The sequence below is a fragment of the Dufourea novaeangliae genome, unplaced genomic scaffold (genome assembly GCF_001272555.1).
Source record: "Dufourea novaeangliae isolate 0120121106 unplaced genomic scaffold, ASM127255v1 scaffold133, whole genome shotgun sequence".
NCBI lineage: Eukaryota > Metazoa > Arthropoda > Insecta > Hymenoptera > Halictidae > Dufourea > Dufourea novaeangliae.
The window spans coordinates 1,367,412-1,428,359 of NW_015374011.1; the positions used below are offsets into that span (position 1 = coordinate 1,367,412).

At 40.1% G+C, this 60,948-nt stretch overlaps 8 protein-coding genes across 9 annotated transcripts; 4 read left to right on the top strand and 4 right to left on the bottom strand.

The window, feature by feature from the left end:
• The first annotated feature begins 10,370 nt into the window (after positions 1-10,370).
• On the top strand, positions 10,371-12,731 carry LOC107188524 (putative zinc metalloproteinase YIL108W). The gene is made up of 3 exons (XM_015576825.1): positions 10,371-10,424; positions 10,755-12,268; positions 12,518-12,731. The coding sequence occupies exons 1-3, from the start codon at positions 10,371-10,373 to the stop codon at positions 12,729-12,731; spliced, it is 1,782 nt and encodes a 593-aa protein (XP_015432311.1).
• Positions 12,732-14,132: 1,401 nt separating this feature from the next.
• On the top strand, positions 14,133-15,224 carry LOC107188525 (pleckstrin homology domain-containing family A member 8). Its single transcript, XM_015576826.1, has 5 exons — positions 14,133-14,274; positions 14,379-14,434; positions 14,499-14,620; positions 14,807-14,957; positions 15,045-15,224. Exons 1-5 carry the CDS (start codon positions 14,133-14,135, stop codon positions 15,222-15,224), a joined length of 651 nt encoding a protein of 216 aa, XP_015432312.1.
• A 253-nt stretch (positions 15,225-15,477) lies between these two features.
• Positions 15,478-16,181, bottom strand: LOC107188526 (transmembrane protein 17B-like). The gene is made up of 3 exons (XM_015576828.1): positions 16,062-16,181; positions 15,829-15,942; positions 15,478-15,771 (listed from the first exon to the last, which is right to left on the bottom strand). Exons 1-3 carry the CDS (start codon positions 16,179-16,181, stop codon positions 15,532-15,534), a joined length of 474 nt encoding a protein of 157 aa, XP_015432314.1. The 3' UTR covers positions 15,478-15,531.
• A 1,073-nt stretch (positions 16,182-17,254) lies between these two features.
• LOC107188566 (26S proteasome non-ATPase regulatory subunit 11) lies at positions 17,255-19,858 on the top strand. The gene is made up of 5 exons (XM_015576874.1): positions 17,255-17,268; positions 17,338-17,706; positions 18,227-18,621; positions 18,704-19,028; positions 19,123-19,858. Exons 2-5 carry the CDS (start codon positions 17,386-17,388, stop codon positions 19,351-19,353), a joined length of 1,272 nt encoding a protein of 423 aa, XP_015432360.1. The 5' UTR covers positions 17,255-17,268; positions 17,338-17,385; the 3' UTR covers positions 19,354-19,858.
• Positions 19,859-20,389: 531 nt separating this feature from the next.
• Positions 20,390-22,365, top strand: LOC107188573 (proteasome activator complex subunit 3). 2 transcript variants are annotated; one of them, XM_015576882.1, is made up of 6 exons: positions 20,390-20,472; positions 21,060-21,092; positions 21,201-21,276; positions 21,355-21,521; positions 21,614-21,750; positions 21,841-22,365. In XM_015576882.1, the coding sequence occupies exons 1-6, from the start codon at positions 20,449-20,451 to the stop codon at positions 22,061-22,063; spliced, it is 660 nt and encodes a 219-aa protein (XP_015432368.1). In that variant the 5' UTR covers positions 20,390-20,448; the 3' UTR covers positions 22,064-22,365. The 2 variants fall into 2 exon arrangements, with proteins under 2 accessions (XP_015432368.1, XP_015432367.1); XM_015576881.1 differs by having other exon boundaries at positions 21,201-21,521.
• Positions 22,366-23,134: 769 nt separating this feature from the next.
• On the bottom strand, positions 23,135-25,238 carry LOC107188575 (caspase-3). The gene is made up of 6 exons (XM_015576884.1): positions 24,840-25,238; positions 24,512-24,753; positions 24,147-24,429; positions 23,814-24,073; positions 23,398-23,665; positions 23,135-23,318 (listed from the first exon to the last, which is right to left on the bottom strand). The coding sequence occupies exons 1-6, from the start codon at positions 24,975-24,977 to the stop codon at positions 23,199-23,201; spliced, it is 1,311 nt and encodes a 436-aa protein (XP_015432370.1). The 5' UTR covers positions 24,978-25,238; the 3' UTR covers positions 23,135-23,198.
• A 5,866-nt stretch (positions 25,239-31,104) lies between these two features.
• Positions 31,105-41,487, bottom strand: LOC107188527. Its single transcript, XM_015576829.1, has 3 exons — positions 39,990-41,487; positions 32,845-33,008; positions 31,105-31,350 (listed from the first exon to the last, which is right to left on the bottom strand). Exons 1-3 carry the CDS (start codon positions 41,485-41,487, stop codon positions 31,105-31,107), a joined length of 1,908 nt encoding a protein of 635 aa, XP_015432315.1.
• A 6,065-nt stretch (positions 41,488-47,552) lies between these two features.
• On the bottom strand, positions 47,553-56,329 carry LOC107188528 (serine proteinase stubble). The gene is made up of 10 exons (XM_015576830.1): positions 56,296-56,329; positions 54,734-54,787; positions 54,483-54,560; positions 50,629-50,814; positions 49,052-49,128; positions 48,858-48,958; positions 48,664-48,763; positions 48,322-48,534; positions 48,122-48,235; positions 47,553-47,803 (listed from the first exon to the last, which is right to left on the bottom strand). Exons 1-10 carry the CDS (start codon positions 56,327-56,329, stop codon positions 47,648-47,650), a joined length of 1,113 nt encoding a protein of 370 aa, XP_015432316.1. The 3' UTR covers positions 47,553-47,647.
• Between the last annotated feature and the right edge of the window lie 4,619 nt (positions 56,330-60,948).

A 60,948-nucleotide genomic window follows, 5' to 3' on the forward strand; every position in this document is an offset into this window, starting at 1 on the left:
TTACCTATTCGCCTAACACTTTGATGGACCGTTTCGAAAATCTTGTGAAAACTTGATAGACAATGAACGAAGCACGATCTGGTCTTGGTTCCCAAGTAATAGGGGCTGTAATAGTTCAGATTTTTTATTCTATACATAGTACATCTACGCCCGTAAAGTCCTATATATTTGTACAATCGCTCGCTGCTCTCGCAGAGGAGGCATCGAAGGGATCGTTACAGGAGCTTACTGGACACGGCGTGAAATAAAGCGAAGCCGTCCACCGTAATCATATGTATCTGGGTATTTGGGTAGTGTCCGTTTGGTAACCTTGGTTATAACCTCATTTCGAGAGTACGTCGCACGAACGACAGATCGGCTGCGGGTCGCTTCAGGTTCGAGGTTTTCGTTCTCGAAGTGAACACTTCTTTGGAAATGTTCGAACTAACCAGTTGCATTTCGTAAAGTTCAACAACGGTGTCTCCCTCGAGGCGTTCGCAAGTTTCGCATACAGGCTCATTCCTATTCGTGCTTTCGAAATTTATCGATTTGCCGTCACGCAACACGCTTTTTCGAATCGCTTTTTCTTTCGTTGTTGTTGCTAACTCTGAGCCGCGCCGGTCGTCACGCTGCGCTGTTACAGACTACAGGCTACATGTATAGTATAGTATAGTATGGTATGGTATAGTACGGTACTAGTAAATATGTATTTAGTATGAATGTATGTACTTTAGTTGCCGACTACCACGTCCCTATAAACTGGAATCCTCTACCCCGACATTTTCTTATTCTATCAGAGCAAACACCGTATTTCAATCATCATTTATTAACGCATTCAATGATATGTTCATCGAAAAGCTCGAAGAAATAATATAATATGTACGTGATCAAAGATAAATTGATAGACCTAACCCGTTCAGGTACTCCCGTTACGGAAGCTGCGAACACTGTCGGACTCTGTGATGGGCATAACGTTAATACAGGTCTGCAAGAGTTCAGCGGGGTCGAAGTGGTTTTTGGTGAACGCTCGTTTGTTTCACGAGCGTTCGTGACAGGGAACATTTTGCCATTTGAAATTCTACAAATCAATAGTATCGTGCCGTTTACATCACTCGAATTGCCAGCTTTTCTTCAACATTCACTCTCGTCGTTTCGCTGGTACAAAAAATTCAAGACTTGTTTGGAAAGATCGTTTAATCAAAGATCGTCCCTAACCCCCATCCGTCTCGACCGTTGCGTCCTTCGGAAATAGAAAGGTAATAACCGTGATAATGGAAAACGGAAGGAAAAATAGGCGATGAACGAGCATTGCAATTATTACACTGTTCGTCGATGTTCCATTAGCGGTGAAAAGGTTTCATGTCGAATTGCGGAGGGCAGACTGCTAGCTGCGGCGGATCACAGATCCCCGAAATCGTCGCTTGCCCAGCAAGATCTCCTAGGAAAGTCTGCATCGTGCCGCCAATCCGGCAGAAACCCACATGGAAACATTGTTGTATTCGAAAATACAATTATCCCTGTTCGGTTCACCGAAAGCCTCGGCCATACGTACGTTTCACCGATTTCGATTTGCTCTCGCAATACTGAAGATACGAACAACGTGTCCGACATTTCATGAATAACAAACGTAAAATCCACCGCGACGACTAAAAAAAGAATAATAATCAGGACTCTAACAACTTTACGCTCGTCTGTCCAACTTTCGCAGGAAGAACTAAAAAAAGAATAATAATCAGGACTCTAACAACTTTACGCTCGTCTGTCCAACTTTCGCAGGTCTCCGTCTTTCTGAAAATGGAGACGCAAGACACGACTACGCATGTATTATGTCTTGAAAATCCTCGGACAGATCGTATTTAAACGACACACGAAACGTTCTTTCCTCTGTCGCGCGTAGACGCAGACGCACCTACTGATAACGCCGGATGCCACGAATTAGCGGTTACGCGTGTCTACGAGCCCTCCCTGAATGCTGTTTCACCTGATCCCATCCGTTGCACACTTATTATCGATACCATCGAAAGCTCAGCGCGTCGTAACGCGTTACCGATGTTCACCTTTGGTTAAATTTCGTGGTTCGTGAGATCCGTTTTCCATATCCGCAATTTTCTATGTTTTCGTCCGTTACGGGCTTCTTTCGTCATTGACATGAAAATTTAATCGATACTCCCTTCCTGTCGATCGCTTTTTCTGGCGACCAGATCTTTAAACGACTGCACTCTAGTTTGGGAATCGGTGTTTAAGGGAAAAAAAAAAAAAAGAAAAAGCGAACGTCACGATGGTCTCCGGTGAACCTCGACAAACCACTTTCCCTTTCCCCCAACTGTATTTCCAAAGTCTTGCTTAATAGATGCGAAAACTTCTTGCGCTACAGTGACATTCAATTACCATTTCGGTGCACCTTGCCCCCAGATTCGGAAATCGGTAATAGAACTGATTATCGATTCGGTTGGTGTGAATAGAAAAATCTAAAAAAAGAAAAAACCGACATATTGTTTGATCGAGTAGTTTACCGATTGATTTCTTTGCAGAATGGATAGAGTATCCGTGTAGTAAATACGTATACCATATTCGTGGTGTGGTCTCGTTTCAAAAGATTGCTTGCCCAAATAATTTTACGCTGTGCCTCGTATTCTCTGAATAAAAATTACACACTCTCTATACAACAATTGGAAACGCGACCGATTAGGTATCGATCAACATTGTACCCTTGTTAGTTTGCCATTCTTCTGCCAAGACTACTGCATCTCTATCGTTCACTGCATTTCTACATACATACATATCTGGACCCCAGAGACAGAGTGTATTAAGTCGCACTTTTCAAACTTTAGAGGACAGAAAATCAAAGGTGTAAAAACCTTGTAACTTTGGAACCGTTCGGTAAGAATTATGCGAGAAACAATCTATATATGTAGAAATGGTAAACTTTGCATTAATTCCCTTATGTGATGGATTTTACACTGTTTTAAAAATATGGACTTAATATCATTTTTAGACCATCGTGTACCTATATTAAAAACTAGATGATTTAGAACGAAATAATTTTTACCATCGGAAAGAGAGAAATATTTCATGTAAGAAACATGGAAAATGTCATTTTTTTAAAACTGGACTTAATTCACTCTGGCTCTGGGGTCCAAATATGTGTACCCTAATAAAAATGCAACGACGACGTAATTATATTTGATCGGCCGGTGAACTATGGTAGATATCTTGTCTCCTTGATCATGCACACACACACCACATATTACGTACTTTTCCAGCATTTCTCATCTCCCGACATCAATTCGGTTCCCGACATCAACTATCATGCTTCTATCGAAAATCTAACTGACCATTTGCGTCTAGAGAGTTCGCTTTCACGCCCGTAGGGCTTTTTCATCATTAATACAGCGAATTCAACGGTCGTAATTCGTCACTAAACGAGAAACTATTTTGGAAATGTACGTTAAACCTGTCCACGGAGTATTGCGAGAGCTATTTGTATCTTGAGATGCGATACTTTCATTTGTGCCTTTTTTAATGGACGCATCACAAGTACATTTTCTTCCATTTCCATCCTGACCGCTTGAAACACTGTTACTATGATCAATATATGTATGTAAAAAGAATGTTCCGCAATCTTGTCCGATTACATTATCTTCATACGTACGTAGAATAAATAGAGCAAACTGTACAAAATAACGTATACCTTTTGGTACGATCAATGGACAGAATTATTGGGTGAGTCGTTACGTTTGCAGATAGAAGATCTAAATGTAGGAAAATCTAAATGAGGTTGAAAAATACCTGCAGTACCTACGAAACGTCAGGACGTCTGGCGCCTACGTATCGAGCGTCTGGGCCGTCTGCATCCCTCGAGAGACACGGGCACATAGCCAGATACCATACACGAGGATAAATGTGTACGCACACATATATAGGTGCTACATGTGCATCTACGGTACCATAGTCCACAAACACTCGACGGCATCGAATGCTTCTTCGCGCAATGCAACTGATTCTGATACCAGATTTTCAATCAAATTCGTAACATGCTACTCTTCTATACCAAATCTAATTTCATTTACATTCAACTACAATAAGTCTTTTCTTACGTACATCATATGTAGGAACGTGCCATCTCCCTTCATACTGCACACGCCGCATTACAAACGATGTCGACGCGTATCTACATTAACCCTCTCTCTACCGATATCGCCGCCGAATACCGGTATCGATACTAATACGAGTTTTGGTGTTCGCGATGATACACCTACGATCGATTGCGTAAGACATTAAAGTTAGCACGCGCAGGCTGGGCCTCACTTTCAGCGTGTCAAGGACATCGGCGACAGACCCCGTCGGCCTAATTCCCCACGATCGCTACCAGGACGAATGAACATTAAAGTTTTCACCAATGGCCGATATTCCTCGCCCCCATCCCCCTTTCCCTCCCCATCACTCTCGATCCCCACTCCCTCTTATTCTCCTTTTGCTTACGCTATCCTTGCGAATCCACCCTTTCAACTATATCCTCTGCATATACATATATATATATATATATATGTATGTATAATTTGGTATCGTTACTGTTCGAGGACAATTAATCGGTAAGAAACCAAGATACAAGAGGTTCGTGGAAAGTTTGCAAATTCATCTTCACTTGTGTCGCATATATGTATCAGAGAGGAACGATTTTCTTGGTTCTCAGGAAAGTACCGCGATGATAGACGCGTTGTCCTTGACATGACGTAAACGCGGAGTCGTCGCCATCGTCCCGAGCAGAGTCGAAAGAATTTTACTCTTTGGGCGCCGAAAGTGAAACACAGGTTATTTAGAGACAACGCGAATGGAAGTTTTTGTTGGACAATTTATTGGTCAATCCTCGTAGGCAATCACAGAATTATTTTCCTTTCCAATCGCCGAACGTTACTCTTCTCCTTTCATTTCTCTCGAAGTCTCCTCCTCGTCTATCGATGTCCGGTCCTCTTTTTTTTTTTTTTTTTTTTTTTTTTTTTTTTCTTACCATCTCTACGAGTTTCTCTTACGCAATCACGGTTACATACTATAACAACTCACACTTCGTGAAACTTGCAGAATTAATTCCGAGTAGGTTACTGGTTTGCACGATATTCGATGGACTTATGCAAACCTTGTACCTCTTAAAAGAATCAAATTCGTTTCGTGCGAAATTATACATATACCTTGACTCTATTCCACTAATTAAATAGTGTTCGAGTTTTCGTTCGACAGAAGAATTTACTAATTTAACAAACTGTGTAGAAGAGCTTTGAAAATATTTACTGTTGAAGGGGAGAGAGTAAGGAAGAAAAAACGAAGGAAATATAATAGATAGAGGGGGCATATTTGATATGTCAACGTAGAATGTTTTCAATGATTTTTGAATATGTTATCGAGGGCATGATTCTGTGCAACTTTTTCCTTACATATAATTAACGGACGGCCTTGGTTTTCGAGATATTCGCAAAAAAATGTCGGTACCACTTTCCTGCTTTGGGTGCGTGGTGAACACTGTGGTGACATGGCTATCGCGTCTGTTCATTGCATTCCGTTTCTACTTATTGCCAGCACGAATATACGGGGAAATCTTTTCTTGTCAATATCTTTTTATCAAACAACAATCGACGGCTACAACCTTCTAAAGGTCACTTAGACAAATGACCTGATGTGAGTGCCCTAAACAGCAATTTTACCTTTACTGTAGTGGTACCGACAATTGTTTGCAAATATTATGGAAAAGAGGGCCGTCCGTCGATTATAGGTAAGGAAAAAATTGTTCAGAATCATGCCAACGACATATTAAAAAATCATTGAAATCATCCTATGTTCCTATATCAAATACTCGGAAGATAAACAATGACCAAATGTCTATGTAATCTTGTCCATCAACTCAATTCTATTAATCGGTTATTCTTGCAAAAGGCTAAAGATTAATCATAACTGCGAAGATGAAAACTGTCTCTTGCCTTGTCGTATTGTTAGGTGTTGATCTTCGTAGGTCATGAACTATCGGGTTCGATAACCTTTCTGCTCGAGTTCTCTTAGGTAGACACGTAAAAAGTGTCATTGTTTGCGTTCGTATCGCATCGCATCGCATCGCATCACATCAGATCGCGTCGCGTCGCATCGCACTCACTTATGAATAACGTGTTTCTTCATCGAGGATACGTGTCGTGCGAATCAATGCCAAAATCGTTTCAAAACCATTTGCTCGTGTGTCGCAAGCTACGTACCTAACTACCCGATCTTGAATTCCGCACACGGTGTTCTCGTATGCGAATTAATTTTCTTCCTTTTACTCGTTACCGATTAACGTGGTTCACGCGAGCCAACCTTCCATTCTAATTGAAGCGTTTCAAACACCGCAACGAGTATCGTCAACCGATTCAATTAATGAGAGAACTATTGTTAAAATTACCTTTGTTTACGGTTCACATGGTGTATCGAAAAAAAAGAGGATAGTCCAATCAAAGAAAGCAAACGAATTCAATCGTGTTGGTATCAATTGTAGGCTGATCCACCATCACTGCCAGCATGGTACAAATAAGCAGAATACAATAAATGAATAAAAGAAGAAGAAACAGCTAGGCAATAGTTGCTACGGTTTCCCCGTCATTTTTTCATTCTGCCTACGTACAAGTTGCTCAGTCTAGAGATGTAACCTTTATAGTAATCTATACTCTATTCTCAACGTCGGTATAACGTCGTCATCCCATGATCCTATCGTTGCATATTTATCGTCAATTGCGTGTGGCAATGATCCACATAATCCTCCCACCGTGTCATCGTGTGTTGTTGTTCGCTCGCGTGTTGCTCGCAAAGCAACGAAACGAAACGAAGAAAGAAAATACACAGAACAACGTCGAACCTTACACGACCATTCGATAGTATACGTATACATATACAAAGTACCTACGTTCTCCAAAGTTCGAGAAAACCAGAAATTTCAAGTACAAGTAGCCTTTCTTCTGACGAACGAGGAGACCGTCCAAGAAGAAACAGAAAGGAACAAACCGAAACGAAACGCGAGGAGACAAATGTAATCGGTGCAACCCGTTTCTCTGTTTTCACGATCAGGTTTGCCGACAGACACTTACTAGCCGTGTCGCTGACACTGGCATTGGCCTACTCTCTCCAATGTGGTTCGTTCTCCCGGCTTACCTTCGTAGTCTCGCTTTCTTTCGTATCTTTTCGCCTTATCGTCCGACTCTCCCTTCTGTTTCGGTACCCGTGAAGATATTCGATACACGTTGAAATCAGAATTCCTTGTTGTATAATGCATTTCGTTGGGCCCAACTGGTTCGTACAGGGAAATTAGGGCCTAGAGAAACAGAGGGAAGAGTCTGGTTAAATCGTAAATGAAGAACAGAGGGAATGCAAAGAACATTGAATTCTGAAACCAATGATATTTGTTTCAGCCCCATATGGCCATTAATTTCTGAAATATTTAATGTTCAGTGCCGAGGAGCCTTCAAACACTCATCGAGGATTTACTGTAGAAAGAAACCAATTGTACATCGAAAAACGACAAGAAGTGACGGCACGATTGTATATCGCGTAAAGAAGACAATTGAAACGAATAACCCATTCTGTCTTGTTCTTTGTCACGACCTAGTTTTTGCCGAGATAAGTCGTCAATTAATTGCTCCTTCGATCATTCGCAGTGTTATTTGGTCTTGAATGCAAAGGTACCTACGCGAACGTGTACAACTGTGCATAACTAAATGAACGACTCGTCAAAGGTAATTAGAATAATAAGAATAAACCACAAAAATCTAAGTAGCATTTGAGATTTCCTTCCTCTTAAACTTGGCCTTTTAGATTCTGCGTGTAAATACTACATCTGCTCCGACCCTTTGAGTTTCCCGTCGAACAACTACCGAAACGTTAGCGAACCGTGAAACGATTGCTCTTAAACAAAACTACGTGTTTTCGTTGAATCTGGTCGCCCATCATATATCCTATCTCGTAGATGCGTATACAACGACGTTTGGAAACTACTAATTTAATCATAGTTATTAGGATGAAATCGCACCACCTTTCACGTTTTACATACATACACGAGCATCGTTGTCCGAGGACGATCAAGGGTCCGAGACGATCGAGAAAACCCGAGGTACGGTGCAACGACCGGCCATCAAGTAGGTCGATTGTGGGCGCACGCAATCGTCGCAACGATTTTGAAAAACTGTCGTTCTACTTTTACATGGAAGCACTTTCACGGTCGCTAACCCCACGGTAACGAATCTAACCGAGGTACCTTTCAACATGCTCCACGTTACATACACGCAACTTGATGCGTGCATGCGTTTCCCATGGATTTCGCAGATTTTCAATCGAATCTGTCGCTGAACGACTAGATAATCATAGTTCCAGACCGCGATCGATAATACACCGCGTGTAATTCAGGTCGTTCGGTATGCGGGATCTTCCTTCTTACAATTAGACTGAGCGGTTTACGATTGCCCACTTATTCGTGCTCGATAAAGAAAAGTTTATCCTGAAAGTTGGCCTACTATCGCCTCGGTCGCAATAGTACCAGCACACCTATGGAGTATCCTCTTCACCCTTCTACCCACCCACGACCCATCTTTTCACGCTTGTCTCCATTTCCTTGATTTGTATCTTACTCGTCGCGATCGTATCTCTCGCTGTACGACTTTCTCAGCATCGTGGCACGAGGAAGGAGAAAGGGAGAAAAGCGGGGGACGTACACCGTATCGACCATGCATAACGCCATTTCTCTTCTTGTCGCCAATGTTTCATTGTGCTTGTGACTAATCTTGTATTAGAAACAGACCCACTTAAGTAGCAAAGTGAATTTTCTAGAAATATCAAGAAAGACACTTGCAAAACAATGTACACCGACGAGCAAACTCGGCTTCCACTGGGGGAAATAGTGAAGTTGACGAAGGGCCTCCTACCATTTAGTTTTAGGAGTTACTGAAATTTATGCCAAATTAATATTTGGTTTAACATTTATTTCCGAACTTGTCATATGTTTAGTAAGTGGTAGGAGATCTTCTCTTCCACTAGGGGAAACAGTAATCTAGGGAAAGGGCCTCCTGCCACTTGGTATTGAGAATTATTGATATTTATGTCGAATTAACATACAATTTAATATTTATTTCGGTACTTGAAATAAATTTACCAAGTGGTAGAAGGCCTTCCTCTTACGCCACTTTTTCCTCTAGTGGAAGCCAAGTTTGCTCGTGAGGGTACAACTTGATCGTCACCTTGGCAGGGGAAGAGAACAACGTACGCAGAATGCTGCAGCTCTCAACCCTCTCTGTCTTTACCCTCTTGTAGCACGTTCACCACCGAGTTTTCCAATTCAGTGACGAACTTCCATTTCTACAGAATAAACTCATGATCCCTACGACATACTGTATATCCGGTGCGTGTTACATGGATACGTTTCTAAAGTCCATTCTCTGTTTCGCCCCGTTTTAACATTACTGGCACGAGAAATTTTCGAATTTCCAAAATGAATCGTTCCGATGCGACGAGCTCAAGTCCATTAAAGTGACTACTTGTCGAATAATTAAAAATACTAGGTTTATTGTAAATTTGAAACTTGAATTGTTCAAGCTTCATTTGACTAAAGGGTGAAAGCATGATAACGCAGTCGGATTTATCAAGAACGAAAAAAAAAGAAGATTAAGACGGACGGAACAGCGTGTTACGCAAAGGGCAAGAAAACAGAGTAGGGTAGGTATGTTTGTAACGAGAAACGAGGAGGGAAAAAAAGCACGAGTGCGAATGCGCGACTGCATGCGCCGCTGCAGCGACGCCGTAGTACCGCAACCCGCCGTCCATCGTCGCCTGGGCGCCACAGTCTTTCTCCCTGCATACACGGAACCGGCTGAAAAGTATCGTTCAGCTCTTTCCTTATTCTCTTCCATCAAACGTGTACATCAATCGTTTCGGCACACGTCTTTTAAAATGGTAAGTTCACACCTCGGAATCAAAACTGCGAACCCTAAATCGTGTTGGCCATTCTTTCTTTTCTTTTTATTGCTATACATACGATCATTACAACACACGTACCCCCGCCTCGTGCTGTCTTCTGCCAGTTTCTTGTCGTCGAACCGTCAATGCTTATTTAAAAGAACAAACAGCAATTGTCATGTACTACCAAGTGGTTCTTGCACCGTGACTACAAAGATTCTTCCTAGAAATATTACATATTCGTCTAATCGTCTCAGTTTATTTTCACGGTCGTACAAGTTTGGACAAAAATTTCCATCGTCACGCGAGATAAGCCGAGGAAGTAGTGCCTGGAATCGATATTCATTTTACTTGTTAACATTGTACAGAATCAGTAGAGTAATACGGAAATTATGTGAATTTGGACTCTTAAGTAGTTATCAAGTTTACTAGTTATCATGAGTCACCACGAGATGACAGCACCTGATGGAATCATTTTCCGCATCGTGGTGGTAGCGTGTACCGCTTGTACAATTTTTTTTCATAATGTAAATCATCATCAAAGAGATTAAATTCAACTTGTAAAGGCTGAGATAACTTCGTATTTTGTTTACGCGTACGTGAACATTGCAAATAAAAGCATTATCATGAAAACTTTCAACAATTATTTTCATCGTGGTCACCGTCACCGTCATCTTCGTCATCATCGTTATCGTCGTCGTCATCCTTGTCGTGATCATCGTCGTGGTCGTCGTGATCGTCGCCGTTGACAACGTCATCACATTTGTCATCGATCTGCAACACTCTTCAACAAAATATGTGAAATAAGGGAAATTTCACAGGTACTCGCAGGTACAAGCTTACCGACTCTTCGTCGTGAACGTCAACAACAGCAAGAGCTTGAGCAACACAAGTATCGATACAAAGGGAACAGAGAGTTTTCACAGGAACCGAAAAATCAGCAGTGCATGTCTTCGAGAAATGGCAATCCAGAGGAGATATCGGTGTCGAATCTGATTGACGGAGAGAGTTTGTGCTACAGTTTAGCATTGATACGAGGCCGGACAACGATAGGATGCAACTCAATCATCGTGAGGAATCAGAGAAGTCAGAGTTCAACGGAATGGCCGATCGTAGCTGGCGAATTCCGGGCCGTGGTCGAACTTGCACGCGGCCCAAACAAATTGGAGCTAGAAGTGGCTGGACAAAAAAAAATGCTCCTTCTGATTCATGAACCGAGAACCACAAGATTACGCGTAACGCCCGTTTACGTGATCTGCGCCGGCCACGATGGGTACTTTCAAGGTCCTCGAGGGGAAGATCGGTCGCCAGAAAGCGCCGCGACCAGGATTGGTGTCGGTGCACGACTACTGCAAGCTCTCGTTGCCGAGAAACTAAGGGAAGCAGGTTACGGAAGGAAAACATTTCAACTGGAAAGAGACCTGGATGGTCCGGAATGTCTAGTGATGCACAGTACGCTGAACGTTGACAGAGCACGTGCGATGAATCAACGGGAACTTTGGGAGTTGATCGCCCGTGAATTGATGACCGGTCCGTTGGCATCGAAAGATCGAAAATATCTAGCATTTTTGTCTTGCACTAGGTATCAAGGTGCACCGAATCCGCGTACGCACGAAGACACTCTCGCGAGAACGCAAGGACACGCTGCGCTCGGCGGTGGAGGATTAGCGTTGTTCGGTTCGGCTTGCCTTCACACCTGGCCAACCTGCATGAACGAAGTATTAGGGAGATTTCTCGACGTGACGGCCATCGATACGGAACAACTGATGGACGACAGTAATTATCGCGGCACACATGGGGGTTGTTTCGCTACTACTCTCGGCTCGGTTCTCCATGAACTGGGTCACACTTTCGATCTTGGTCATACCCGCGAAGGTATAATGGGCCGTGGATTCGACTACGTCGACCGTGTATTCGTCGGAGCGGCTGGAATTGACTTTAATCGAAATCCCGTTCTACGAAAGGACCCGCAACACACAACGATCGCGTTAAGCAGACCATTGAGCGTGACCGTTACCGTCCAGGAACCGTTTACTCTTTTATCCAGCCCACGGAGGAGTCGTTTGCTGTCGGAAACCTCTCGACCCTCACCCTCCCAGAGTCCTCCGCGGTTACTCGGTCGATTATCCGCGCCCGCCAGTCCGGAACTCAATAGATCCTTCTCCAGGAGTCTACTACAATCCGCGATCGATCAAGCTTCCTCGAATTCGCAAACCGATCGAACATTTTGGACACCATCGTGCGCGGCCTTTCTTGCATATCATCGGTGGTTCAACGGCGAGATGGACAACATTCGCAATCGTCACTTTCACGACATTGAATACGATGGAAAAAGGTAAAATGAAACATCTTGGAACCAACCTTTTTCGATTTGTCTGCTTTCTTGCTTCCTCGTTACCGCCTGCACGTCCGCCCATTCTTTTCTTCCTCCATTTTCTATATATGTATCTAGTCTTCTTCTTCTTCTTAGTGTCCATCTTCCATTCCTTCTTTCCTCCACTTCTTCCTTTCTGTTTTCTTCTCTTGCACGAGTGCTACGAGTCAACTATAAAGAAGCATAACACTTGTCCTTATTCAATGACAGGAACGTCGTTAGATCGCGTTTCGGAGTACGAGTAATAGAACTGAGGGAGACCTCGGGTGGAATGGTATGTGGTTCTCGACAATTTCCCGGGACCCGACCACCTCTGGAAGCGTTGGTTCCACCAGCTCCACCACATTGTCTTGTCGCCCTGACCCTTGTTGCTGAAGATTCGGCCGGCAACGTGCTCAAGTATCCTCTTCCAACGGCATTTTGAAGTTTCATACACGTCGTCCCTTGGCACGACTTTGACTCTTCGGGCGTATACCGTTTACGCATCAGTGCCAACTCGTACAAATCGATGGAAGTGCATTAGTTTTCACGTATCGTATGTTCATACGAAGCAACGCTTTAGCCTAGACGAACTCAAACTGAAAATCAAATAAATATCTACCGCCTCTTAGTTGCCCTATGATTCTGTGGAATTATCTTTTACGAATACTCTACGTTACGATAGAAATTTTTGCACTTTGTACCAGACACCACGAGAATTGCTACACAAGAGCCTTAGGTATATCGTTGAAAAACAGTATTGTATCCGAACCAATCTTTTCCAGTAATACAGTTAAAAGCAACCAGCGAACAAATGTATGTATGTGCGAGAGAAAGGACCAGAGAAAGAAATGCGCATATGAAACGTTGAATACCAACAATAAGAACTTTTTACGATAATTACAATTGACACATTACATTGAATGTAAGTGTTATGATATCTTTTGTAAATATCATTCCAATCATTCCTTCCCCAAAAGAATCGCAAACGTTTCCGATAAAACTACGGTAATTACAAGAGAATACGCATTGGTGCATGAATGAACGTGTACACATATGTATGTATGTACAAATCTATTAGATATCTAGGTGCAAAAAGAAACGCTGAAACGCTAAAACCCGAAAAACTCGAATTTGTTGCTAACGATTTATAAAATAAAATGAAATTACGAAATGTATGTACATGTGTGTACAGTTGAAGAATCATGAAATTACTTTTTCATCGATAAATACATTCGCGAAGTAATTTATAAATTCAATGATAATGACTCGAAACAACTAGAATGCCTTATCCGTGATAATAATGCATAGTCATAGACAATGGTAGTACATGTTAACTAATAAATGCGACAACTTCATTCGTACTAGGATGTAACGTTGTACAAACGAAAAAACTGACACCGAAGTATTCTTTAAACTTTAAACTTATTCCTATTAAATATACAAACGCATTACATTATATGCGTACATACATAAAACACGTTATCGTAATTACTGTTATCATTCATTTATACGATTACCTATACGATATTCATTTCATAGATAGCCGAAAGGGAAAAGTTTAGAGGCTACACGTGACACCGTAAAGGTTTACTGATTGCTGCTGTGATCAATTTTATCAAAATTGTTTGATAAAAAACATTTATCCGAGATATCGTCATGCAATATCTACCCAAATCGATATATTATTTCACAGAACGACACATTCAGAAGAAACCTAAGCGGTTGTAATTGAGAAAACTATTGATATATTCCACTACCTCGAACGAACATCTTGGTTACACCTACATACTTTCTTAGATTTTAGGAAATCAAATTACTATTGTTTTCAACCGTAGGATTAACTATGTTGTCAGCTGCTACGAGTGAAAAGGGAAGGAGAAGCGCGCTTGATAGTGAAATTACGGTACTTTTTCCGGAAATCATAGACGAGAAAATAAATACTACAGAATTTTTAGCTGCTGCGCGTGGTATCGTGAAAATCGTGGGTACGTATATATGTACATATTTACACTTGGTCCGACATAACCTACGAAAGGCAGAAATCAATTATGTATGTTAAAACTCCTCAATTAATCGATCAAACTTTCAGATAAACTTGGTAAAGTTTTTGCTGCTGTTAAATATGACATTCAGGGGAATATCAATGTAAGTTATTTGAAAAGCTCATGTGGAACCATCACCCATTTTATTTATTCGAGTCTAATTGCAGAAGCTCGCCACTAGGTACGCGACAAACAGGGAAGCCAATGTAACCTTGCAGGACATGATTCTTATTGAAAAAGCTTCTGAAACTAACTTAGTCGCTATGGACGCTTTAATGTGGTTAACTAGGTACGAACTTATTAAGTTATTGTGTTTTCTCTCGCCATCCCCCGTATTTGCGTCGATTCACCAATCGAATTTCACCAATCAATCAATTCGATACAAGACACACACAGCAAATATTTGGGATTAAATTACTTGTTTTTTCCTCAACGATATGTCTAATGAAGACATGAATGAATGTAACAATTACAGAGGATTACATATGATTTTACTGTTCTTCGAAAAAATTGTCGAAGATAGCAAAATGGGTACGCCGACAGAAGATTTGGTAGCGTTTCTTAAAATGTCTTACAAAGAAGCTCTGGAACCGTATCATGGTTGGATGGCACAACAACTTTTCGATGTAAGTGCGCTCTCATCGAACAAAAAAAAGTTGTGAAAAAAACCTACCTTGATGTACTATAATTTTTATTTGACTTTCTAATACCAGCTTCTTTCGCGCATGGTTCCCACACGATCGCAATTTTTATACGCATTGACTGGAAATGAACAAACCGACAAGAACGGTATCGTCATCAGCGAGATGGAAACTTATTTGGTCAATTTGCGTAAAAATGTTTCGGTAATACAATTATTTTATAAAACTCATAATCTTGGAAATACAACTTAGAAACGTTTGTTACCACTATCAATACCAATAAATGTGCAAACGGTATTGTCTAGTACAAAAAATTCATAGAGATTGCATAACTATTAGTTAAACCTAATATATGTACATATGTATAGCGTTCTACCTGTTAAAGAGAAATCGTTGATAAACACGTACATACTAGTGTACACCGGTGTACACGCGCACGTATTATTCGAGCATCAAGGGAGCACAAACTACGGCGTTAATATAAATCAAATTTCTCCAAAAAATGTCGGAAATAAGAAAATTTAATGATAGCATCTACCATAGTAAAATGTATAATAAATTAATAACTCTTGTGCATGTTATATAACTGCATCAAATAAAATGTTCTCGCATGAAGATCTGCCAAATTCTTCAAGGCAATTGCACCTGTTATAACCTCAAGAAAAAGGAGGCAAATCAGGAAACAGTCGACAAATACTTTGTTACATTGAAACAACGTTCCATAATGAAAGATAAGAAACATCTCCAAAGGAAGTTGTATCAGTGTTGCAATCAACCAACACGCTGCCAATTCTGAAATCTGGCAAATGGTGTTTTAACAACAGGTAATTGTCATAATATAAATAAAAGTATTTACCTTCCCACCAAGATTTCCAACATATCCCAAATATAACTTCAAACTATCAGACACCAAAAGTATTAGGAATATTATTAGCATTATCGTATTATGAACATTTGACACATTATTATACTGCAACAGATAGAAATCAGAAAATTATTCGTATTCGGCCATAATAACATTGAAAACAATGTTTTATTTCTTAAATACGATTAAAAATCAATTATGTCAATAATATATATTATATTTACTTTGAGATCCAAATTAGTAATGCTTATCAACAACCAGACTGGAAACAGCCAGACATTAATGTATAAAACAACCTGAAAGGGCAAATTTGCTTTTATTTTGTTCTTTGTTAGTTGTTTCATTTTATCGCGAGTTAAAGATCAATGTGATCTATATATACACGGGTTCCTTGTGCTGGAACTCATAATTACGATAGACTGATTTGAAAAACCGTTCCATTAAATCTATTCATCATAAAAAACATTCACATGTCCCAGAATGAAGCGTATTATGCATGCTGTAAATATTCGAAATTGTTTTTGATTACAGTATAATACACTCTAAAGTCCAATCTAAAGAAACTGAATTCTCTATTCACGTTACCACAATTGCGATTAATATAAAATTTATGTCATTATACTTTATTCGACGACTCAATTTCTCAACTATGGACAAAGACTGATAAAGACAAATGATGACCGTTTAAGTAAATAAATGAGGCAGTGGAATAAGAACAGTTGCCAGTCAATAACTGGTTATTTCTACTGCAGTTGGTAAACCTCATAGGTACCTATGTAATATGTAAAGGGTTGAAGTCGACAAAAGAGAGAGAAAACAATAGCTAGAGCAACTGTCACCCTTTCTAAGGGCGCTGTTAGTGGTGAGAATCGTCCGCGACTGTAGTGGTGCAATATCCCTTCCTCTATGTGCCCTTCAGTCGCTTTCTTGCCACCTTCAGCGATGTTTGAGCAAGAGAAAATTACTCTCAAGCTATTTGTGTCCTTCGATCTCAACTTCAGCCCTACAGCCCTACCATAAGACCATGCAGTCTATTATGCATGTCTCTATGCTATATACTTCATGATGGAATTGTCAGTGAATGAAAAGGGAAAAGACCACGATAAAAGAAAATATTTTCGAATGTATTAAATCACTTAAAATTTAGTACTTAAATGAATATGAAAATACAATTACGTATTTAAAGTTGCAAATAAGAGGGTATAGTTACATTTGGAATATAATAATCTAGGTATTTCGATGAACTGGTAATTGAATTGACTCACGTAGCCAGCGTGACATGAGTTTTGGGATTTTTAGGATCAAACCGATCAAACGATCAGAAAAGAAAGTGACAACTCACGAAACCTTCGTCAAGTGTAATTATAACTGTGTGTGCAAGCGCATGCAACGTTCAATGCTTTAAATAAATTCTACCTGACACATTTGATCGTACGTTAAAGCATTTTTAAAAAACAATTATTCGGAAAACAATCCTCGCAGTCTAAGGAAAGAAGACAGGTTATCTGTTTCCAGATTTTCGTCTTTTGAAACGTAAAAACTGTCGAGATGGCTGGTGCAATGCTATTTGAACGAGCACAAGCAATTTCTATGACGAATCGCAGTGAAGGTATTTCCCTGTTAAATGAAATCGTCTCCGATCCTAGTATCGGAGTCGCCGACGATGACGAAGACAATATTCGGGTGAAGGAACAAGGTATTTTACACCTTGGTGAACTCTACAAGAAAGAAGGCAAAGCAAAAGAACTGGCTGAACTGATCAAAGCTACTAGACCATTTCTTAGCTTAATTAGCAAAGCCAAAGCTGCTAAGCTCGTGCGTTCATTAGTAGACTTTTTCTTGGACTTAGAAGCTGGTATTGGAATTGAGGTACATATTAGTACATGGACATTTAGTATTGAATCTTATTACAAAAGCCAAATAGACTGGTATCTTGAAATAGCTTCAAGGGATACATGTGTTTCTTTTATCCTTTGCAATAGTCCAATAATAGTGGGTCAGTGCAAAAGTTTTGATGGGTTTTGCAATGCACAAAAACACCAATAAACAGGTCATAAATGCTTTACACACAATTATGAAATATAAATGAAGCCTATAAAAGATTGTACCCAATTTTGTTTTAAAACAATGAAACATCCTCAGTCATGTAAGTTTTTGTTCTGAACAATAATGTACATATTGATATGAGTTCATAATACAATATATTAACAGGACTCTTTATTGTTTCTACAAAACCATGGCAATAATATCATTTGCAAAAAATCTATAATAATTTGCACTGATCCAATAAAAGGAAAAACTAGCTCTTGGTCCATCTGTGGCTGCAAGTATCCAGCATTTTTGGCTTATATTTTAACAGATGATTTCCCACAACTTTTTCTTTGTACAGGTTCAATTGTGTAAAGAATGTATAGAATGGGCAAAGGAAGAACGTCGAACATTTTTAAGGCAATCTCTGGAGGCACGTTTAATAGCATTATATTTTGATACTGGTATGTACAGCGAGGCGTTACAATTGGGATCTGCTTTACTCAAAGAACTGAAGAAACTTGACGACAAACAACTATTAGTCGAGGTTCAATTATTAGAAAGTAAAACGTATCATGCTCTAAGTAATTTAGCAAAAGCAAGGGCAGCCCTTACCAGTGCTAGAACAACAGCCAATGCAATTTACTGTCCACCCAAAATGCAAGCTGCTTTAGACTTACAGTCTGGAATTTTACATGCCGCCGATGAACGAGACTTCAAAACAGCTTATTCTTATTTCTACGAAGCATTCGAAGGGTAAATTATTCTTCCGCACGGGATTTGTGTTCGAGAAGTCTATTTTTTATCTACCTATTTTCATCGATCTACTCGTTCACAGGTATGACAGCGTTGACAGTCCAAAGGCTTTAACAGCATTAAAGTACATGTTACTGTCGAAAATTATGCTACGTACACCCGAAGATGTTCAGTCGATTATGTCTGGGAAGTTAGCCGTTAAATATGCCGGCCGGGATTTGGACGCGATGCGTGCTGTCGCCGAAGCCAGTTCTCGGCGATCACTGGCAGACTTTCAAATCGCTGTGAAAAAGTATCGCGAAGAACTAGAGGATGATGTGATTGTACGCGCTCATCTTGGTTCTCTATATGATGCCATGCTAGAGCAAAACCTGTGCCGCTTGGTTGAACCTTATTCTCGCGTACAGGTATACACATTAACTTACTCTCATTTAAGCGTATTCAATGTAAACTGCTGTACTACTGTTACTAATCTGTTGTTAATTTTGTTCTTAAATTTAGGTCAGTCACATCGCAACCTGCATATCATTGCCACTCGCTCAAGTGGAAAAGAAACTCTCACAAATGATACTGGATAAAAAATTGAGGGGTGTTCTCGATCAAGGCGAAGGTGTATTAATTGTTTTTGAGGACACGCCACGTGATAAAACTTACGAACTTGCATTGGATACGATACACAGTATGGGAAAAGTCGTCGACACACTTTATCAAAAAGCGAAAAAACTCACTTAGCCATATTTAATATATACGTACTTCTAACAACAAAGTTTATTATAATTATTATTACCATTAACTATCATTTCGTGTCTATAGACAATTTAAATCATACCCTGTAATGTTCATTATATCATTTAAAATGACGCGTTTCTGCTTCAAATACTTCCATTTTTTTATTTCACCATAAATTGCAATAACATTTATTTCAAAATGTTATACGATTCGATTGATTGAAAATACTTCTCGTCATGTATACGAGCATACATAGTTTGTATAGCAGATACGACGAGCGTCCGTCGCGTGCACCGATCCCTTTTGTTACTCAGATACATGCGAAACCCATTTAACTCTAAGGTGTTACATGCAACAGTACTTCTTTTAAACAGTTCTTTCCTTTGGTAACAAATTAAGAACACGATACCGTGATGTGCAAACTGTGAAATACAATACCATAATGTAAAATTGTTTGCTATTCATTTATATGACCTATTTAAATTGTTCAAAAATAAAGGTAACAAACACAAGCATATATCATTATTATTTTACAGGAGTTACGTTTTCGTGTGTAACAAATTTATGAAAGAATTGATCAAGTAGTAACTTTTTTGTTGTTTTTTACAATTTCCCTCTTGCAGTGTTAAATGTTACATATACATATAGTTCAAATTGATCAATGTGTTCTTAATTTATAATGTGACCAATTGAAACTAAAATATTCCCGTTTTAAACAAATCATTCTGAGTTCTGGATTTATCGTATTAGTACAGCTATTTCAATTACTTATACGATATAATAATATATTTTTCTTCAAAAATGGATCTAAATACATGATATTTATGTCATTTAATGCACGAAAAATTAAGACGTAAAATTGAGGAGGCATTCATGTAATATTATTTTTCTATACTACATAATATTTAAAAAGCCAATACTCTTTAAATTTAACGGAAAATTAAGCTACAATAAAATTATTGTAAGCACGTTAACGTTACAGATTCTGATTTGATGACGCAGTAGGAATATGCATCACGACTTCCTGTTTGAAGTTGTACGTTACAACAAAGCACAGTGTGGTTATATTTTATAAAGTTTTTTTGTATAAAATATATAATGGAAGATATCACAGCGCAAAAGGTAAACTATTTTACATTGCAGTTTTAATAGTTAACGCTAGAAAGTGTCAGTTCGAGTGGTTTGTGTAATATGCTTAAAAAACTACGAGAAGAAATGTTTAGGTTAATATAGCGTTTATCCCAGACCGGTACCCGTATATCTCGGATAGTATTTGCTTTTTTAAAAATATTCTCGGAAGACAATGTGTCGTTATTGTTCAAGTATATTACTTGTTAAATTATTTATGTTTTTACATTATTTAATTCAATTGGTGATCTTGTCCTAACGCTTATACAAAATCGTGCATATGAATGATCATCGAATTATCGTATCAGTTACAATTTGCTTTTTCAACTATTATGTTTATGATTTTCCTTCCTTTTCTGAACGATTGTTGTTCTGGGTGTAACCATATTTTCATAGCCGAAAAGTAAGTTTGTACTGTATCATGGTAAAACGCATTATTTAACAATAAATTGTGCTACGTTACAAGCGTGGGTTTAAAATGTACAGATATTGTATTGATAATCAGATTAGAATACTATACTTACTTTGATTCAGTATGGACATCCTATGTAATGTATTTATATTTCAAGTTTATCTTACAGGTTCAAGAATACAAAGATTCCCTTAAGACCAAGGTAATTATTCAAATGTTGTTTGATTGTTGCATCCTTGTCTCAATTGTTGTAAGATATATCACGGTCTGTATATGTATATATATATATATATATGTATATATTATTTAGGCTGAACACCTACTGTTGAAAGGATTTCCCGAGAAGATTGTCAAGTTAAACGAACTATTGGAGACACCTGGGTTTTGTAATAGAAAACTATCTGATGTTCATCAAGATTTAAATGTACCTATTCCTGATCCAATAATTCTCAATCATTCTGAAGATGGACCTCCCACAAAGAAACTAAAAGCAGACAATAGCATAGACAATACTAGTGGAACCAAAGTGCTGGTACTACCAAATGGACCTATACCTTGTAACAAACCTTTGTGTGATCTTATTTGCATAGTTAAACCTTATATTCGACAATTGCTGGAAGATTCCAATTTGGTAAGTACATTATAAGCAGATGTTGGTTGCTTAATATGTTTCCTTTATGTAATGTGCTAAGTAAAATATTCCTATTGCGCGTCAATTTTTAGTTGAAAATGTGGATTTCTTACCTAATCCCAAAAATCGAAGATGGAAATAATTTTGGTGTGTCAATTCAGGAAGATACACTTGCTGAAATACAATCTGTTGAAACTGAAGCTGCTGCATTTTTTGATCAGATATCTAGGTAATAGTTATGGCAATGTCTTACAGAGTTCATTATTTTATGAAAATATAATACATAGTCAAGTGAGAAATTTTATTACATCTTTAACAGGTATTTCATCTCCAGAGCAAAAGTTGTCAGTAAAGTTGCAAAGTATCCACACATTAGCGATTATAGAAGAGCTGTGCAAGAATTAGATGAAAAAGAGTATGTGAGTTTGTGGTTAGTTATGTGCGAAGTCCGTAATCGTTACTGTTCTCTACATGATTTGGTAATCAAGAATTTGGAGAAGATCAAAAAACCACGTTCTTCAAATACGCAATCCCTGTATTAAATTGCACACTATACATATTATTTATACCTGATAATGTACAGGACGATAATGAAAAAGAAAAAAACCAAGATAAACATGTGCGACATGAGAGACATTATTCTCAACATTCTCACTGGAACATTAGAATTACTTTGTTTTCCCTGGTTCTACTATTGCCCGTACGTTAATTCGTTCATTTGAGCGATATTCAAAGTGGCATTACATATACAGAAGATGAAGTACATTTAACTCATTCATTTGTGGACCTGTAAAATGAATCATTACTTTCTTTTGTCTTAAGGGTATGCATTGTTTCTAGATTACAATGATTTAATTCATATCACGTACCTATTTCAATCGTTTTACAAAATTTTCTATAAAACCAGTTTAACCGAAATTAAGCTGTTTCAATAACACGAATAATACGTGTAGCATACGTGCGAAGAACTTTCCTACATATGAAGGTGTTGGAATATCTTTCATCTACTTGATTTTATAGAGTATAGTTAAGCATGTAATTTGTACTTAACAGCTGTAAGACCATTAGAACATAAATCATAAGGATACAATGAAAAGTTTTTGTAGACGCTATTCATTAATTGTAATGTGCAAAACATAAACTGACACAATTTCATATTACGAAGGAAGTTAAATTTTTTGCTACATGGAGTCAGCTGTATAGAACAAGAAAATCTTAATCTAAACTTGAATTCACAAAATTTGTTCAGAAGTTCGAATGTTTAGCGGAAATAAAATTTCAAAGAGTTATCAGTAATCTGTACACATCATTCAGTGGTAAACATTTCCTGAATTGAAACGGGTTGTTATCCGTGTTCTTAATTATCGATTTTTAACTCTGGCATCTTTTTACAGTCACAATTAGCACTCTTTCTTTCATTCTTACCTTTCTACTCTCTTATTATACTTATCATCAAACATACACGACTATTAGGTTCTGACAAAATTAAGCAAGTTCTGGTATGTGGATAAATTATATATTATTATTATTTCTTGATCAATTCTATAAAATGTAATAAAAAGTATAAAACAAATCGAATTCGACCGAAGAATACAGTTGATTCGATTCCTTCGATGATTCATAGCAAATCAAAATAAACATAATATATTCGAAAATATTTATCACAAGCTGTTTCAACTATGTTTCTTTGAAAATGCCAGGATTCAGGTAACAATGTTTATTAAATCCTATCGATGTTACTGTCAAAGTTTGACACTCGTCCTTCATTGACCTTTGTGTTTTTAATCGTTCATCGACCTGAAAAATATTAATTAGAGCCTACTTTTCATACATAATTATATAATAACAATCACATACTTCAATAAAATTTGCATACCATGTTTAGCAAGTCTTGAATGTGAGTTTTATATGCATAATTCATAAATACTTCACATAAAATTTGTATAAACCAACTACCAGTTATTTTATCTCGAAAAGCAACGTGTCCTGGAAGAGTAGCCTGAGCCACTAATATATCCTCATAATTTCTCATTGTCTTGTTATAATTCACCTTAGGATCAATCATTTTGTTAGTTGTTTGAAAATTACTGGTTATGTCCGTCGTATGTCGCGGATTTATTACCGACTTCTGTGCCTTTTTCCCTCTGAAAGAGAATGTGTTAAAATCTATTAGTTTTGATCTGGTTAAAAAATACATAACACAAATTTTATATCTATATTAATAAACAAACTTTACACCACCTTCTTAGTTCGCTTTAGGGGCAATTATGTTTTTGATATACCTACACATACCTGCATAATTGAAAAATAAAGACCTTTGGTTTTCCTGCAAGATCAGGGCAAACTTCTGCAGTAAAATAGTCTAAAAGATCCCTGCATAAAACATTTCTGGATGTTTGTGTTTCACTCGTAGAATTGTATTCCACACCTTCTATTTCAGTGACCTCGTACTGTGTACTTATATTACCATGACTACCGATGATAACAAAGCAGGAATCAACTTTTCGTAAATCTTTGTGTTGAGAAAATTGTTTTACTTTTTCCACTAATTGCTTGTAGAATATAAAGCATTACAGTTAACATTTGTCAATCTTTGTAAATGTTACAAAGCATCAAATTGTTTACCTCTCCTGTTAAATCATTATAAGATATAACTTGAAAACCCATTTGATTGAAAAGATCCTTTATGTTTTCTTCGTCGCGAGCTGCTGAACTTCTAGGTTCTCCATCCGAATATTTATACTGAATATTTGTAACTATTAGGACCAATCCACGGGGATTACTTCGCATTGGGTATCTGTTAACATTTTCATAGACGGGTCCATCTAAAAATTTGATAGCCTTTCGTACCTGAATTTGTAGAGGCACCTCTGACTGCTGCATGTAATGGAAGAAGTTGTCTTGTCCCCTATTCAAAGGAAAGGGCACAAAATTGGTCAATACTCGAAATTTATAGAATAATTTATGGTAGCGGATATTTTGAACATTACTCTTCCATAGTTGGACTACAATTTCTTTCTTTGGTAGTATCATTATTTACGACGTTATTCTGACCAACAGTCGTTTCAGTTTCATTGTCCGAAAATGTAATTTCTTTTCCTTCTAAAATGTCGGCTAGACTTTCGTGTCCACTTTGTCTCAGACTTTTGACAAAACGATCGAACGCATGTGGTCCTCGTGTTTTAATTGTCAAATACACATCTCGTACAGTTGCTTTATCCGTGAGATTTGCCTGAAGAAAAGTAATCATTATAACAATTATTCTTTAGAAACTGCACTCTTATACACTTGTTAAGGACCATAGAAACACATTTTTACCTTCCATCGTGGCACATTTACATCGTCTCTATTAAAAATTTTGTTCTCCAATAACTTTGGCCACAATGCAACTAAATTTATTCTAGGTACTATATCTTTGCAACGTGAATCTATTGTATTTCGATGTTTTTGATTCATGATGTGAAAATAATAAACTAAATAAACAATAAACTTTCAAACGAAGTGAATCATTCTATATGTATACGTATGTATGGGTGAGTGCATTCACTTGGAACAATATGCACGATCCAGCAGTAAATATAGTCACTAGTCGAACTGAGATTCTCAATCTGCAACCTTTTGTATGCTGTGATGCTGTGAAGTTCAATAATATGAACTATATATGTATAAGTAGATATGTATATAATACAGTCTTCGCAGCACAAAGGCTAACAAAGACGATTATATGAACAATGTGAACTTTTGTCGGATGTTTCATAAGCTTTGGCGCCACTGTCAAATTGATGGGAAGTGTTTACCACAGATGGCGGTTTGAAAACTATTGCCAGTTTTAAAACTTCCTCGAGAAGGAAGCTCGGTTGTGTCGAAGTAGGTGCGCGATTATTACCTTTCGTCTGTACTTATTTATGCTAGCTGTTACTGTCTTCATTAGATATCTATTACTTTCCTATGATATTCATTCAATTTAGATTGAATAATCATAAATTAATTCGATATTACGGGACAAATTAAATCGGTTTTTGCAACAGCCGTCCTGCCCCTGACACGAGTTAGTATTCACATCTTCTGTACGATTTTCAATCTTTGACGATACTCCTCGAGCCAATAATTGTTTATTTGCGATGTAACCATTCTTAATTTAATGTAATTTCTTAGAATTAACATTTATTTTCTGTTTCAGGGTACTGGCTGAAACGTACGCGCCATCGATGTCGTAACAGTTGACTCTCTATTCAGACGCAATTTGGCGGGAAATTGGCGAACTCTGGTAATGTATTATGACAAATACGTAACATTGCACAGCATATTTTTACTTTATCGTATTTATATTGTTTTTAATCGTAAGCATGATGACGATTTCGTGTCTTATGTTGTTAAGAATAAAATAGAACGAGAATTATTCTAAGAATCGAACCGTGTGTTAGTATCGAAAGTTTGATACTAGAAACTTGATTATCCGAATAGTTACAAATGTCGGGACGTGGTTTGGATAGGAAAGGCTCATATTTAATTTATATAAAATTTATATAAATTTTATAATACATACGTAATGACAATGTAGTCAGAGTTCTATATTGCCATCTACGGTGAAAGTCCCAAAGTAATGTACAATTACTATCCCAATCTTGCTGTTAGATGGCGCCAATATGGCCTGCAGGCGTTGTTTCTGTACGTTGTTACGAAATATAAAAAAATTTGAACCTAGGTATTTTAAGAAATTTATGGAATTTGTTTTTATTGGTGTCATTAGGCATGGCATTATAATTGTAATGCGGCTTTGCGATTACGAAAGTACATTGCATGTTATCTAGGCCTGTCCTCACTAATGTACATATGTATCACAAATGACACCTCGTTTGTGCTTAACATTTATATTTTATACAAACCAAGTTCATGTTTGTTCCTATTTAGGGCCAATTTTTCAATTTTTTATCAAAGCTAATGTTCCATTTAATAATTAAATGGTAATTAATAATACGATAATTATACTCACTGTACACTTTTTGAAAAAATTTTCATATCGACATCATTCGTAAAGAATAGACGTTTGGTATGTTTAAATCGATATTTAATTTTTCAATGGGACAGAGTTTGAAATGTTAGAAGTTGAATATGCCGAAGTTCTTTCCGTAGATGGCGTCTCCAGTATTTTTCATCGCATTTATCGCTACTCGTTATACATAAAAGTTAAATATTAATTATGAAACGTAGCATAATACTGTTATATTGTCATATTGTTGTCAAGATATTACTTCTGCTGTTTGTATGTAGCATTTGTTTGCTTATAGTGGCTTATACAACTATTGTGTCACTAATTTCAGTAGAGTTTTAATCTGAGAACGATGTCGTTCACACTATTGTTATTTCTACTAATATCAGTACTACGTCAATATTAGAGCACAAAACTAGTCTTTAGGATTTAATCTAAACGGGACTGAAACGTTTTCATACCTGTGGTTTGTGTTCCTTTCTCTATATTGACATTACATTAAAAAAGGAACAAATTATGTGTATGTAATTAATTTGTTTGAAAATATCGAGAAGAATTGCAATGCTTTGTTAGAAAGAGATAAACGACTGCAGTACAATCTTACGAAGATCCTTTCTCCGGTGTCTCCTTTTGACGCCATTTTACGTTGATTACGATGCGGTTAGCTCCTTCCTAGTTTCCCACCATTCTACTTGCGCCTCGCCCAGACTTTACCCCTTCGAATACCATCCCCTCTTAGCACTTGCTTGAACTCGTTCTCTACCATAGTGGTTCGTCTTTATCTATTTTACCATTCTTCCACCCTACCTTTTCCTTCTCATTCTTTATATTTTTTCCTCTTCTACCACTCCCAGATAGCACATGACACCTTGCAGACGGCTTAAAGGCGTCTTAGATTGATGTCCCCTAAATGGGCATCATCAAGACGTCGTGTGTTATTTGGGCCTCATCTTACATTTCAAGTTTTTCGTTTCCTTTTCATTTTCTTTTAATTCTGTTTCGTGTATTGCACAAAAAAGAATATCTATATGACGAAGATGATGGATAAATGTGAAGATGAACGAATGAATAAATACGATCAGTTGTAGAGTGGCAAATCGACGAGTATGCACATTGCGGTAAGGAGAAGTGAGCGGTGAAGAGAAATGTGGACATAACGTGGCGGACGTCGCCTAAAAGCTCGTCCAATAGGTCGCATCGCGATGCTCTCACAACGTCGTCCTTGGAGTTGATTGTCGTAGATCTTATTATCCCCACTTGCTTCGAGGAGGAGTCAAGTCACAGCCAGGGAGTGTGTGTATATACACATACATACACTCTATTCCTGTTCGTTCGTGCACGTGTTTGCGCGCGCGTGTGTACTTATACCTAGCTCGAGGTTTGCTCGACGAAGGGTGAAGCCCCCCTTGTAGCCTCGGGCCAACCTTGTTAGTGCTAATGATGGAATTCACTGTGAGATGCACAGCGGGCCGAGACAAGTCAGTCGTCCTGTTTGATGCCTTTGCGATCGTTTTGACTAGAATTGTTTTGTATTATATTTTATCCTACGTGTAGCCGGCATTGACAACTAATTTTCAACTTCCCAAGATAGCTATTAGGAACCTGCGTTTGAACGGTAGTTAGATGTCTCTGAAAATCGTCTGTTATTTCAAATATGATTAACATTAAAATCATACCACACGAGGCCTTTAAACCTACTCCACTCAATGTAGCTGAGGAACTAGGTAAAGGATAAAGCATTGCAAAGTAGAGGGAAGAAAATATAAAGAAAAAAAAACAAGGAAGAAAGTTTAGAGGCAACCTCGGTCTCCGTTAGCCTCGCAAATCTATTAGACCGGAAAACGAGATAGAATCGTGGAACGCAATGGCGTCTAGAAACAAACGACGACCGATAGGAGCGAACAAGCAGTGAATCACCTAAGCACTTGTTTACCAAGAGAATCAAGAATTCAGGGATGCCGTTCCGAGTCTCGGAATCCAGCCCCATCGGTTTTCCGACCCCACCACCACCACCTCCACCTCCACCCTCACCACTACCACTACCACTACCACCACCACCGCCACCACCACCACCACCCCCATCGTGACTACCATCATCATCACCACCACCACGACTCTATACCACTAGCGTTGTTTTCTCGTTCATGAGTTCCCAGTAGGAGAGAAGTATCTGTCGAGCTAACAAGCACGCGTCCTATGATGAAGAAAGACGAAACGGTCGGAGAATCGAAGAGAAGGTTCAGAGTCGGTTGTAGTTGTTAGTCGAGGAAATACAGCGTGCAAGGGGCGGTTATGGCGATGGCGATGGCGATAGCGGTGGCGGTGGCGGCGACGGTGACGGCGGCCAGTGGTAGACGCTCAGGGAAGAAGGGCCGGGGAAACGGCACTAGAATCGCTAAATGTAATTCGGTTAAAAGGGTTTTAGCAATACAATGCATATAAACATGAGTGCCCCGCCTCTGCGTTCGTCTGCGCGCTCCACTGTCGCCCCACCCCTCTAGTCAACTGTGCTAAACATCCGCGACCATCCTACCCTTCGATTCGGGCAACCAAGATTTTCATTGTCTACATTCTCTGCCGCGATCAGATCCAGCGGCATGAGATCGTGTAATTCTGTCTTCTCGTTAAGCGAGCGAGAACGTTCGTTGAACGATCGAAAATGATTCGGAAGCGAAATACTTGAATGTACCCTGATAACCAGTTGTGTACAAAATTTCGAGCAAATTACCAGCAAATAATGACAAAAATTGTCTGAAAAACTATAACCGTTCTGTTTCCGTATTTGGCTTCGGTTCTGAAGGCAACGCCAGCTGACAAAATGGTACAGCAAATTGGTAGCAAGTGTTGCAATATAACCTGTGTCAAATTGGGGGCTAAAAGGGAACAGAATCTGCGCGAACTAATTTGATGCATATGTTGCTGCCAATGTGCGTGCAAGTTGTTTATAACAAACCTTGCATCAAACTTGTAGCCATAACTTTATAGTAGGTATTGGACAAAATTTAACTTTGCAGGTTTGACTGACTGGGAAACTATATATGAAGTAGAAATCATGTTACCATTGTGTTGTCACTGAAATCTTACCTAAAATCGTTGCACGCGTGTGTTTATGATTGTGTCTGCGCGTATGTGATTTCGGAATATAGAAATTCAAAGACATTTTCATCGACAAGAGGACAATTAAAAAATAAAAAATTGAAAGTTGCGGCTATCAGTAACATGGTAAAATTTAATCGATCTTAATGTTAAATGTCTATTAGTTTGTACCGCGTACGTGTTTATGTAGGTGTGGTATACATTACATTATAGTATACATATCGACAAGCTCTTCGATCGATTCGTATATTCGCGAAATGTAATTTTTCCTCTTCTGTTGCTCTTTTCCATTTCTTCGCCAACGACTGGTTTTCCAAACGGGTGGCTTTCACTGGCTGCAGCCAGTAGAAGCAGTCATCCGCGAAACATCGTGGAATTTGTAACGGGGAATTAGCATATCATAAATACTGATGATCCGGTTTGCGTGCGGGTACACGGCACCAGACGGGGAGCTTATGATCGTATCCGTTTCGAGTTGGTATCGTCAAGCTTTCTTTGGGACTAGATACATGAGAAAATCTGCGGACGATCAAACGATTGTTTTTTCTTATACATTATCTACATATACTTTTACGCGTCGCGATTGATTCACGTGTTTCACATATAATTTCAACCGAAATAAACACGGTGAAATGCAGTCAAGTCTTTTCTCCGTTATCCATCATTTATTTTAGGAACTTGTTGCAACATGGTATAACGTTTTCTTCGCATTGCACTCTCTACATTAGTCGTACAGGATTAATATTTACAATGGAATCGTATATCATAAATAGGTACGTGTTTTCGATTTAAATAGTTCTAGAATAACGTCAGGATAAAGTTACGATTGTAAAGATAGAGTCTTTCACGCGTATGTTTCTCGCGTTTCGGTAACTTTTATACACTCGTTTAGACGCTTCGGAAATATATATGCGTTATCGCAAAGGCGTGGACATGGTATTTTTGTGATACAGATCGTAGAAACCGCGTGTGACAGACGTGTACTACATGTCAGGAATAATCTACTCGTTGTCCGAAATATTCCAAAACAGTTGTTATTCTGTAGAATACGATCGCACAATTGTCGTCCTGTAATTAAATCCATATATTGTTTTGTTCCCTATATGTACATACAAGTGTCGCGACATTAATAAACTGACGTACATAAGTAGGATGTATGTATGTATGTATGTATGTATGTTCGTACGTACGTACGTATGTATATATCTATGTATGTATGTACATCTATGCGATTTGAATTTCGATTTGTTTTCAGTCTAACAATCGAGTCTTACGATCACGAATCCCTTTTACATGTAAACCTTTTGTTTAACACATTATCCTGTATGGGAACTAAGCATCAACGCACGCTGACAATATCGTAAATCTTCCTTCGAGAACAATCGAACGTACCGAGAAGTATCGAACACGGCAGAATAGCGGGTTGGATTATTTTCGATTTCTATTTGGCGCACAACAGTTTTTTTTTCTTTCTTATCGTTCGTGTTGCTCACCATTTTATACCACGTAAGGCCGATAAAGCGGTTCTTGCAGATCAGTCGTACCACGTTGTGTGTCCTGTAATGTTCCCTTGGCGTCCTCCTGCGAACTCGGTGAGTTTCCGCTAGGATCACCGCTTCCAGCTTCCCTCTCGGTATTCCTCGTATTGCCTCCGTCTTCCACTTTGTTATTCGTACGTGCCTCTTGTTGCGCCTTTTTACTCCTTTTCCACTTCATTCGCCGATTTTGGAACCAAATTTTCACCTGAATTTAAACAAACTAATCAATCATCGATGGGATTCATTGTGTTACGACCACTGGCTGCGAGACGTAAAACTGTGTCTACACTACATATGTGTACAGTATAACAACTTAAATAGGAAAGATATAAAATTGATTACATTTGGAGCATTCGACGCGAAATCGGACACTTATTGCAGTAACATTTCGGATTTTGTTGACACTTGGTTATGTTTTAGCGTTTAGTGATATATAAACGTATCTCGGAGGATTTTATGAAAATTTTTTAAATCGTTGATTCGACAGCTGTTTGAAATATAGTGTCAAACTTTTATCAGTAATTCATAACTGTTGAACTAACAAACCGATCAAAATGAGCTTTGTGGGAGCCTATACTGGAGACATAATTTTACCTAATAAAAATTATTTCAGTTAAAAAAACATATATTTTGTAACCATTTATATTACAAGTTATAAGAACATGTTGTACAGCAAAGTTATATAACAATTCGTTGTACAACATTGTGTCGCTATATAGTGCAGACGCAGCTTAACACGCGCAATTCTTCGAGTCGCCCCCAAGACGTACAAAAACTCGATGTTTTCACCCTAATACCGTACGAAAGTGATGTAAATCTTTTAGGCAATATATCATACGCTCGAACCAACTCACCTTACTCCCGACTCGATTACATCTCCACCCTTCGGAGAGATCGCGTGTGCCTCCTTTTCCCAGTGTAGTAGATATATGTATACACCTACTTGTGTATATGTGTAAGCGTACAAGAATACTAAGATATGAAATTCCGACGCGACGCGAGGCGACGTGCCGCGATACGCATAAAGGAAATCGGCAAATGTATTTTATGACGTCCTTCTTACCACCCGTTCCTCAAGATAGCTTATTCTGATTCGACGATTCGCATGGTTCGATGAGAAAAACAGGAGGACCATTTAATAAGATCTCGATTACTTTAATTCCGAGGCTACGGTTACGATTTTTTCATGTGCACACACGACACGAGAATAAGAAACGCATTTTTTTGTACTATTATTTATCGTTGACGTTCCGATGAAAGAAAATAAGGAACAAGAAGAGAAACAGGAGACGACGCATGACGCAACGTTTCGACGTTCGGAAAGTAGAAGCTCGAGGATGGAATCGGTTAAATATCGAAACAAATCAGGGATTCAGCCTGCCATAACTCAGACTTTCGTCGCTGTTTGCCAAGCGATCCGTCAGAACACGTAAGCTTCGAAGTTATGTTTAAGTTGTTGAACTACGCGAGAGAATCGCCGGTTCGTATTTAGTGTGGCAATAGGAAAGGATCCTGGATTGCTTCATGGATTTCCTTCGATACATTTTTCACTATTTCATTCCGTTTTTGTTTCACGGTCTTGAATAGAAACGGTCATTTGAAAGCACGAGTGACTCTATTATTCTATGCTTGATGGCGTGTGTATCGTCGACGTATTACACATTATGCCCAAGTTGATATTGCAATATGAAAATCTTACCTGTGTCTCTGTGAGCATCAACGAAGTGGCCACTTCGAACCTCTTCGGTCTGCTGAGATATTTGTTTTGTCTAAATTGTTTTTCCAATTCGAGAAGCTGTTGCGAAGTGAAAGCTGTTCTTGGTCTTCTAGTTTTCCCAAGAAGAGCGTGCTGCGCCGCGCAACCTTGAAGCAAGCAAATAGGAAAATTAAAAAAATGTATCGGTTATTCGTCACATCCGATACGGAAGCATAATACGATAAAATTACGTTTAACAATAATTGTATTGCTTCGTCAGTATAAATACCAATCGAGAAACCAATAAAAATCATCGAATGCTAATGCAATTATCGCGAGTGTAAATCCCTATGGGTGGCGATGGTATGATTTGGGGTTGGAAACGGTCGGGGGGGGGGGGGGGGGGGGGAAGGTGAAAGGCGAGGGTAGCCGCCCTAACGATTAGCCCTATGAGTCGACTCTTGGTCGCATTCGAATCTCCCCCTTATGATTTCACGAGCGCAAATCGAGGCGAAGTTTAACCCCTGCCGTAATGCGATACATCGCGACACGCTTTCATCAACCTTACCCAATTTGCTATTTTTTTCGCATATCCGTATTCTCGATTTTCTACTAACATGTATAGTGAATTAAACCTTCGAACTGTTATAATATTGTCGATCACGCGTTTGTCTCTGATTTTTCAAATGGCACACGACACGAAGGATATGTTCCTCGAGACATAAAGACATTGGATATACAGTTGTCTTTCCATAAAAAAAAAAATCATTTTATTTTTACAAGAGATTTGTACCGTTTCTCCTTACGGTGGCTTTCGATGCGAACGCCTCCACCCTCCTCCGGCTAAACCGTAGGTATAGCAAATGTGTGACCGGCTGTCAATGTTTGTACACATGGCAGTGTTTAGTCCCGCGTATACTCGGATTAATCTCGAAGGTGCGATACCCTTATGTCGTCTCTAATCAGTCGTTTAATCAAACGTTCGTCACCCGAAACACGTTCCATTTTTCTGCGCTGAAAAACCATTCCTATTGCACGTATCTATATCACTCGTGTTTGTATCATAGGTATGTATGTACCTGTACCTATATAAAATCTATACGTACGAGGTACCGTGATGACAATGTCGAATTGGTACTTTCAATGATATAATTAATTCCGAGAAATCTAGTGGCCACCTTGCGTTTTTCATAAAAATTACCTTGACGCGCGTGCATCTAGTACCTACTTAAGCGTTGAAAATTAAGATAACGTTACACAGGGGACACGTTGCATCGTATCGGTACTCGATACGAACAGTTGACAGCACCGGTTCCGCTATTTACGTTACATATAGATATTAATCGTTTCCCCAAACGATGGTTTACCACCCGCTGCGCACATATGGTCCGTTTGGTGATTTTCGTCCCGGTGTCTCGTAACAATTACTATTTGGACGATTGCCCCTGTTGCCCCATACAACCCTCCATGATTTACCACCGTTGTATCCTTTTCTCAAATTTTACGCCCGGCTGGATACGATCGAAGACGGTATTCGTCGGATATTCTTATTACGAAGCTCGACGAACGAGCAAATCGGCAATTGTAAGAGATCGAACAGTAGGTACGATTTCGTTATCGCGCTTCCGACATTTACTCTGTCAATTTTCGCCGATTTATTCGAGCCGAAACGCTGTAGCAGTTAAGGCGAAAAGGAGAGTGCGCGAGTTATGACAGATGTCGGTAAACAAGAGGGGCGGCGTCGGCGGCGACGGCGGGCACCAACCATCGAGTGGACAATTACCATTTTCGTACTTCTCCATGTGGGGTAAAGCTGTGGGGTGCTGTTAAGGTTAACGTCATCCCCATCCCACCACACTTTTATCATGATAATTTAATTTATTTGGGGGTCCTATTAGCCGCTTCACGCCAGCTCACCCTTAAATCGTAACGATCGCCACGCCGGTAAACACCAGCTATTATCTATACTTGACACGATTTTCTATTCACCACTCTTCAGTCCTTATCTATTTCTTCTCTTTCCTCTTCGTCTTCTGTATGTTCATCTTTTTCAAACGATGAAAATTTCATTGTTTCAGTCGACAATCCGTTAGGTTAAACTCTCCTTCGTGGAGAAGAAAATGAGCGAAAATCTTGAAAGTATGAGTGACCATTTAGGTTTAAGCAAATACCCTTTAAAGCAGAACAACTATTTTAAAATTGGTCCAAATGACTTGAGTTCTTTTGTGAAGTTAGGGACATTAGTTTGCTAAATGATGTGTAAAAAACATTGAAAAAGTTGGTCGGAATCGCGAAGAAAATAGTAAAGGCCTCTTTTTACAACTGTTTAATCCGAGGATATAATGAAAATTTAATAATAATTGTAAAAAGCAATCATTATTATTTTCTTCGCAATTCCGACCAATTGCACCTTTTTCAAATTTTGTTGACACATCATTTAGTAAACTAATGTCCCTAACTTCACAAAAGAACTCAAGTTACTTGGACCAATTTTAAAAAAGTTCTATTTTAAAGGGGTGTTCGAATACTTTTCTTACCAACTGTACGTATGTACATAGAAATTACCACTCGAAATCGATTTACACACACACACACACAATACATATTACGTATTGGCCAATTTTCAGCTGCAAAAATAAAGAGGACGAACACATTGATGAGAGGACTAAGGACTGTATAGGGGATGTGTATGGTACTCCAACGTCTTTTCTTTCATTCGTTTCCTTGTTCGGTTGGTTCCTCCTACGATTTTCTGCAGTCTCTAGGCCTTCTAGTTTACCAGTCTCACACGTATCCCCATTCTTGTTCTCTCGTTCTCAAGTTCCGTCGATGGGTGTGAGCCGACGCGGGCGGGCGTACGCGCGCGCGCGCACGCTCTCGCCAGATCATTTTCCCTCTCCTTGTTTCGCATAGCGACGGAAGCTCCGCCTGTAGCCCCGAGTCCTCGATACGACCCGCCTCCAAATTCTCAACCCCTCCGCGCGTATAGGAGGTGAAGGAAGACGCGAAGGGCGAGGGTAACGTTGCTAGTATCCCACCATCTCCCTGCACCCTCGATCGTGAGACGTCATCGACTCCTCTTACTCCGAAAGAGGAAAAAGTTGGCCAATTTCCGTCAGAGATTATTTTCCCAGTCCGAAATGGTTGGATTTAATTTCAAACTCGCCCCGTGCTCTCGCCACAAATCACGTCATAAACATCCAACGCGTTACCGTTTAATTTTCCCATAGAACTGCCTGCAAACTGTAACCGTCTGATATTTTGCTTCCCTCTCGCCGCATTATCCAGGGACTGGGATATCGTTACTGCTTTTCTATTCCCCGCGTAATAATCTGGCAGGGGTAGATGTATGTAAGTAAAGTGGGTTGTTCAGAAGAAGTCCTCCGAGACGGCACAGTGGCAAGAGGGGCACTTCGCTCAGACATGGTGCTGTGTGCTTTGATTGGTCGATGTCATCGCGCTGACCAATAGAAATAAAGTGTGTGCCGAATAACCAATCAGACTTGTATACTTTTCGGAGGCCTTCTTCTAGGCAACACACTTTATACACATACGTCAGCTTTGTTCAACGAAGGCTTGGTGTTTTTACACGGTTTCACGCAGAGCAAATTCACGCTGAACGCAATTATATTCGCAGAATATGTGTGCACACGTGGAGACACGTTACCGTATCATTGAACCGATAGGTCCATACCTACGCGCCGCGACGAAACCAGATCATGGTGATATAGGATGGTGCGTTTCGGCGAACGTGGAACACGTTACACATCGGGTAACCAAGATCTGTTTGCTTGCGGGCGGCCAAACTAGCTGGCAGCTAATTCAGAAACACCATTACCGTTTATATGCCTATAGATACGTATGTAGACTGATGCGGCCGCTACTACCACCAGCACCACCACCACCAGCACCACCTCCTCCACCACCACCATTACCGCCACTTCCACTGCCACTGATATTCCTTCAATCCTTTTAAATCTGCCTCTTCCGTTTGACCAATTTGTCCATGCACAGCTCTCAGTTCTCTCATCCACGTGTTCGTCCTTTTTATTTTGTCCAACTTTTAAATGTTAATGTCTCTTGTAACCGGATAATGTTGACAAAATGCGTGGCCCGATCAAGAAATAAACATCTGTGACATTGAAATGGAAAAATTCGTTGCTTGAACTGGACCGAACTGATTTCCGTCCTTGGATCATTTCAAAGATGAGCGAAATTAGCCGTTCGAGCGACGTCCAGGTCCGTGGAGTTTCCATGGTAACTGTAGAACGCTGGTGCCAGCACTATGGTATCGTTGGGAGAAGCTCGAAAGGGGATGAATAGACGGATGAATGACGCACAATTAACTAATTAAATCATCCGCCAACCCTTGGCGTGCTTCATCTCTCGAGTATCATCCCCCTTTTGTTGGCAGATCTCCTGCCATCTCGTCGACATCTTCGGCCATTGTTTCACCTTTGCGTCTCGTAAAATGTATAGATACCAGTCTTAACAGTAAAACGACCAGAGAAGCATATCGAACAAGTTTATAGATGTCTATGATCCATAGGTGTCTGCATACATATTTCTAATCCGATTTAGTACAACCAAACCGGTTCAGATAATGACGGACGTAGGAATTAGTACCTAACATATCGTAATCGTCCTCTCGATTATCATCTAGCTTGTTTTACACGATTATTGTCGTTATCACCACCACAGGGGGCATGGAACCTGTCAAGCGCATATTTTCTTACCCCACCGTCTTTGTTGCTGAGGCTCGGACCTCGAGCAAATAACGAATTTACAAGAGTCCGAAGCATTTCTCTCTATAATATTATTGTCTCGGCACGGACCCGAGTTCGGGACGATAATCGACAAAAGTCTGTATATTAAAATAAACACGTGCAACCGTTGTACAAATTCTGTGATTTTGTGGTAACATCTAAGAACACGACAGGAACAGTTTTTCGTTCACACTTCGGTGTAAAAGTATCGGGATGCAGGGGATATGTACATCCAGCGGTAGAAATTCGCGAAATGCGACACGGTCGCGTTGTCGTTCCAGTTAAATTTCGATATGGTAAAGCTCGACTTGCGATAGATGAAACATGGTGTTGTCGGAACGTTGCCGCGAGTATAACGCGCGACAAATATTCCGCAAATAAAAGCTCGCATCTCGTACCTCCACCCAATCCCTCTGTCAGCTCACGCTGCGGAGCCGGTGAGTCGCGCACTCACCATTATTTACATAACGTCGAGAGCGCATGAGGATGTGAAACTGACAGAGAAAGACGGAAAGAAATGGACAGAGATGGAGAGAAGGAAGGAAGAAAGGGTAGGTACGGGTAGTCGCGTTAGAGGGAGATGGTACGTACAGAGCGCAGGGAGGGCTGAACGGGACACGGTATACTCTCTCCCATCCGGCAATTTTTTAACAAGTTGAGTCCGTGTTCCCTGCCGACGCGATAACGGCCGTTTCAGGTGGGGCCTGGTTGCAATCGTTTTATTTTATTCCACGAGACCGCTTTTTTGTACTCGTTGTTCGTTTTACGCTATCGGGTTTTTCGCCTTTTTCGTCGACGTTGGATTGCTCGGCAACTACCAATCAGGATCATCTGACAGAAAGTACCCCGCGCTTCGCTCCGAGCACCACTCTCTCTGTTCGTTCTCTCTCACACCCCTTTACCCTCACTCCCTCATCCCCTCATACTCTCATCGTCTCTCCACCTCTCACTCTCTCTTTGTATCTCGGTTCCCCTTTATTCGGATTCGTTCCATCTCGGCAACCTGGTCTGCTACGTTCACCGACCAATTTGTTCGATAAAAGCTCTCGACTGATTGGCTGGACAACGCGGCCACGGCTCTTTTTTCCAAGCGTGAAATTTACCGTGGTAACCGCCTCGTATCCTTTTCTATCGCGGTCGCGAAATATTCGTCGGCCGTAGTCGATCTTTCGATGAATTCCTCAGCGTTCCACTCTGTTTTATCGAGTGTCACTTAGGCACCGTCGAATATCTTTGTCACGCAAATGTTGTGATTGGTTTAGACGTTTTTTTTTTTTTTTTCGTCCTATTGTCGGAGACAACTAAATAATTGTTCCGAGCCTTAATTATAATACACATTGTCGACGATGCGCTGTAAAACCTTCCCCTCGATGTTATCGTTTGACGACCGACCTAAAAACTTGAGTAGCCAGTCAATATAGGGCGGCGAAGCGCTACATTAGGCATGTAAACATTCGCTATCTGTCCATCGTGCGAGCAATCTGTCGATCTATTTCACGATGTTACTCTGTCCACCGTATTACCTCTAATACCACCAATCGCTGTAGATACGACTCCTCATCTTTCAAACACAACGTCGTTCTGCTCTTTGGTTTTTCTTTCACTTGCGATTTTTAAACCCACTAAGGGAACAATCAAATGTACTTTTCTGTGGTCCTTTTGTATCTCCAAATCTAACAATAGAACAACGATGGTATACGTTAAAGTCACACCCACCGACTAGATACTTATAACGTTACAATTGCAGTGTTTCCCATAACGTTATTTTATTCGTACACGCACACATACACTAACCCAGTCGATCCTAACAGTTGGCTTATTGGTGTCTAAACAGATCGACCAGTGACCGTTATCGTGTAAGTCTGATTACTTCTCGAATGATCCGTAAATTATAAATTTCGTTTGAGAAAGTAAACGCCCGGAAAAAGATAAGCTAAAGTAAAGAAGGATTCGGTTCTTACGAAAGGATGATAATTTCGGTCATCCGTCGATGATCGAGCTACGGATAGCTTCCCTCGATAACACGATAAAGGTGCACAACGACAAAAAATATGGAAGATGCATCGTATTCATAATCACGTAATAAAGACAAGTATAAATAATACACTTTCCAACCAGTCGATAGGGTAACTGTACGAATAGGTACACTGACGTGCAAACTCAGCTTCCACTAGGCTGAAAAGTGTTGTGGGGGATCAAAATAATTTAATAAATTTATTTCAAACACTGAAATACTTGTTAAACCGAATGTTAATTTGCCATACATTTCAAATAGTTCCCGATACTAAACATTCATTTTGTCCACTAGTGGAAGCTAAGTTTACTTGTAAGAGTACAACTGGTATATGCATGGATAATAGTATAACTAAAGAGAATACTTACCAGCTAAATCGGCTGGTAATCTGGGGTATAACATGCCAGTCCTAGCTAGCCATTCCAGTTGGAGTGGATGAATGTGATGTTGCTGAGGATGAGGTCCGGAAGCCTGTGAGTGTCCAATGGGCTGGCCTTCTTTGTGTATCGAGTGAAACGCGCTGCCACTCGCAGGATGATAATACAATCCGCCGGGATGAATAAGGGGTCCGCTCGGGTGTAAAAGAAGGGCTTGATTCTGTCGAGTTACAGCGGTACCAGTGCCAAGTGCGCCGTAATGGCCGGTCGGTAAATTCGAATTGCCAGGAACACCGTTGCCGGTAGGTTCCTCCGATCCCGGGGAGATCGGTGGACTCGAGACTGGACTATGGCTGGCGTTACTTCCAGAACTAGCGCTTCCGGTTCTCGTAGGATCGACTTCCATCGTTCCGTCGTCCTCGACGCTGTCCAATCGATCGATGCGAAATCCTCCGTTACCGATCGCCACACGATCCCCCCGAAAAATAGTTTTGCCTCGTTGAATCGAAACATCTGTCGCTGTCGCGGTGGTTGTTGTACCTTCTACGGAATCGACGCGTATGTTGGACAAACGAACATCCCGTATCGGTTGTTCATGAATGTCTTGCCGGTCGTTTCCATCGCGAACAATTTCCAAGCTCGGCGAGACCGAGCTCTGTTGCATGGGTCTGTCGAACGGATTCGGGAGCCTTGTCATAGACGACGAAGACGTCCTTTGATCATCCGTTCCATCGGTTCGCGTTGAAATTCCACCTAGGACCCCTCCAGATATTCCGAGGGTACAAGGCGATACCCTTTCGTGACCGTGCAGAACAGAGCTATTCCCTAAACAGGAATTCAGGTCGACGGTAGGATTTCTCGTGGCGAGCGGAAAGCTTCGATCGCGTTCCGATCGATCGTGATCGAGATTCTCCTGTTTTCCCGTCGCTCGGCCAAGTAACGCATCGATGCAGAATGATGTCTTGCCCAGCGAAACGTTCCGTTTGTCGCTCGAATGAACGGAATATCCGTGCGGGGACGTTCTGTCTGGTGAATTGTCCGATCCCCTGTAACGATTCGCCACTACGGACACCATTTCCTCGGTGAAACACTTTACGGCGGTGTCCTCCCGATCTCGAAAAATACTCGACGACTCGTGCTCCTGCTTCGAGACGGAGACAGAAACGGAGAGGGAGGATGGTCGTTTCGCGTCGTGTTCCTCGCGATACCTCGACATTCGCGACACGTTTTCGCGCTGCAACGGAGAATCGTTCGCCACGACACGTACCTCTTCCACTGTTTCAACGGTTTCGCTCCCAACCGGGACGCTGCTGGCTGATCTCGTTTCCTCCGACAACAGAGGCGAGCCACTTTGTCCACGGCTACTTACCCGAACACTTTGCGCGTAAACAGTATCCTGATTCGTTTCTTGTCGCAGATGGGCTCGACGTTCTCGTTCCTGTTGCCGTAAATACGAATTCTCCAAGGCGCCCTGCGCGTCGAAATGCATAGCTCGTAACCGATAACGCGCTACCCGGCGAACTAGTCGTTAACGCATTTTTCACCGAGTGTCCAGAAAGACGGTATTCACCCGGATACGTCCACATAAACCACCTTCGGACTAATTGTATCCACTTGGAATACGGATTCGGTTTCTTCGCCGACCACGTGTAATCCGTTTATCTACGGATAAACATTTCCCAGTGCTGTTAGATAATGTAATGCGATCGGTAATCGATCGCCGTTGGTGATTCGGTGACCCATCGACTTCCAATCCGTGTACGGAACTCGTCGGATCGATCGATCGATCAATCATCCATCCAAAAGCCCGCCCCCTAGCAAGTTCAAGACCGGCCGTCAAACGATTTACCCGACGACACCGAAATGTATTCCGTCCGCGATCGATGTACGTTTCAGCGACCGACGATCGAAGCCCGTCCGTTTCGATTTCGCGGCGATACGAGCGATTAACCCGACGCCGCGCCACAAAGTGACGTTGCAAGGAACCGCGTGTACGTAACGGGAAAACCGCTCCCCCTCCGCCACTGCGTTTCCGCGGTCAGTCGATTCTGCCACGCCTATCACGGCAAAGCTCGCGATTCTGCCACGCCTACGGCATCCCCTTTGTTCCCCTCCACCTTTTCTCCGAGCCCCGAACCGCCGCTCCGTGTCGTCGGTTTCAAGTTCCGATTCCCGATTCCCGTGCGTCAAGTTGCCGAGCCCCAAGTCTCGAACCTCGAACATCGAACCTGGCGCATCCTGCATGAAACTCGAAGCCCCGGATGTGTGCAGTATGAAATCAGGATCTCGTTGCACGCCGTGCCGTTCTTATATGGAAGAGAGATAGGTAAAGTTGGACGTGTGCGTTCAAGCCTACCCCCTAACGAAAGTACGGAAAGGCAAAGAAAGATCACGGTTACAGAGAGAGGGAAGAGGACCTGGGGCGAACGGGGGCGAATAATCGAGAGGAGAGACTAGCCGAAGAAAGAAGATAGAGGGAGAAAGGGAGCTATTCGGGAAGCAGGAGTCGTCGACCAGTACTGGACACGGAGAGAAGCACTTCCCCCCCCCCCCCCCCCACGACGAGTATGAAATGCGCGCTTAGGAGAACAAATATGCAGTTGGTGCCATGTGACGTTTAGAGAAAATTGAGGGGTGAAGGAATGCACCCAACTTTCGTTTCTATGCTGGGGTAATGCGAGGGTATTTGGCTGCCGTCCACCGACAATCCGAGTGATGTTGCTCCACCGACGATACTGTATCGTGATTTCACTTCCTTCTTCCTAGATTTTTCATGTATAAATACATTGGTTGTGGGTTCTAGTGTAGGATGATCACGAACTTGGCGCCGAATTATTTAAGAAATCTGATACCCAATATGTTCTATCAGCATTTCATTTTATTGTTATCGCTATTTTTCACTTCCGATATTGTCTATGTAGTAACATCAATTTCGTTGCGTCGCTCGGAAAGGTGGTATTGTGTCCTTTTCGTTGGATACATAGCAACATACCTTCTCGTCCGTACACCTTTTTAACAAAACGGCGTTGATATGCCTATCTACCCTTTTATCGAGCAGCTAATAGCTGCGTAATGGGCATCACGCCCAGTTTTCGAGTAATCGGTCTGTTATCGGTTGTCGAGCACGGTATATGTGTTTGTTTGTGTGTGCGTGTGTATGTACATATTTGTACACGTACATGTATATATACATATTATATATGTATATGTATACATATATATTATATCAGTTCTACGACGCATTTGCTTATCCCACTGATAAACTCTCTTTGCTTTTTAAAGTGTCTAGTCGACTGTTCCGAATTTTTATCGAACGTTTCTTCGTGTCCGAAAACAATCGTGTCTCTGGGTTCGCAGAAAGGATACTGTACTCCGAGATCACAGTTAATTACTCGTTCTTAAATGAATCGTTAAACAGTCACCATCTCTATTCATACCTGCTTGCTATGATTTACATAGTCCTCGCAATCTCTCTGTGTGTGTTCCTATAATGCTTTGAATGTAGCGCGACGGCTACGAGTTGAAGGTAAACGGTATGAGTTCGCTGGTCACCGTTTTTTAACCAAATAATACACAGAGGGCAGCTTGTTTACTTAAGGATCGAAGCACGTTCAACGTATTCGTGGAAGAAAAATTTTAAAACGACTCTCGATCTGCATATTCCCATGTTTAATGGCAGAGACTAGTGTAAGTAAAATTTATTCGACGAACGTACAAATTATGTCGTACAAATTATTATTTTATTATCGAATCGTTAGGGTTTCTCTACAATGTATATTGACAAACTACTACATATATCTAAAACTATTATATGTTTTAAACAACCTCAAAATGTTCGTTTCGTTCGGGAAAGTGACAAGACGAATTACGTATTTTCGTTGAAGTTTGTATGTACATTACGACGCATCCATTTTTCGTTGGTATGTAGGTATGCCCACGTATACGTACGTTTACAGTAGATAGATCCAATATGTAGGTGCAGGTAGCACCTTCCTTCCTTGACAGCCGAGTAAATATGAAAGATTTTCAGCTGGTGATTATGCTACGTCACGATAACCCAAACTTGTTTTCCTTCCACCCTTGTGTCAATTTCTCAGTCACGTCAAGCATGCTCATTATGCACGTACCTCGCTTAAAAGCATGTAGCGATTTTGCAGACACGATTAGGTATACCTACCGATTATTTATTCATTAATAATTAGTAATCGCTGTATTCGGCGATAAAAATCCAACTGGGTAATGTAAACGTTCGTTACATTTCATTATGTAGGTATAATAGGTACATATGTACGTGTATAATATAATATAAACTTGTGCAGATACATGCCTATATACCTACTTTAAATATGTACTAACACATACGTAAATGTAGGTACATATATGCCTATTTTCTTTCGATTACAATATTCATGTTACTAAACTTGTGCATAGGATTCGTAATTATTAATTGACAAATCGATCGATTTTCATAAATTGAACGATACAAATTTCTGGCATACACTATCTAAAGTCTTGTTATCCGTCCTCCAAAGTAATTAACGATTTGATGGTTAATTTATCCGTTCTTATCTCAGGGATAAGACTTGTTCGATCAACACCTTGATTGGGTATCACTGCCTGTAGATAAACCGTAATTGGTGTCATGGATTGGTTTGACATTGCCTCGTATATGTGTAAATACCGTTAATCGTATTTTATCGAGACTACCTCTGCCCGACTCGAGTCGACTCGATTACGCGTTAATTAATTTAACAGTACTTACAAAGCATTGGATTACACGCGAAAGACCAAAATCGGTAACTCGCACAAATAATTTGCGGATTAAATCCAAGGTATCTTGTAATTTTACAAACATCACGTTTAAACATACACAGTCAGGATTGCCTCGATTTTAAGCTAAATCGGAGGAATTGCATACCTCTTAAATCGTATAACTGGAATAGCCTATGTTTTGTTTTTTGGCTACTTTGCTTTTGCATTCCGCTCCATTCCATAAGTATCAGTTCTCCGCTTTTTTTGTCTCCTCTTTTCCCTTGGTCTTCACATCTTATTACTTCTAACCTTGTGCCTCTTGTGACTTTATCGATTCTCCTACTGTCTCACTTTGGGTTCGAATTCTGTTCTGTAATTAAAATCTCCCGGTCCCTATGTGGCCGCATTGCTGAGTTTCGCCCTTATCGACCATTACTTTTAATAGCGTTGTTAATGAAACTAGGTGTCGCCAAATTAACCTCTCGTTCCAGCAACACTCAACCGAAATTGAAAGCAGTAGAATTCTGACGATGGTAATCAACCGGTTATTCGGAACGCATGCGTGCAACAACGATGTTTACGTATGTACCTACATGAATATTTAGAATTTACGGATTCGTCCATATTAGACGAAGTCACGTTACATTACAGAACAAACGTACCTACTGAATATAACCTGGATTTATCCACGTTATGTGCGACATTCCGAACGTTGTCCTCCCCCACGAGGAATGTGGATCGAATACTTTAGCCACCGAAAATATTATTCAGAGAACCAAATAAAAAAAAAAAAAAAAAAAAAAAAAAAAAAAAAAAAAGGTTCATGAAAAGCTGATCGATAATTACGAGTGGTTCGATAAAAGATGCACAATAAGAAAGGAGAATATTGAAAAGAAACTGTGAGAGAAAAATAACAGCATGCAGCGAGTATGCCAGGTTTGAAAACCACTGGCTCCGGCTGATTACCGCGGTAACCACCCCCCGAGCGCCAATTAATCTTAACTTTTACGGGGCAAACACTTTTCATTAAGCTCGGTCCTGCCTCCAACCGGCGTCGAGTTATCCCCTCTCTGTTGCAACTTTAGCCACCCTTGCCTGCTCGCCTTTTTTCTACCCCCCCCCCTCTCTCTTTCGGAGCACGACTGGCTTCGCACTCATCCTCCTCCGAGAACGGCGAGGAACGGCAAGGAAAATGGTTCCCCAGACAAGCGTTTAATCTGGCTCTAATTAGCAACTTACCCTCTGCGCTTCCGTTTCAACGTTTCACCTGTTTCCTCCTCCTCCTCCCCTCCTTCTCCTCCTACCCCTCCCCTAGTTCTTCTCCTCCTCCTCATGCTCTTACTACTCCTACTCCGACTCCCTGTTTTCGACCTCTTTCCCCTCTTGCGTTACTTCATCCCTTCCTACCCTTTCTCCTCCTCATCGTTTCCCGTAGTTTCTCTTCTGCCTCTTCGTCCACTGTCTCTTTTACTCTTTCTACAACTGTTACCAAGCCTTCGCGAAGAGCAAGAATTGGTCTATGCTTCTCGTAGTAACCGGATATCCAATGTCCCACTCGTTTCTTCAACCATACGATAAGTTGTCCAGTCGCGTAATAGCCAAGTTTTCTTCTTGGCTGTCATCATTGCCCGTTAACAATGATCTTACTAACGAGTACGCTGTTGTTTCACGAGTACTCGTTCTACATAATTCATTTTATTAGTAGGGATTCGCCAGGTATATATTACTTTCGTTCTCGATACATACCAGTTTCCTACAGTATAATATATACATATTACCTCCGTCTATGATGCGACAGAATATAGGACTGGTACCTATACTGTTATAGTGTAGGTATGTACTTAGTTTAGGAATAGTACTTTTATACGTAGATTAATTTGTCTGTAACTCTATCGTTCCTACGTATTCAAATCCTACTCGTTCTTTCAACTATGAATGTACATACATACGTACATATGTACCTACCTATACATATTTGTAGATGGCATCTTTGTCAATTATCAATCATACTACATATTACTGCTTTCCCTTTCTCTTGTTTGTTTTTTATTCATTTCTTATCAGAAGGCTTTGATTTAAATTATCAATTATACATAACAAATTGTTGTCACCTTCTTAGATTGCGTATCTATATATGTACATATATGTAAATACGTGTGTGGGTACTACACACGATTACCTACTACTTCGGATGCATCGATTGCTGATAACCGTTGGAATGTCCTTCGGTAATGTAGGTATCTTGAATGTAGATCTAGTAGGGACCTAATAAATTGACAGTAAGAAAATCTATTCGATTATCCAATACTTTTTACTGTAAAAAGTTAAATAGCCCTCTTCGTTAATACCTAGGATACTGTATCCTGTCAAACAAATGATGATACATGTATCACATACTTACTTGTCTACGATTTGCATACGTATAGAGAACAACCTCGTTGGTAAAGTACCACATGTACTCATAGAGACGTAGAAATAATTATCAAACGATAAGCAAGCTTTCTATTTGTATCTATAAATTCATGAATAAGAATGGAATGTCGTGTTTCATTGTAATATCAAGAATACGAAAATTCTCTTTTAAAAACATGAACGTAATGTTTGCTAATATGTACTTGGTATAATTATCATTGTTATTATTATAATTTTCTTTAATGTCGGCATTATATTTGATGATACAGTAGACATCGATTTGAAAATTCAAACATATAAATATTCTGTAAAGAAGAACCTAATATAGATGAACGATTTATGAAGTGGTACAATGAGTCAGTCATTAGTGAACTTTGGTAGGTACGGATACTATTTTATATCGTCGGTATCGTTGTCGTTGTCCGTTGAATTACTACCGTGTAGCCCCGATATTCTTCTCATTTCGTCGTGGATCATTAAATTATCTAACTCATGACCTTGTCGATCCATGGTACAAATTTCTGAATATTCGTATATACGCCGGGTAAGTGTTCACGGCCGCATCCGATCCCCCAGGACACAAGACCGATTAGGACATGCCTTCCCTCGACGGACATAGTTAATGGACCACCGGAATCACCCTGTTTGAAACGAATTCTTAAATTATTCAGTGTTCAGAGACGATCGCATCGCATTTCGACAGCCTTCGATATGGTGGTTGCGTTTAGTTTAATGGTACAGGCTCCTCTCGATTATTGTCTGGCTTGTTTTATACGATTATTGTCCAGGCATTATCCCCACCACTGGACGAGGTGGGGGGAAACCTGCCAAACGCATACAATGTTGCTCCTCCGCTCAAAAAAATGAATTTATGATGCTCTGAAGTATTCCTTCCTATAAGATTATTGTCCTGGCGCGGACTTGAGGACGATAATCGAGAGGAGTCTGTAGTTGATTACCTGACAAGAATCTCGTCCACCCTCCTTATAACCGGCGCATAAAAAAACGTCGTGAATAGTTTCTCGCCTTCCGGCTGCTCTGAACCACCTTTGACATCTTTCGTTGGGTATTACCTAAAAATTCAAGTACTAGTTAAATTTTCGTGTCGTATGAACAGTCAGGTGAGGCATGCACCTCAAGTGATCTCATTTCTACACACTTCTACGTCGACTTCTTGAAGTACGGTCGGTGCTGAAGTTTGACCATGTCTGGTTCTACCCCAGCCAGCTACGGTTGCGGTACGTCCAGATAGTTTTAAATTTTTCGCCGGTAAACAAACAGGTACGATATGCTGCTTGAACGCTACCGTTCTCGACAGTTTTACCAACGCCACGTCGTTTCGAAAGTCAGTCGGTGAATACTGGGGATGAACCTGTCACGTTGCATAGCAAATTTAGCAATTTTAATCGCTTTATATCATGTCATATAAGTAAGAGGAAATAAAAGACAATGATTTATTTCGTCCCGTTACTGAAACAACTGCTGATCGTGTGCTACATACCTCCTTCCTCTCGATGTTGAATTCTTCGTGTAACAATCGTTCCGATCCGTCTCTCACATCCCACTCACCCAGACGTACTTTCAAGTTTCCATTCGGTGTCCTAAATAAACAAACAAAAGTCGATTAGAAAATTGTTTTCAGGCAGGCATCGTTGATCATTTTATCGTTAAATATGTAATAAGTATAATACTAACGTCGCGACACAATGAGCCGCTGTCACAACCCATCTGTTGTTCAGTAAAGCACCGCCGCAGGACAATTTCTTCGAAAGAAATCCTGATTTGATAATGGCAGCCTGAAAATTGAAAATAGAACAGACTTCGTATAGATCGAGATCGAATAAGTTTAACTCGAATCGATGGAAACCCAAGGCGATTCGTGAGCTTACCTGCCACGGATGACTACCGAAACTGGAACTATGTCCACCCACTATTCTGTTGCTTCTCGTGTACAGTTCACCGCAACCTGTAAACCATGGAGAAAGAAATTATCATTTCTATAACAGTTTGCAATTATTTTCTTGCATTTGCAAACTACCGCTAAAACCATTGAGCGTATATGTGGTGGTGTACTGTGAGGCGAACGTGTCCATGTTGCGAGGAAAAGTGACAGAAAAGCACTTGTCTCATCGACAAATCCGTGGACAGCGCAGCGATATCGGAGAACATAAACGTTTTTGTATTTAGGCGTAAAGCGACCGAATAACGCGTTACCCAAATAGAACATACATACGTCGTTGGTGATATGTATGCGTGTAACAACCGATCTTTCGCCTTCATAGTACGGTTATTCTTTGCTTTTCCAGCTTCTAGATCGTCATACCTCTTCCCCACCTATTGCTATGGTGGTACAGTCTCGCGCAAAAGCGTGCAAAGCGGTACAAATAAAAAAAGTGAACATACATATGCATATGTATACATATATCTATAAAGGATAGGTCGCGAATAAAAAGAAAAAAACAGATGTATTCCTTTTCCCATTTACTCCTTGTGCAACAGATCCAGGATGTTCGCTTCTAACGGTCGATATTCGTTTCTCGACATCGATAGGTTATAATACGAGTATTGTTGAAATAAAGAAATGGTTTCACAACCTTTTCCAGTGAACCGTCACGAGCGTTAGCTAGCATTCGAGTAAGAATAAACTATGCAGTGTTTGTGCAAATTATCTGTGCGACTTCATGCGGATTACCACGATATTTCGAATAATCCACGGTGCTTGAGGCATCCCCGTTCGGTGTATGCGATCCCAAAGCATCGGGATAATCGGCTTCGTATTCGTCTTGAGGATAATCAAGCTGTATCGGATGATAATATGGTGGATGACTCGTGTATACAGGTCGATTGTAATTCCATGTCTGCGATGATTCGTAAATGGTCGTTGGCTTGTTCGCGTTGTCTGCGTACGGGTAGCTCGGTCGGTTGGTGTGTTCATTCTGACCGGTCTGCATCGGTTTGGTCGGCCTTGCCGAGTTCTCGTAGATTTGAACATCATCGTCCATGTACGGATGTTGATGTCCCAAGTTTAGTGAAAGTGCTACACGTTTAAACAACCTCGATATTACGTTTGCCGTTTTAACAATCCCGATCTCCGCATACACGCAGGTGCGCGCATGCTGGAGATTCAGCTCGAATAGTCTTGTTCTCCATTTCGTTCTTTCTCCTCCTCCTCCTTCACTTACGCCTCCTCCTTTTCTTTGTCTTTCATCTTTCTCCTTCTTCTCCTCATATTTAAGAAGAACAGAACGGATTCATTCGTTTTCATTTTACACGTAACGTTACAGATCTCACCCTTTCTCACCATTGATACATTCCATTAACGTTTCACACGATTATTAAAACATGTGAATTGTAAACTCAGATACGGAACACCAAATACTGAATACCGCCTCGAGCAGATTCGTGATATAACAATGAGAACAATAATGATAATAAGTAAATGAGAAAAGATTTAACTAAAACGTACTAGCATTTTGTAGTATCCCAGCGGTTGGTCGTGGTATTTTTTCCGGGACATCGTCATCGTCGATGCAACAACTCCAAATCAATCCTCCGGAACAGAGGTCGACCGGACGGCCCCCGCCTAGGACGCAACTGATACTAAGACCGCAATCGAAAGTTGCTCCCTTGTACGTACACGTTTGTGGTATCACTGTAACATAATGATCACAGAGGTAAGCACGTTCTTCCGAGTTCCTTCAAAAGAGTCAAGAGAAAAGTCAAATCCTTGCATTCACTACGTCTGATTTATGTGGACACAAAGTGCGGTGGAGGTTTCCAGGTCAGCTTTACTTTTTCAAATTCAAACCGACTTGCAAAATTGAACTTACCTCCATCATGTGACTTCCCAATCTCCGTATAAAATTGAACGACTACATCCCGTTTAACCCCTACCAGTAAACGCTAACATATTTGCAATAAAAAAATGTGACGCAAACCCAGCTAACTTTCGCATCTCCCCTAAACCCCCACCTGGCCAACAACCATTTATATTGCACGCCTAATATTCTGCCCATGAAACAGCAACATAAATGTTGCAAGAACAAATTCTGCTGCAACTTGTATTCCCTTACAAAATACATACTCCAATAGGTCCAAATAAAACAAACATATCACGTATAAACATACATGGGTTTACACTTTAAGGTACATGAATTTTTTACGTTCCGTGCTTTTCACATTGTTTACACATTATCATGTATCTACTACGTCTATTGCGCATCAAGTCCTGTCCTATAATGTTGCGTTAACAATGGCCGCAACACATCGTGTACTGTTGTGTTCTGTCATATCTACGTATGTATGTAGTGTACATATCGTCGTGCTGCGTTACGCCGCGTTGCTGTCTTTCGGTCTGTTTATTGAGATAAATACTCGACTACTTTCGTTTCAAACCATGGTTTCATAAGTGAAATCGTTAACTCGATGTGTAATGACAATATCGTGCAGAAAAGTCAAATGAGTACACGTATTAAACGACGTCGGAACGCGGTATATTCTTTAAGACTATTTTTGAATTACCAACCATCCATTGATCATCGTTTTCCATATTCAGTCTGTCGTCTACTGTCTATTCTACTGTACCGTGTATCGTCTATTGTCTATCATCTATTATCTACCATTTACCGTTTGTCATTTATCGTTTATCTTGCACCGTTTATTGTTTATCGATTATCGTTTATTGTTCATCGTTCACCGTTCACCGTTCACCATTCATCGTCCATCGTTTGTCATATATCGTCCATCGTCCACTGTTCCCCAACCGTCACTATCTATTGCCCTTACCACGTTTAGTATTTTCTGAAATATGTAACATCATCTGGCCCTCTCGTTCCCTTTCAAAACTTGACGTGCAATCGTGTATTCATCGTGCATGGTTACAGTATACCGTGTACTATTTACATTTGAAAGAAAAATTCGATTCAAATAGGTGTTTATGGAACATACTTCTACCCAACATATCCATTATGCTGTTCTGGAGTTCATTGTTATGGCCCCGATTATCCCCTGTATTATTTCGTTTTTTCCTGAGAGCCTCGACAAGAATGGTACCCTGTTGCTGACTATTGAATTTTCGTTTCCTTCCTTGCCTATAGTTGGTCATTACGAATTTCTCCAATTCACCTTTAACCGTGCGTTTCTTTAGTTCGTCCAACAAGCTTTTTAGGTCATTGCCTTCACGAACATTCATCGAGTATCCATCGTCGTTGTTTAGTTCACTTGCTGCTCGTAGTTGCGATACATTTCCCTCGCCAAACGTGAAATTACGAGTCCCGTCAACAATGTCATCGTGTTCAATTGCACGGTCTCCGACAATTGCTTTCGTACGACTCGCGTTTTCTGCGGTAGCCGGGTCTTCGAACGAGTTTTTGCGAATAAAATACTCGGACGCGTCTCGAGACTGTGTTATCATTCGGGAAAAAGTATTCCATGGCTTGCCGTCGATTTCACGATTTTTATTCCACAATTCCCGTCTCTTCGGATCGGCACACTTTTCCGTACCGATCTCTCGTGTCGAGACATCGAAGTCTTTTCTTTTCTGAAATACTCGGCTCAGGGACCGACGGCTGTCTAATCTTTTCACTTCTCTAGGCTTTCTTGTATACGATTCCGCTCGATTCTGTACCCGCAACTTCGTCGAGGTGTGTTTCTCATGGTGACCAAATCGTACGTTGTCGACCAACGACGTATACTTTTCGTTCGTTTCGTCGTTTAAAGGGCCTATAGCCTGTAGCTTGAAAAACAAGTCGTAGATCGATGTCATTGGCGCCGAAGATAAAATCGAACGATTCTGATTCACTGCATCGTAGTCGTCGTATGTAACATAATAGAACGCATTGGCAGTCGTAATTACTAGCATATACACAACGACGATGACTCTCATGATCCAACTTCTAGAAATTATTCAATTAAATTACATTGAAACGGACATACCGTTACAATTTTGTATCATAACTATTTATTATGCGAGTTGCTTTTCGTCTTTGAAAGCGACACTTTCTCGATCTCACCGACATTCCAATTTGTTCATTATTAAAGAGCATCGGATAGACAGATGATAACCTTGGAGAAATATTTGGTGATCCATCCCTTTATCATGTTTACCTTTATCCGATCGACCGACCGATCGATCGATCGATTTGATCTATATGATCGAACTATACGCAAATTTGCGTTCGAATGTCAAGGAAGGTGCGCGCATCAGCAGTTCCCACCAGTCGATGGTACAAAATTACCTTTTTCCGGAAACAATTCGATTATTGTAGATATGTTACAAGTTCTACGATGCACTTATCGATCCTGATTCCACGAGTACGGTTCTGGCAGGCTTTGTCCGTGATCGTCGTCCATTTGAACTAACACCCATTGATGTATTTCACTGACTGGCAAGGCTCGACCGGTATCCAGAGAGGTGCTCTGCGTTCGCGTGGCTTTCACCACATCAGCTTTCCCATCGCCAGCGACGACGCGTCTTCCCTGACATTGGTTCCCCACTTGTCCCTTCTTCACTCTCTTCTACTTTCTTTTCTTTTCTTTCCTTTTCCTTTGTTTTCTTTTCTCTCCATCTGTCTCTTTGTCTCTCTGTGTCTCTCTTCATTTCTCTCCACATCCTCCCACCCCACCATCCCACATCAGCCGCTCTCTTTATTTTTGTCTTTCTCTTTCCGTCTACCTCTCTCATTCCTCCATACTTTTACACCTTCCGCGTTATTCTTCGTTCCTTTCTCTAATCATACAAATATCTTGAAGAATCGAGATCTCTTTTCTTTCCGCGTTGCTTTGTGGTTCGTTCTAGGTCTTGTTCAAGTATAATTGAATATGTTTTCGAGGTGTAATTGATCGTGAAGTATAAACGAGTTTTAGAAAAGTCACTAGTTTTAATGTTCTGAACATTGAATGTTTCACAAGTATATTTAAACTTGAATATGGAACTGTCGCACAGTTATGTTTCGATCAGCGTATCGATAGGGAGCAAAATGATAAAACAAGACTGTGACGTGGCTGCAAGCTGAGAATTATTTAAAAATCAAAGGTTGTATCCGCTTGGCAAATCGGTGAGACGAACCTTATAAACTGTTTATGGTTTTCAGCAATCTTGAATAGATGATTGAAGGTATGAATGATGGTGATGAAGCACAAACGACGAGCGAAAGAATGGACGGACGGTAGACGGACGAGTTGTATCTTCCTCCTTAAAGGTACGTTCAGGTGTAGTGTAGGAATTTCGATGTAAAACTATATATATATATATATATGTATAAATATATTACGATTCCCGTTATTCAATTCTTCTTCGGGGTATTATCGTACGAAACTTACAACCCAGTTCGTCGAAAAATCTCATTTGTCCATCCGTGTCGACTGCGTTTTCCATTGTTGGTTCCTCGTAGACTAAATCTAAAATCGAAGCGGGTAATTACATTAATGGTTGGCACGGGACACACATAAATGTATAACGATCGATGTCCGTGGAAAGCGTTTTCATCGATACGGAATTTATGTTTTCGAGAGAAATTTCTTAAGGACGGCATAAACATGCCCGTCTCATTCTCTTCGATTAAAGAACTCACCGAAATCCAATAAATACCGATCGTTCCTCCTTTCAGCGGCACAACAATAAAGGCCTATGAAAAGAAAACTGTAAAGTGAGCGTACAAACGAGCTCATTTCTTTTCTCTTCTGGGTGATCTACAGCGATCAATTTCGGCTTTTCGTTCGATGTCGTTGATGCCCGCTGTCAACCGTTCTCCGATGTGGTACGATCGCACACTAAACTTTCAAACGACAAACTACTGTCGCTTCTTCTGTCTTCTTCTCGATCAATCTCCTTTCAGTCTTCCACCAGTTTGGAAACTTTGGGCTTAACGACATCGATCCAGAAATTGTCGGGAGTCGCGTGTCTCCGGTGACTTACGCGGATAAAGAAACTGTGCTGGTATAAAGTACGATTTACGAAACATCATCGTGAACTATATCCCTGTTTCCCCTTTGGTAAATTGAAAATTAACGATCTTGCAGAGTTACAAGCAATCGCATCCCATTCCTATGTAGATATATACATACACTTATTCTTCTCTTAGAATTCTCTTGGAACACCTCTCTGTTCTTCACCTAGAGATAATCGTTGATCAGGAACAATATAAAGCGGTGATAAACAATATAGAGTTTACCCCTGTAAAGTTCACTTTGACGTTTGAACAGAATCCTGCCGAAGACAGGGGAAGCCGAGTTCTTTGCCGAGCTTATTCTCGAACTTGTAACACGTTGTACCGCAAGTGCTCGCGAAGCGTGGCGGAGACGTCCAAACGTAGTGTGGTCCGGTGGAAAAGTGGGTCGTGAAACCAGGTCACCGAGACAAGTGGCACATCGTCTCTTCGTGTGGTTGGTTACCTCCTCGTAACACGTTCCTGGTTCTTTTCCTCCCGCGAGCACAACTTTCTGAACTACGCACGGACACCGCTACCATCACACCTTTAGTAGTTATTAGTGAAAGTTAACGGGTAACTTTCTTCAATTTTGACGACCAACACTTGATTCGTAAACTCGTCGACTCGAAAAAAATACTCTTGCCAATAGTAAGTGCAATCTTATTCGGTTGTATTACATATATTTATTCGGTGGACTCTTTCTTCGGTATGTACCGAGTAATTCAGAGGACATCCTTAATCAAACGCAGCACGTTTATTAATGTCGTCTCACGATTCTCCTGTTCACCACAAACGAACGAAACAATCAATTGAAATTTCGTAACGAGAAGTACATACTCGATCTTTGTTTTACGATCTATGCCGCACTTTTTGGGTGTCTTATTATGCGTAAATTTTTCTGTGTTTCACAATCGACTCATCGGTATGTTCGATCTGGTCATAAAGACAATAATTCCTTTTTCGAAATGTGGCATGTTTATTCGATTCTTGATAGCATCACGATCAAATGTATTCCGATATATTCTTACTTTATCAGTCATTGAACATCGAATGACACCACGAATAAACCGAGAGAACGTCGCGACACGCGATTAACTACTGACCAGGAACGGAAATACAGCATCCAAAGACTACTCTGGCTATGCAGCATCCTATATGCCTTCCTTTTTTCCTTTCCCCTTCTCTATCATCTCTCTGTCACTTACTCGCCCATTCCCTCCTATATCCTTCCTCCCTCATTTTCACTCACTCCATCTTTCCCCTTGACATTCACAGACTTACTTCTTTCATTTTCTTTTTCACTCTCCTCCCCTATCCGATACAGTCGTTCGCCGCTCATTTATCCGTTCACTCTCAACTTCTTTTTCACAAAAAAATATCAAAGGCGAATCATACAGTGTGCAATGAACAAGTACCGTCTCCCCGTCGTCTTTACAGGACAGTCTCAACACGCTTTCACACTTTGTTTTTATCATTCTCGAGGTCTGGCCAGTAGCCACCTAATTCCAATTTGCCACTCGTATCCAACTGTGATAGCATTTACTTTCTAATATAACGAGTGTGTTTACTATACGTATATGCTCATGTAATTTGAATATACATTATACATATTTTGTATACATATATATATATGTATATATTCATACATCGAGACTGAATTTTATTTCATTTATACAATATAAATCAGGATCTATTCTCACTTTCTTTTTCTTTTGAACATATTATATATGTACGAGATATGCATTTAGAGATATCAAACAAAGCCTTTTGAGTTGATATTGTACATCAACTGGTTACAACACTTTTAATTAATATTTACGTATACAACATTTAGTTGAAAATGTTGTTGAAGGTCTCGTGCTGCAATCTACGACAAAACATCCAAGTTACTAGCCAATTGTGTACCATCATGTATGTTTATATGTCGACTAGGCGCTTGATAATTTATCATCTCGGGGCTGTAGAGGGCCAAAATTCCAGGAACTGATCAATTAAAAAGCGTCAGTTAATTTTAAAAGATATCCAAACGTTTTTTCACAAAGAGGGATGTGGCCTATTACATAACAGTAATAATTTCTTCATAAGTGGAGAATTTGCTTAAATTTGAAAGTTAATTATGTTTTCATTTCAATGATACTGAAATATTATGGAATAAAAATATTGTTTTTACGTAATTGGATTCTTCTAAACATTCTGCGTAATAAAATATTAAGGTATTATGTGAAAAAAATTAGTAATTCATGTACAAAGTTATTTGATCTGAAATATATAACAAATTATTAATTCATTCTCCATCTATAACAAAATTCTTTCTGGTATATTTCAATTTAAAATCCCAGACATCATGTATAAAAGTGGTCCGCTTGTCGTGGAATACCCATGTTCGTGTGAAAAACCGTATGTTTCAAAACTTTGACAAAGGGGCAGTAAACATACCCATAGGCATTGTATATCAGTACCTTCCATTTAAGACGAATTGAAATAACAAATTATCAGAGATAGCCTGGGATATGTACGCAGTTGAATTCATTCATTAGTCGTAGGGTACAATGGAATGTAAACTTTCGTTGGAAACCAGATGTACAAAACATATGACTTTGACTAAATTTCTGGGAAGTCGTCATTGTGTGTTTATTTTTCCGTTTGAGGTGGGTCAGTGCCCGTTGAGCTAATCGCAGGTATACGAAAGAAAAAGGTCGTACACAAATTGGAGTGAGACGGAAAGGGGAAACCCTCGCCATCTCCCTAAGACAGCCGAATTAACCGAACGCGAGCATTCAAAGGCGGCCTAGGACCCTTTGTCGCGTCGGTCATTCGCGTCGAAGAAGTTGAGGTGATAAGACGTGAACCGAGCTCGCTCCCGTCGAAGAACAAGTACGTGATCTTTACTTTTCACATCTAATCATTTACGCGAATTATTAGTGCCTTCGTTAATTCTCTATCGTTACTTTCGTTTAATATTTATTCATTTTAGAGTAAATTATCGTAAACTAATTCGATATTACGGGACAAGGTGATCGGTTTTCGCGACTTTCTTTATCCACGCCATAGTATATTCGCATTTCTGGTTCCATTTACAATCTTTTACGGCAGACCTCGAATACAATAGTTATTTATTTGTAACGAAACCATTTGTAACTTGATGTAATTGCTTGGAGTAAACGCATTTATTTTCTGTTTCAGAGGACCGGTTCGAAGGATGTCCCACCGACGCCCTGACGGACCATTGGTAAAATCTGGTAACTTGTTGCAACAAATAGGTGATAATATACTATATATTTTCATTTTATCGTGTTTCTATTGTGTCTGGTTGTAAGCACGATCGCGATTTTTTGATTTATTGTGCAAAGATCGAACGAGAATTCTTCGGGCAAGTACTTTGAATTTAATTGCGCAGTTGAAGAATTCACAATGGCTACCGTGGCCGTTGGAAAATTTAAACATTTCAATTTTAAACATTTAAATTCGAAATATTCGTAATTTACTGTGTCACGGTCGCGAAATTGTTTTAATATTAATAATTACACCTGTCTATCTTTATGGGATCACCGTGTTTGCATTTGCATATAGTTTCGTTTGTAAGTTTGATTATATAGAAACTGCGTAATTCACTGTGCTCATCGGAGCATGGATAAATAACGAAGCTTTGATATTTGTAATGATTTTCTGAATATTTACAAAAATCGGGACGTGGTTTAGACAAAGAAAATGAACGTGCTTACAGCTCTAACAACAAATGTCTTTAATATGATACATAAATATTAAATATACGCGTATAAAGGATTTTATATATTTATATGCAATTGAATATTTATTCTGTAATATTTAATAATACTTGAGCTCATGCTAATTATTGAAAGGCAATATTTTCTCGACAAACACTTGGTAGGATACAGAAACAAAAGCAGTAGGTAGGCACAAGTGTGCCGTATTGTATTTTTTCCCATGTACTTTTCTTTCAGAGAATTTTGTGGCCGCGCGCAATGCGACCGAATAGAGTCAGTGTTTGTATCGTATTTTTTGTTTATACGGAGCGAACTGGCTCCGTGTAGAATCTCACCGGAGATGTTAGGTTCTCGCGAAAGTAGAGTCAGTGTTTATTGCGTGTTATCAATTATTACTGTCAGAGTGTCGGGACACTTTTTGCTTTTTGAGTCACGAAACTAGAGTCAATGCATCACTGAAGAGAATATTTTTGCGCAGCTCTGTTTACAGAGGATGTAAGTATCTTTATATTTTATTACTTACACTATACAATTGAAACAGCTAGAATTTTGTGACGAGGTTCTAACGATTTCTGTTCCTTTTTTATCAGATTCATCAGGCGCTGTATTAACGACTATTCCAGAGGATGTCCTCGGGCGAAGCTCCACCCGCCAAGACTGTAAGCATCTTTAAATATTCTTACTTACATTATTCAATCGAAATAAGTAAAATGTTGAGAAGAGATTGTAACGCATTTTGTTCCTTTTTTTTTCCAGATTCCTAGAGTCTTAGACGGAGCCCTTCTGTCATCGGGTGAGTCGCATGCTTTTTGTTCCTCTGGTCCCCAATCATGTCGTAGGACGATTGGTCCAAAGCGGCACGGGTGACTGGTTGTATACGTGCTTAATATTGCGAGTACAGTGAACGCGGATATGCAATCATATCCGCGAGTAGTGACATCGATCTGTTGTGTTTCTTAGATAGGCTAGGGTCTTCTTGTACGCCGCGTTTATTATTAGTAATATAATTCAGAAATACTTTGGATTGAAAGTATATTTACAAACAAATGATTAACTTAACGTGAAATTATTGATTAATATTGATCTTTGATATTTTGGGACCAGATGTCCTATGGTTTACAACAATTGATATTTTTTTTATTAATCGAGAACGTGGTACTATATTATTCAGTTAACTAGAGTTCACTACACTAAAATTATTCTACTAATGTCTTCATCAATCAAGACGATTACATAAAAATTATTCTAGTGTTGTTTACAAGTACGGTCAATTGATTGAAAAATAATACTGAACACATTAATGTATGAAATATGTATATGTCGAGGAATATAGAATCGAAAGAACGGAAACCACATCGATATGTTTAAAGTAGAGGGGAAAACATTGTGGTGCCTTTTTAGATGTGCATGTTACATACAGCAATTAACGCAATACCACGAGACTCGGCAGCACGTTTCAAAAATTGAAACCAGTGTTTCAGGTTTCATTCGTATTTCCAAATACCTATAAAGTATCGGTCCATAAAACGCCAGACGTGTTGAATTGCGTCGTCTGTGCATCGGTATGCACACCCTCGTGAAAAACTATGTGTTATGGAATAATTTAACATGAGTGTACACGTGTTAAATTATTGTCGTGGCCGGTCGTTTTGATGTCAATAGCAAAGAATTGTATCCAATTTTACGTACACACGGGTAGTAATATGTATATCGAAACGTGCTGGCGTGTACTCACGTGAGCGTTAAATGCAGGGAAGGTACTACTGTGTTTGGCCAGCATGAATACAATGTTCCTTAAACATATCGGTATGGTAGTCATACATGTATGTACTCAGAAGAAACGAGTATTTGTAAAGTCTGTCCCTTAAAAAGGACAGGGCCAGAGGTGTCTATATACCACTTGCGAGCAGCATTCTTCCCTTCCGGAGGTACCCCCACTACGGAACTCAGGTTGACTCGCTCGAGTCAATCTGAGATCGGTTGTCGGGGAAACCCACGAGGGGAGGCTTGTAATTGCTTGTAGCTCGTGGGTGGCATTTGGACACCTCTGGTAATAGAGTCAATTTTTATGATTGTTAGCATGTTAATCACTTTTGATTTCACCGTTAGTGTGTTCTTTATTATTCTCAAAAG

Coding starts and splice junctions, on each gene's coding strand:
- LOC107188573 (XM_015576881.1), top strand. CDS start 20,449: ATGGAAGATATCACAGCGCAAAAG. Junction 21,093..21,200: donor AAGATTCCCTTAAGACCAAG/GTAATTATTCAA, acceptor TATATTATTTAG/GCTGAACACCTACTGTTGAA. Junction 21,522..21,613: donor TGCTGGAAGATTCCAATTTG/GTAAGTACATTA, acceptor GTCAATTTTTAG/TTGAAAATGTGGATTTCTTA.
- LOC107188575 (XM_015576884.1), bottom strand. CDS start 24,977: ATGAATCAAAAACATCGAAATACAATAGATTCACGTTGCAAAGATATA. Junction 24,754..24,839: donor TAAATGTGCCACGATGGAAG/GTAAAAATGTGT, acceptor ACTTTTCTTCAG/GCAAATCTCACGGATAAAGC. Junction 24,074..24,146: donor ATAATGATTTAACAGGAGAG/GTAAACAATTTG, acceptor ATATTCTACAAG/CAATTAGTGGAAAAAGTAAA.
- LOC107188524 (XM_015576825.1), top strand. CDS start 10,371: ATGAGTCACCACGAGATGACAGCACCTGATGGAATCATTTTCCGCATC. Junction 10,425..10,754: donor TCATTTTCCGCATCGTGGTG/GTAGCGTGTACC, acceptor GAAATTTCACAG/GTACTCGCAGGTACAAGCTT. Junction 12,269..12,517: donor ATTGAATACGATGGAAAAAG/GTAAAATGAAAC, acceptor ATTCAATGACAG/GAACGTCGTTAGATCGCGTT.
- LOC107188528 (XM_015576830.1), bottom strand. CDS start 56,329: ATGAGGGAGGAAGGATATAGGAGGGAATGGGCGA. Junction 50,815..54,482: donor ATTTTTCGACGAACTGGGTT/GTAAGTTTCGTA, acceptor ATTATGTTACAG/TGATACCACAAACGTGTACG. Junction 49,129..50,628: donor TGGGATACTACAAAATGCTA/GTACGTTTTAGT, acceptor CATGGTTTACAG/GTTGCGGTGAACTGTACACG.
- LOC107188527 (XM_015576829.1), bottom strand. CDS start 41,487: ATGCATTTCGACGCGCAGGGCGCCTTGGAGAATTCGTATTTACGGCAA. Junction 33,009..39,989: donor ATTACCAGCCGATTTAGCTG/GTAAGTATTCTC, acceptor GCTTGCTTCAAG/GTTGCGCGGCGCAGCACGCT. Junction 31,351..32,844: donor TGATGCTCACAGAGACACAG/GTAAGATTTTCA, acceptor GTTTAAATTCAG/GTGAAAATTTGGTTCCAAAA.
- LOC107188526 (XM_015576828.1), bottom strand. CDS start 16,181: ATGAAACAACTAACAAAGAACAAAATAAAAGCAAATTTGCCCTTTCAG. Junction 15,943..16,061: donor TTACTAATTTGGATCTCAAA/GTAAATATAATA, acceptor TATCTGTTGCAG/TATAATAATGTGTCAAATGT. Junction 15,772..15,828: donor TTGGAAATCTTGGTGGGAAG/GTAAATACTTTT, acceptor ACCATTTGCCAG/ATTTCAGAATTGGCAGCGTG.
- LOC107188525 (XM_015576826.1), top strand. CDS start 14,133: ATGTTGTCAGCTGCTACGAGTGAAAAGGGAAGGAGAAGCGCGCTTGAT. Junction 14,621..14,806: donor GCTTTAATGTGGTTAACTAG/GTACGAACTTAT, acceptor TAACAATTACAG/AGGATTACATATGATTTTAC. Junction 14,958..15,044: donor TGGCACAACAACTTTTCGAT/GTAAGTGCGCTC, acceptor TTCTAATACCAG/CTTCTTTCGCGCATGGTTCC.
- LOC107188566 (XM_015576874.1), top strand. CDS start 17,386: ATGGCTGGTGCAATGCTATTTGAACGAGCACAAGCAATTTCTATGACG. Junction 17,707..18,226: donor AAGCTGGTATTGGAATTGAG/GTACATATTAGT, acceptor TTCTTTGTACAG/GTTCAATTGTGTAAAGAATG. Junction 18,622..18,703: donor TTCTACGAAGCATTCGAAGG/GTAAATTATTCT, acceptor ACTCGTTCACAG/GTATGACAGCGTTGACAGTC.